The sequence below is a fragment of the Hemiscyllium ocellatum genome, chromosome 1 (assembly GCF_020745735.1).
Source record: "Hemiscyllium ocellatum isolate sHemOce1 chromosome 1, sHemOce1.pat.X.cur, whole genome shotgun sequence".
Classification (NCBI taxonomy): domain Eukaryota; kingdom Metazoa; phylum Chordata; class Chondrichthyes; order Orectolobiformes; family Hemiscylliidae; genus Hemiscyllium; species Hemiscyllium ocellatum.
In genome coordinates, this window is record NC_083401.1 from 123,894,506 (window position 1) to 123,966,594 (window position 72,089).

The window sequence follows — 72,089 nt, forward strand, 5'->3', positions numbered from 1 at the left end:
CTGATAATTAGACTTAGCTTTGAGAAAGGAGGATTGATGGCAATGATTCAGCAACTGAGAGAGGGTGATCAGTGGTAATCAACAGGAGGTTTCATTTTTCAAGTCTGACTTGTTGCTATGAGACTTCATCAGGTCTAGAGTTAATGTTGAGGAGTCCCAGGCCAACCACTTTCCTATATGTATCATTACCTTGCCATCCCAGTACATCTGATCTGCTGGTGGACATGACGTATCCATAGATGGAAGTGACTGGGACTTTGGTTGTTAAGATGTGATTCTATGAATATGAATGATATTGTTATAATGAAAAGTCAACTTGACCTGAAAAATTAACCCTGTTTCTGTCCACAAATACTGTTTTACATGCTGAATGCTTTCAGCATTTTCTGGTTGCATCTCAACAATGCTGAATTAAAGCTCCTGACCAGAGAAGAGATGGGTTGGAGTTTTATTGGTGGGTGGATGTCCCAATGTCAGGGCTCTAATTGAGTTCTGAGCCTGCTATCAGTGCTACTTGTGGTCATCAGCACCACTAGATGGAGCACTGCATGCGCAGGCGCTAAATCGATGTATTGTTTTGATATATCTTTCATCAACCTGTTCAGTTATGATGTGACACATGTCTGGAGCAGGCAAGTCTTTAACCAGGACCTACTAACCCAGAATTAAGGACACTACTACTGCACCATTAGAACTCTTGGAATATTGATTTTGAACTTGCATCCTGCAAAAAAGTGACAAACATTATAAAGAAATATAAAGAAGGTCACCAGGGCCAAAGAAATGCAAATACATTAGGGCGGTGCCCTTGGGAGAAACATTCAAAGTGCTGATGGCGAATTTTGTATGAATGTTTTCACCATATTTTAACAGATCCTGTGTAATTTACTCAATTTTTATTTCATTGCACTGGAAATTGATTTGACTGTACTTTATAGTCCCTCAGCTTTTGTTTAACAACTGTTACTTGATGATCTTGAGGCTTGTGACCTTTTGAAATGCCTTGCAGGTGCAGAAATGGATCACGGTGGCCATTTTTATTGATAGCACCCCACCTCCTACATTGGCAAACCACACTCTGGCTAAGGAATATAGGATTCATCAGACTTACACGAATTAAAATGTTTCACTTACAGTTATCCAATAGATTGGTTGTGTTTAACTAGCATTTTTTTCAGAGATGTCAAAGATGACATTTTCAAGCAAATATCCATTCATGCAACTTCTGCTGTATGAAGATAACAATTTTCAGAAATCTTTTCAATTCAATATTCCAATTTGTTTTCTCTTTAAATGGGATGTGCACTCCCACTTCTGTCAACATAATCCGGCTTTTAAATTCAATAGCTCTAAATATGTACACGGACCCTGAACCAGATATCTGTACAGACTGATCAATGTGCATTGTGATGCACGTGCCTTTTTTATTTCCTATATTCAGTTAAAATTAACACTTAAATGTATATATGTTTATACATGATCAAATTTATTTTTCTAAAAATGTCTGCTCGTTTCTAATTAACATAAAATGCAGCTGGACCCGACAATGAAAGGGTACTTATGCATGATGTGCTGGCGAAAGGAACATTTAAGTTGAAGAGTCATGTCAGCATGAATTGCAGAAGTTTTTTTTGAAAATGTTGTGTTTGTACATGCTTGGATGGAGTTGAAACCTTGCCATGGGTGGGGAAAGGAAGGGTGTGAACCACATAAATGTAAAATCTAATCACTATTGCAGCTGTTGGCAGTCCTTCTCGCTGGTAAACCATGCAAACTGCATGATATTCATTGTTATAAATCAGCCCAATAAAATGCTCACAAGCGGCTTTCCTAATGCAAAACCATGAATAACACACTGAAACATGGTAAAACATTCCTGGTGCACAAGAGGCAGAATGAAATAAATGTTCTCTCTTTGGCCTTTGACATTATGAATACGGGATACTCAAATCTGGATACTTAATATAATTATTTAAAATTTCTTTGCCACTATTTTAATTGATGCTTTAAATTTGTTGAAATGAACAAATACCTTTTGCTAAATTATAGAAAGAATATCAGGTGAACATGGAAATAATTTTTGCATTTGTAATCCACTTTCGGGACCTTCATTTATTTATATGTATTTTTATATCGTTTGGTTACGAGAGCAAATTTTGCTTTTTATGCAGCCATCGAGAGGAATGATTTTCTGCTGGTCATTGTAGTGGTGATTCCACAACGTTTCATTTCCAGTGAGCAGCTGCTCTCACAGGAAGCACCTTGTAGTCAATGCTTCATGCATCAGAAATAATGGACACAAAATCATAAGTTGCTTGCACAAATATGGTTGTGAAGTGCATTGTGGAATCCCCTCTCTGTGTTATCAAGAAAAAACAGAGCAGGAAGGTTTCCTGCATTCAAGCAAAATTGTAGAATCAATTTGAAAGGAACAGGATTGTGAATCTGCTTAAACTAACCACCAGAGGGAAGTTTCCTGCGGTGTTTATAATAGTATGAATATATTATAACCAGATGTATTAAAGTTACACCAGCTTGAATATAACAAAGCAGTAATGAATACAACCTAAGGAAGGAAAATTTACTCATTCTGTAGGAAAATCATCACCTCTTTTCACACAGCTACAAACCCTTCGTGTTTAGGTCAAGCTAAGAGTTAATAGCACTAAAAGAATCTTAGGTTAGATATGGCATGACTCAGCATGGTTTCTCCACATTCCAGTATATCCCAACCACACCCTTGACCTCACCCACCACAACCTACATTATCAGCATATTTGTTGTGTAAACATTTTTAAAGATATTTGAATTGAATTTAGGGAGTCTTCAGGCAGACAACACCTGTCATGGCAGATTACGTTTAATGTGTACATGGAACTGAAGATTGCCTCCTGATTCCTTTACAGTTTGCCACATCGTGTTCTCCCTGGTACAAATGAGAAGGGAGCACATTGACCAAATTTGCTATGGTAAAATGGTTTATGTTTGTTTTTCCAGATGCTTTTAAAATGGTTTAAGCCAAACCTTATTCATTAAATGTATAATGAAATGTATGAAGTGAATCACAAATATGTTTTGAAACAATTTGAAACTATGAACCTGCACTCCAAGGTTGCTTTGTTCAGCAACACTCCCTAGGACCTTGCCATTAAGCATATAAGTCCTACTAAGATTTGCTTTCCCAAAATGCAGCATCTCACACTTATCTAAATTAAACTCCATCTGCCACTCCTCAGTCCATTGGCCCATCTGATCAAGATCCTATTGTAATCTGAGGTAACCTTCTTTGCTGTCCACTACACCTCTAATTTTGGTGCGATCTGAAAACTTACTGACTATACCTCCTTTGTTCACATCAAAATCATTTGTATAAATGATGAAAACTGTGGACCCAGCAATGACCCTTGTGGCACACCACTGGTCACAGACCTCCAGTCTGAAAGGCAACCCTCCACCATCACCCTCTGTTTTCTACCTCAAGCCAGTTCTGTATCCAAATGGCTAGTTCTCTCTGTATTCCATGAGTTCTAACCTTGCTAACTAGTCTTCCATTGGGAACCTTTTCGAATGCCTTACTGAAGCCTATATAGATCATGTCCACTGCTCTGCCCTCATCAATCCTCTTTGTTATTTCTTAAAACAGTTCAATCAAGTTTGTGAGACATGATTCCCACATACAAAGCTATGTTGACTATCCCGAATCAGTCCTTGCCTTTCCAAATACATGTAAATCCTGTTCCTCAGCATTCCCTCCAACAACTTGCCCTCCAGCAATGTCAGGCTCACCGATCTATAGTTCCCTGGCTTTTCCTTACCACCTTTCTTAAAAAGTGGCACCACGTTTGCCAACCTCTAGTCTTCTGGCACCTCACCTGTGACTATCGATGATACAAATATCTCAGTAAGAGGCCCAGCAATCATTTCCCTCGCTTCCCACAGAGTTCTAGGGTACACCCGATTAGGTCCTGGGGACTTATCCACTTTTATGTGTTTTAAGACATTCAGCATCTCCTCTGTGATAGGGATATTTTTCAAGATGTCATCATCTATTTCCCCACATTCTACATCTTCCATGTCTTTCTCCACAGTAAACACTGATGCAAAATACTTGTTTAGTATCTCCCCCATCTCCTTGAGGGGCCCTATTCTCTCCCTAGTTACCATTTTGTCCTTAATATATTTATATTGGGTCGTCCCTTTGGATCGTCCATAACCCTATTTGCCAAAGCTATCTCATATCCCCTTTTTACCCTCCTGATTGCTCTCCTAAATTTACTCCTAATGCCTTTATACTCTTGTAAGGATTCACTCGATCTCTGCTGTCTGTACTGGACATACGCTTCCTTCGTTTTCTTAAGCAAAACCAATTTCTCTAGTCATCAGGCATTCCCTGCACCTACCAGTCTTGCCTTTCACCCTAAAAAGGATATACTGCCTCTGGACTCTCATCTCATTTCTGAAGGCTTCCCATTTTCTAGCCGTCCCTTTACCTGCAAACATCTGCACCCAATCGGCTTTTGACTATCAACATTCCTGGGGTCACCATTGACCAGAAATTGAATTGGAGAGGGCAGCTATATAAATGAAGTGGCTATCAGGGCCCATCAGAGGCGAGGAATCCTGCAACAATTAACACACCTCCTGATTCCCGAAAGCCTGTTTACTGTTCACAAGGTACAAGTCAGGATTGTGATATTTCTCACTTGCCTGGATGGGTTCACCTCCAACAACATTCAAAAGGCTTGGCAACATCCAGGACAAAGCCTGCTCGTGACACCACATCTACAAACATTCACTCCCTACACTATTGACACGCAGCAGCAGCGGTTTGTAATATCATGATGACGCATTGCAGAAATTCACCAAGGCTCCTAACAGCACTTTCCCTCATGACCACAGGACAAGGGCTACAGATACATGGGAATACCTCCACCTGCAAGTTCCCCTCCAAACCCCTTACGATCCAATTTGCAAATACATCACTGTTGCTGGGTCAAAATCCTAGAATTCGCTCCCTAAAAGCATAATGAGTGTACCTACAGCACATAGACTGCAGCAATTCAAGAAGACAGCTCACCATCACATTCTAAAGGGCTACTTGGGATGAACAATAAATGCTGGCAAGCCAGCTATTCCCACGCCCCATGAATGAGTAAGAAAAATGATTGACTGTGAAATGGCTGGAGACAAAACCTGCAGATGTTGGAATCCAAGGTAGACAAGCAGGAGGCTGGAAGAACACAGCAAGCCAGGCAGCAGCAGGAGGTGGAGAAGTCAACGTTTCAAGTGTAACCTTTCTTCAGTGAAATGGCCGAGCAAACCAATAGGGATAGGCAAGAAATGTTGGCGTTGCTAGTATTGCCCAAACCTGATGAAAAATAAAGGGTTAAAAAAAAGCACAAGTAGCAAAATTGAAATTCAGGCAATAAAGTGGGAATTCTTTATTAGGCCATACAAAAAAAGATTCCTATATCCCTGCTATTCTGGAGATGTGTGTAAGACTCAGTATAGAACTAAACAACTCTTGAATCAAGCTTGTTTTTCAATCTAATATAAATGGAGTTCTCAGTTACAGTCACATCAGATAGATTCAGAGCTAGTAGAAAGATAAAAGGTTAGCAATTCAGACCAACACTTCTAATAGCAAGCAATACATTTTGATAAAGTTAAAAATCATACAACACCAGGTTATAGTCCAGCAGGTTTACAGTATTTGGAAGCACTAACTTTTGGAGCACTGCTCCGTCACCAGGTGGTTGTGGAGGTTAAGATCATGCTGACAGAATTTACAGCCAAAGGAGTCCAGTGTCATGGAGATGTGATACAAAAAACAATTTTCCATTAAAACTTTCATCTTTTATAATGGGATAGGCTGGTTTCAGTGCTTTGATATGTAAATCCCAGGGTTTCTTTTAAATTACATTCTCAAGACAGCGCAGCTTTTAAAAATGATCGGTGTGAAGTCTGACTGTGTCCCAATGTTATGTCAGACTGACAAACCCTCTGTATATTTTTTTAGAGTTTAGCATAGATTCATGCAGTTTTGAGCAAAAATGTAATTCTGCAAAGACAAATTCATCCCTTAAGTTTATATGTGTACACATGTAGGAGCAACAGATTGAGTGTGCGTGTGGGTGTGTGTGTGTGATAGAGTCTGTGTGTGTACATATGTGACTGTGTGTAAGCTTGGTTAAGTGTGTGTGTGAGTGTGATGGGATATGTGTGAAAGGTTGCGTGTGTTGGTGTGATGCAGGTGTTGTATGTGTGTGCATACGAGAGAAAACTTGCGTATGAGGGAGGGTCTGCGTGGATGTGTGTGGATGTAGGACACACACACGCTCACACCCCTACATACTCACACACCCACTCACACACCTTCCGTCATACACAAGCTCTTTTCATTTGCATATGCATACATCCTCTGCACTCACACTGACACGCACCCTGTCACACTTATCCCATCACACTCACACACACACTTAACCAAGCTTACACACAGTCACATATGTATACACACAGACTCTATCACACACACACACACCCACACCCACATGCACACTCAATCTGTTGCTCCTACATGTGTACACATGCAGGGGGTGAATTTGTCTTTGCAGAATTACATCTTATTTTGCTCAAAAACTGCATGAATCCATGTTAAACTCTAAAACTATACAGAGGGTTTGTCAGTCTGACATAACATTGGGACACAGACAGACTTCACATCTATTGTTCAAAAAGCTGAGACAACTTGAGAATGTAATTTAAAAGTTCTGGAATTTACCTATCAAAGAACAGAAACCAGCCTATCCCATTATAAACAATGAACGTTTTAATCAACGATTGTTTACTGTATCACGTCTCCACAACACTGGACTCCTTTGACTAAACTTCTGTGAGCATGATCTTAATATCCACAACCACCTGATGAAGGAGCGGCACTCTGAAAGCTAGTGCTTCCAAATAAACCTGTTGGATTATAATTTAGCATCGTGTGATTTTTAACTTTGCCCATCCCAGTCCAGCACCGACATCTCCAAGTCATTTTGAAAAAGATTATCTGCATGCTCTGCCATTATCTCAGGACTACCTCTACACCCTGCAATACTTTTTGCATGCTTTTTGTATACAGTCAACTCCACCTCCTGCCCTCCACACTCACAAACAGGGGCTAAAAGGAATGCTCCAACTGTTCACTTCCCAGCTTGACAAGGGCCAAATAGCCTGAGGGAAGTCAGTTAATGAAGCCTATAGAATTTGGTAAATCATTAACAGCCAATACCATCGGAAGAGTCTTCCCAGCCCCTGAATGATATGGCCCATGGTGAGAAATTTGGAAAGATTAGGTGAGATATCCAGCAAGGACAGTCTTGGTATCTACAAGACTGTAAGACAAAGGAGCAGAACTAGTCCATTTGACCCACTGAGTGCATTCTGCCATCCAATGGGATAATCCTCAACTCCATTTTCCTGCTTCATCTTCTAACCATGATACCGTTTCTGATTAAAAATCTATCTCTGCCATCAATATTTTTAACAATGTAGTCTTAACAGCTCTCTGCAATAAATAATTTCATAATTTCACCAACATTGGAGAGAAAAGACTTTCTCCCTATTTCAATGTTAAATGTACGACCCCATATTCTAAAATTCTGCCCTTGCGTCCTAGACTCTCTCACAAGTGAGAAAATCTTCTCTGTTAAGCTTCCTGAAAAACTTATGTTTCAATAAGATTTTCTCTCATTTTTCTAAATTCCAATACATTTACACCTAACCTACTCAAACTGTCCTGATAAGAAAATCTCTCCATACCTGAGATCGACTGAGTGAACCTTCTCTGGACAGCATCCAATGCCGAGTACATCTTTCCTTAGATAAAGGCAACAAAACAGTTGAATGAATTCTCGGTGTGGTTTGTGTTGCATGGTGTTAGCAAGACCTCCCCATCTTGTACTCTGTTCTAGGTTTAGTAGTCTGGGGAGTTGGGTAGTGGAAAGCTAGTGAGGTGAGCTAACAAGAGTGATAGGGCATGAGCCGTGTTTGAATTGGGTGCAGTAGCAGAAATAGAGTGAGTCTGTGGTAGCAGAAAGAAGTTGATGGCAGAGTGGAGACGTTTGTCAGGGTCTGGTGGCAAAGCCTGTCATAGAGTCATAGAGATGTACAGTACGGAAACAGATCCTTCAGTCCAACTTGTCCATACTGACTGTATATCCTCAATTAATCTCGTCCCATTTGCCAGCACTTGGCCCATATCCCTCTAAACCCTTCCTATTCATGTACCCATGCAGATATCTTTTAAATATTGTACTTGTACCAGCCTCCACCACTTCCTCTGGCAGCTCATTCCATACACGTACCACCCTCTGTGTGAAAAAGTTGCCCAGTAGGTCTCTTTTATATCTTTCCCCTCTCACCCTAAACCTATGCCCTTGAATTCTGGACTCCAGGGAAAAGACTTTGCCTATTTACCCTAGCCAAGCCCCTCATGATTTTGTAACCTGCTATAAGGTCACCCCTCAGCCTCCGATGCTCCAGGGAAAACAGTCCCAGCCTATTCAACCTCTCCCTGAAGCTCAAGCCTTCCAACCCCACCAACATCCTTACAAATCTTTTCTGAATCCTTGCAAGTTTCTCAACATCTTCCCAGAGGAGGGAGACCAGAATTCCACACAGTATTCCAGAAGTGGCCTATCCAATGTCCTGTACAGCTGCAACATGTCCTCCCAACTCCTGTACTCAGTGCTCTGACCAATAAAGGAAAGCATACTGAAAGCCTTCTTCACTATCCTATCTACCTGAGATTCCACTTTCCCACTCGTTAAGCTTTTCATTCCTGGGATCATTCTTGTGAACCTCCTCTGAACATGCTCCAGGGCCAGTACATCCTCCCTGAGATATGGAGTCCAAAATTGCTCACAACATTCTAAATGTGGTCTGACCAGTGCTTTATAAAACCTCAGAAATACATTCCTGTTTTTATGTTCTAGTCCTTTCAAAATAAATGCCAAGAGGATTTGTGCCACTCTGTCTGCTGTCCATAAGCAGCTACGTAATATCTCCTTGTCTGCTAAGTCTGGGCAAATGTCCCAAACCTTGCAGGGTGGTTCTGGACTGACCGGGTGCTAACAGGAGCTTTTAAATATGTCACCAGCACAGAGACTCCTGGAATGTCCTGACAGTGTCAAGTACATCCACTGACACTGAGTGAGAGAATCGGGCTGGCATTGGATGAGAGGAGTGCCATAGAGACAAGCTAGCTGGTGAATGAGGTGAGGTTGGAAATGTAAGTGCAGAGCAAAACACTAAGCCTCGTGGATAGAAACCCTCGTGAACTTCAATGAAAATGACTATTAGGCAAAATATGGCTAGCTTCAGCCCAGAGGTTTGGCACAATCTTGTGCATTATATATCTTGTACCTTGCAAATTTCATCCCTTTATATAAGGTAACTGATGTTGCCCAGCAGACATCCTCCTTGTATATTTTAAAAATTTTCTTTATTTGTTTTCAACACCGCTAGTTCTTATTTTCCCCAGCACCCATGTACTCTCCTTCTATGCTGATGGTCCTATAACCAACCATTTTGAATACCAATCGAGCAGAGTAATGATTGGTTTTAGAATGCAGGGTGGACCAATTTGTTACATTGGGCCATTGGAAAATGAAGGGCTGTGCCTGCATGTCTTTCTCCCCATGAAAATAAAATGTGGAACATGCAAGATACATATCAGTTAGAATGGGTCATGTTTGTCATCTGCCGGAAATTGTGAAATTCCAAACAGTCCGAACCCTTTCGTGGACAGTACAACAAACTGAACTGGAAACTGCAACAACCCACTCTGTGGTCACGGCCTGCAGCCTCAACTGACAGGGTCACTCGTCTGCAAACCCATCCCTCTTGCTGAGGTCTGGCTATTGCACCAGAAACCAAGATCAAAAGAGTTGCTTGAATCTCTGAACTGTTCATCTTCCAATACAAATAAAGTCCTACTGAGGAACTTGGATATGTCAACATATACTCCATTAGCCACTATCGTTAGAAGATGGAGCTATTTTACATCAAATAAGAATTTGCATTTTTTTGTGGATCTTTGTAAATCAATACTTCAATGGCAAAGTAAGTATAAGAATCTTCAAATAAAGGAATGAAAAAGCTGTAGCTTTTTTTTTTCAGTTACCGATGTTGTCCAGTTTACTGCTTAATATCAAAATCTTCCCACATGTCACTTTTCCGTACCAACAGCCAAATCTAATTCAGCATTGAAGTTTACCTCAGCTGCACTTCAGTAAAATTGGCACATGTCCAAATGAACGCTTAGGCTCCGCCTCTATGCTGTCCCAGCAGGGAATCCTCCAGCTGCAGCTTCACATAACAGTCACCCTGTTGTTAAACCATTCCCAGCCAGCAGTATGTCATCCATATTTCAACAACCTGCAGAATTTAAACCTATAAAGCTTGGTTTTGCTTTGCAAAGTACCCAAAGAACATACATCAGTATGGATTTGCATACCCCAAGAAGGAAGTGTCATGTTTTCTTTGGAGGTTACAAAAATTGTTCTCTGGGCTTCATGCCTCTTCTACTCACTTTTTTTTGGATAGCAGCCAGAAACTCCCACCATTACTTCTGTTGCTTCCCTTTCAGATCTGCAGCAACGTTTTGATTCCACCAGGTGGTAAGAAAAAATGTTTCCCTGCTCTCTCTCTCTACCTTGGCCAGAGTCAGCTGGAGTGCACTCAGAGGGTGGTCTCTGTCTGACTTTAGTAAATGGGAAATTAGAAAATCGAGAATTTCTAAAGTGTTCCAGCCTAGTTAACAAAAACGAAGACGCAAACCAGTTCTTTCAAGAGGCACAAATTTTCCAAGTTATTTTGCTACCCACATATCCTTCAACAGATACACCCTCTGCATACCACAATCAATCTGTCCTATGTGACAAAAGCTTGATATTACAATTCAAGAAAGAGGTCATGATCTGTAGGTGAATGTTTCCTTTATGTGTCTTTGCATCTGAAACTGTATTTAAAATATATATGGCCTGCCTGATTGTGATTCTTGCAGGACTGTTGTTGTTCATGGCTGCTGTTTCTTATTATTCATTCATGGGAGGTGGGCACTGCTGGTTAGGCTACATTTGTTGCCCATTGTTAATTGTCCTGGAGAAGCTTATGGGAAGATGCTTTCTTGAACCTCTGGAGTCCTTGGGCTGGTGGCCCAAGTCAAGGTATACATCAAGGCCCAATGAACGGAGTCCAGGGGTTTTGGACACTCAGGTCAAGCACCTGTTCTGGGCAGCACGGTGGCTCAGTGATTAGCACTACTGCCTCACAGCGCCAGGGCCCCGGGTTTGATTCCAGCCTCGGACGACTATGTGTGGAGTTTGCACATTCTCTCCATGACTGCGTGGATTTCCTCCCGGTGCTCCAGTTTCCTCCAAAAATGTGCAGGTTTGCTGGATTGGCCATGCTGAATTGCCATAGTGTTCAGGGATGTGTGGGTTGGGTGCATGAGTACATTGGGTAAATGTAGAGTAGTTCAGGAATGGTTCTGGGTGGGTTACTGTTCCGAAGGTCAGTGCGGACTTGTTGAACCAACTGGCCTGTTTCCACACTGTAGAGATTCTATGATTTGTCTCTATTCTATGACTGGGTTGCTGTGTTTAGGCCAGCTTCGAACTGGAAACATATAGAAGCCTGCGAGTTCTGTTCCTTGCCCAGTGTGGGATAGGGAAGCCCACAGTGTTGTTTGGAAGGTAGTTTCAGGATTTTAACCCAGTGACAATGAAAGAAGGGCAATTCAGTACAAATCAGGGTTTTCTGTGGCTTGGAGGGGAGCTTGTACATGGGGATTTTACCATCCAGCAAATGCTTCTGTCTTTCCAGGCAATAGCGGTTGCAGCTCTAATATGTTAGAGCTACAGTGGCACCCTCAATCTCCAGAAGAAACCCTTGAACACTTCTACCTTTAAAAATGATCATGGGTTATGTAAAACAAAAGTACACAACTGGGAAGGCAGCATTCACTTGCATTATTCCATTTTGATTGTCATAAATAACCTGTGCATTGATGGAATTGAATGCCTTAATGTTCATAAAGGCTGTGAATTGTATACTGTCAAGGATATCCTGGACTTTGGGTAATCTGCCATTCAAAATAAATATATGTTGCCAACACAGATGACATTGTTTGCAGTTTCATGTGAAGAACAATGCTCCAGTCATCTGTTTGATAAATTTGTGCTCTTTTTGGCTGATATTGCCGATGTCCTCTGAAGCAATTAAAATTTATGTCAGATGTATAAATGCTGAAAGCTGTGGTATCATTGATGGGCACCAAACAATATCCTCCAATGGTTTGAATTGATTGTAGGTCAGATTAAGAAAATAAATTCAAGGCTGATGAAGCAGAGTCTGCAAAGGCAACTTGTCTTTGACATTACAAAGCTTCTCTTGTGGATATGGTCTTGTCGAACTCTAATGTTCTGCAAAAGGCTGTTAAAAGATAAAATAATTTTCACAGATAATGTTTGAATCAGAAACCATTTTATCTCTTAAGAGTAAATTGACTTAAATATCTATGAGGAAAAGGGTGCAGCAGGATTACTGCTAACTCCAGTAAAAGAAATTGGCACAGACAATTGTGATGGCCTCCTGCTGTAATGTGTAACATGGGTGCAACATAGAATCTTTCAGATAATAAAGAAAGAGAGATACCCACAGTTTTAAATCAATAATCTCAGAAAACCAAATGCTGCAAATAAAGCCAACATGAATCAAAAGTAAAACATTATTTTCTCATATTCTTCTCAGAGCACTGCAGTTCCGGGTTTGAAGTCCCATTTATCAGGAACATTGCACATTTCACATAAATTCGTTTAGTGCTCAGCAATATGAATTGCAAAACATTACCCACAAGTTAAAATGCATTTCAATCTGATCGATTTATATACAGTATTAGGTTTAAGGTGAAATTGATGAGGTCGTGTTCATGGCGTTCAGACTGAGATTGTGCTAACTGATTTCCTTAAATGGTCTCAGCTGAGTATGTGGGGCCAATAAGGATGATCAAGTAGTCAACAGGTGGCAGCAGGTCTGGGTGTATTCATGGTGCCCAGCTGCCAATGGCTGTCTTTCCGTGTGACTTGACTGGGACATCTCAGAGTCTCTTCCTGATACTGAACCGTACCCCATTAGATTGAAGATACAAGATTACATATCACCCAGAAACCCATGGGTGGTGCAAAATGGGCAGATGTCCAACCAAATTGAACTCTGCTCAAATTCTAAATTAATGGCAATGCCGATTATATTTCAGCACTGCCCGCAACCTGAAATGTACCCTAAACCTCCTTGGTCCTCCTTGATAAACTCATCCAGAAGATTAAGATGCAGGGGATCCACAGTGACTTGGCTGCATGGATTCAGAATTGGCTTGCCATAGAAGGCAAAGAGTAGTGGTGGAAGGGTGTTTTTCAGGCTCAAGGTCCATGACTAGTGGTGTTTCGCAGGGATCCATACTGGGACTTCTGCTGTTTGTGATATATATATAAATGATGTAGCTGAAAATATAGATGGGTGGGTTAGTAAGATTATAGATGATGCAAAGATCAGTGGAGTTGTGGATAGTGTAGCAGGGTGTCAAAAATACAGCGGGATATAGATCAGTTGCAGATATGGGCGGAGGAATGGCAGATGGAGTTTGCTGCACTTTGGGATATCAAATGTTAAGGAAAAGTATACAGTTCACGGCAGGACTCTGAACAGCATTGATGTACAAAAGTATCTTGGGGTTCAAGTCAATAACTCCTTGGAAGTGGCCATGCAAGTAGATAAAGTGGTAAAGAAGGCATGTGACATGCTAGCCTGTTTTGGTCAGGGAATTGAGTACAAAAGTCAGGATGTCATTTTGCAGGTTTATAAGACTTTGGTTAGGCCACCCATAGAGTATTGTGTTCTATTCTAATTGCCTTATTACAGGAAGTATGTGGAGGCTTTGGAGAGGGTGCAGAAGAAGTTTACCAGGATGCTGCCTGGATTAGAGGGTATGAGCTATAAGGAGAAGCTAAAATCTCAGGTTGTTTTACCTTGAGCAGAGGCTGAGGGGAGACTTGATAGAATTCTATAAAATTATGGGCTTCATAGGTAGTGTTGACGGTCAGAATCCTTTTCCTAATGTTGAAATGTCTAATATTAGCGGGCATTCATTTCAGGTGAGCAGGGAAAATGTAAAGGCGATGATGTGAAGGGCAAGTTTTTTAGGACTGTGAATTGCACTGCCGGAGTGGTGGAAGAGGCAGCTATGATAGGGCATTTAAAAGACTTTTAGTTAAGTACGTGAATATGCAAGGAATGGAGGAAAAAGGACCAAGGGTAGGCAGAAGGGTTCTGTTTTTATTTGGCAGTGTGTTCAGCACAACATTGTAGGCCGAAGGTCTTGTTCCTGTGCTGTACTGATCTGTGTTCTCTGGACTGACAGTAGACAGTATGCAGAGACTCCATTAGAGATCTGAAGAAGCTAAACTTAGCTAGCCATAGAAGTTATACCTTTAGGGTCAGGGACCTCTCTGTCCAAAAGAGTGACATAGGAGGGATCATTCAATATTTTTAATGTAAAGATAGATCGCCTCGTGGTAATGTCACTGGACTGATAATCCAGAGCCCCAAGTAATGTTCTGGAATCGAAGTTCAAATCCTGCCTTGGCAGATAGTGGAGTTTGACATCAATAAAAATCTGGAATTAAGAGTCTAATGATGCCCATATATCCATTGCTGATTGTAGAGTAAAAACCCATCTGGAACACTAATGTGCTTTAGGGAGGGAAACTGCCATCCTTACCTTGGGGTGGGGGCGACGGTGCTGAATGGTTAGCACTGCTACCTGACAGCACCATGGACCCAGGTTCTATTCCACCACTGGGCAACTGTGTGGAGCTTTCATATTCTCCTCACGCCTGTATGGGTTAACAAGGGTACTCTGGTTACCTCCTATAATCTACTGATGTGCAGATTAGGTGGATTGGCCATGCTAAATTGCCCATTGTGTACAGGGTGTGTAGATTAGGTGGATTGGCCATGGGATATAAAAGGGTACAGGGATAGGTTAGGAGGTGCATCTGAATGGGATGCTCTTCAGAGGGTTAGTGGGGACTCGATGGTTCGAATAGTGTATGTCCAGACTGTAGGCATTCTATGATTCTTGACTCTGACAGATAATTTCACCTCCCTTTTTTGAGCCAGTTTTATCAGTCTGACTTCTGTTAATTTCTGTAAATCTATCAGGAATCGTTCTTCCGATTGCAGGAAGGTTTTAGCTTCCTCTAATGCCATCTTATATTCTTATGAGAAACATGGTAGCAGTCTTCTTATCATTTACCATTTACTCAACTTTACATCCAATCTTATAATCCCTGCACTCAGAGGATCTTGGCCCTTGAACCCTCAAACATTTGTCACAATATTTGTCTCAACCTTCTAGTTCTCTGTCTGAAATTATCCCCCTCACTGCGTGCATTGGCCCTGCAGGACTGACCATGGATCTGTCCCTGGACTGTAATGATGTGGAATTCCTGATTGCCACAAGCAGTCAACTCACCATGTCTAAGCCCCTGAATTGAGATCAGGTACTGCTGTTAATTAACTGTGGTGGGATCCTCTGATTGACAGTAGCTGCTCCTCCTGACTATGACTTTGATGCAAGGCCATTAGATTGAAATAAATTCAGTTTACTTACCATGTAGCTCACTAGCATATACTTTAGATGTGACATTGACATAGTCGGGAGATATACCGCAACATGCCTCTCCCTTCACTGGCTACTGCTGACAACCATGTCAAACTGCCTCAGGCTCTCTGCCTTTATTCCTGATGAAGGGTTTTTGCCCGAAACGTCGATTTTGCTGCTCTTTGGATGCTGCCTGAACTGCTGTGCTCTTCTAGCACCACTTATCCAGAATCATGTCAAACTGCCTGGCTTTGCACCTGCAGTAAATGGCAAGGCTATACAGAACTAGTGTGAGCCTGTATGTTCTGAATGAGGTAACAAAGTACAAAAAAGTACAGAAATGCTGTGAGTATTTAAATAAGAGCAAAGTGTTTGAGTGCTAAGGGAGCAAACAAACAGCCCTGCATCCTGCTCCAGTGCAGAAGCAGCCTGGTAACATTACAATGAACAGTGTGTCACTTCACTACATTGCAGCATTGAAGTAGAGAATGGTATTCTGAGCGAGCCATAGATGTGCCATTGATGACGTGATGAGGCTGGTGCTTCTTGTGCCAACCTGCATATAATGGGTAGGGGTAGTGGAGGTGGTTGCTTCCATGAAGTCTGCCATAAGATGTGGAATACTGGTCAAGATGGAAGCCCTGAGGAGCAAATGATGAATAAGAGCCATCAAGTGCCCACTCTGACTTTCATGTCAGGAATGTTGCTGTCTAGATGCTCTCTGCTGCATGAAAGAATAGCAAACTACATGTAAATAAATCAAGAATAGATAATAATGAGATATTAATGCAAGCAAATAGGCCACTGTTCTGTTCAGAAATCTCAGTTCTACAAGTTCAGCAATGTATAGGCTGATCTGTTCTGGATTATGCTCCGTAGCAACTTTAGCTGAAATATCTGCAAGGTTCTGTCAGTGATCAGAGATGATTTCACAGAATGTATAAAGGGAAGAGAAACAACAGCAGTGGGATTTTCTTTGATATTGAAGTAAATTAATATAAGAAGCATGTATTGCACAATGGCAACTATGAGTCATTTGAAACCAGACAGGGCTTATTGCGCACAACTGCATTTTAAATATTATATCACTCAGGTGTGTGTGTGTGTGTGTGTGTGTGTGTGTGTGTGTGTGTGTGTGTGTGTGTGGTACATCTGTTTTTGTGACTAAGTAGATTCAGAATGTCATTAAAGAGAACTTGGCAGCTCAGTTGAAAAAGTCACTCAAAATGCGAATTATTTGTCTCTGCCTCTACACATTATTATGGTATTATTTGCAACTAAAATTGTTTCTCCAAAATAAACCAGGAGATTTGGGAAAATGACTATTCCTTTAAGATTAAGTGTCATGGAGAATTTTGTGTAATGTTTAATTATTAGAAAGGATTGACTTTGTTGAAGTGGTTCACAATTTGTGCTTCAGTCTAACCCTTTCCTAATGATGGCATGACCAGAGGGTGGACTACTGTAGCAGCCAGTATACATGGGAAGACTAAGACAGAAAGCACCTCACTGTAGGGATTTTTTTCAGAAGGTGAATGAAGTGTCCTAGTTGCAGTATCTGTCCTTGACAAGTTTACATCTTCTTCCCAAGATCATGACTCACTTGAAATGAAGATGCTCTGCTTGGAATGTGTGTATGCATTCTCTATGTCTATAAATAGTCAAACAGGCATTTCTAGGATTAGAAAGACTTTCATCGATCAGTTAACACAGTGTTGTTCTTCTGGAACAGCTGATGCAGTTGGAAGCTGTTAATTATCTCGAATGCTGGATTGTCATGATTGACACGTTGCCGAACACATATGCATAACACATTGATGTAAGAAAAAGTTTTCAAAAACTAGCAATTTGATTGTGGCTTTGAAAGGGAGAATGACTGTGCTTAAGGACAGGTGTTTTAAAATACTCTTAACTGTTCTGTGATGATATTTTAGTTACAAAAGTACACAAACAAGTGTAATTCATAATTTCTGTCATGGCAACACTACTACCAAGAATTTCTGATCAGTCACATGTCCAGGATTGTTATGACAGTAAGGAATCCTACTGTAGTTGGATATAGTCCTGAAGATTTCATCACATGAGCTCCTCTTTCAACTTTTCAGAAAGGATCTGCTGGTAAGTTCTGAATAGGATGTTACACCGAGCTTCCATGTTCACATTCAGCTTCAGGTTTATGACTGTGGGATTACTTCTCAACTTCTTCTTGACCTGAATGGTCTTGTGAATTTCTTTTCTCTGGCTAATGTTACATACAGATATTTCATTCAATATTATGGTTCCTATGCTTATGTTCTCAAACTTATCATTATCTTCCAGAGTATGAATAGTTTCCTTCTCATTCACTCTCTTGTTCTTTCTCTGAAAGCTCAGTTGCCATTTTCTCTCTTTCTGTGAAGGTTTTCCAAGTGATTGGACTTTCCATACGTTCTGCAGTTTGCAATATGCAGGCGTTTCCTTCTGTCCATGAACTCACATGCTCTTCCATAAATCCTGTATATTTTTCCTTCTGCCTGTTCTTCATTCTTTTGTTGTGTTTTCACAGCATTAACCCTCCTGCTTCTCTTGATTGAACTGAAATCCAGCTATTTGGGTAGTCAGTGTTTTCATCTATAGCTTGTGATGTTCAGGGATTATCCTTTTCAATCAATTCTTGTTGTATTTCAAGGCATACTGAACTCCAATTGAGCTGATTTAGCAGCTGAGAGCCTGATTTTACATTTGTGATTACATTTTTCAAATGGGATTGTGAATATGTACACCTGACTTCTGCCTCTTGCCTTAAAATTCATTTTGATAGCGTCAAAGAATCACATAGCATGGAAACACACCCTTTGGTCCAACTCCTCCATGCTGACCAAGTTTCCCAAACTGAACAAGTCCTATTTGTCACCATTTGTCTCCATTTGGCTCATATCCCTCTAAAGCTTTGCTTTTCATATACTTGTCCAAATTTCTATTAAATGTTGTAACTGTGCCTGCATCTACCACTTCCTCTGGCATTTCCTTCTATACACCCACCACCCTTTGAGGTCCCTTTTAAATCTTTCTCCTCTCCTCTTAAATCTATGCCCTCTAGTTTTGAACTTCTGAGGGAAACGAGCTTTGCTATTCACCTTATCTATCTCCCTCATGATTTTATAAACCTCTATAAGGTCACCCCTCAACCTCCTATGTTCTAGGGAAAGAAGTCTTAGTCTATCCAGCCTCTCCTTATAACTCAAACCCTCCAGTCCCAGTAACATCCCTATAAATGTGTGTAAGTTTGCTCGCTAAGCTACAAGACTCGTTTTCAGACGTTTTCTCACCATACTAGGTAACATCATCAGTGGGCCTCTGGTGAAGCACTGGTGTTAGTGACCAGCTTTCTATTTAAGTGGGTAGGTTTCCTTGGGTTGGTGATGTCATTTCCTGTGGTGATGTCATTTCCTGTTCTTTTTCTCAGAGCATGGTAAATGAGGTCCAAGTCGATGTGCTTGTTGACAGAGTTCTGGTTGGAATGCCATGCTTCTAGGAATTCTCGTGCATGTTTTTGTTTGGCTTGTCCTAGGATGGACATGTTGTCCCAGTTGAATTGGTTCCTCATCTGTTTGTAAGGATACTAATGAGACCCACTCTCACTGCATCGGCCTCCGAATTCCTCACGGCCTGGAGCTTTGCATTCATTACTGTGGCAGCAGCTGCCATTTTGTTCTCATTTAGTTTTTCTGTTTCTTTCTCACACTGATCTGGGATGATTCCTCTACTTGCTTCAACATTATGTTTGCTTAAAACAATTTAGTTTTTATTTAAAGACACCTCTTGCCACTATTTTATGTCTTCTGGTTCCCTAACTTGAGAATATTCAGACTTTAAAACTCAAAACTCTGGAGCTTTATTGAGTATATGTCTCTCAGATCTCCATGTAATTGATGGACTGATACATTGTTATTTGACATATGATGGGCACGCGGCTGTAAAATATGGGATATACATTCACATGACAGCAGTGAATTCTAGCTCCTTCTGAATAATAGAACAATATAACAACAACAAAAACAGAAATTGCTGGAAAAGCTCATCAGGTCGGACAGCATCTGTGGAGAGAAAGCCAATTTCACATTTCGGGTCCAGTCAGCCTTCTTCAGAATCGATAATAGCTAGGAAAATGCTGGTATATATATGGGATATTATTAGGGTCAAAGGAGAAGGGAGATGAGTAAATGATAAGTTGAGATGGAGCCCAAGGAGAGAGAAAACAGCTTTTGTGCAGAAAAAGGAATGAGTAAAGGTCATCCCGGGGGAATCCATAGCTGCTAAGGGGGACCATTAGTTGTGTGTGGTAGCAGCTCATGTAATGACAAGACCTGATGTGTGGAGCGTGGAGTAATAATAACAACTATAATTTTTGATTTCTCACCAGGTTTTCTATCAACAGTGAGAGATTACAGTTCAGTTTCCAGAAATTCTAGGCCTGTGGAGATTTGCCAATCTGAATGACAATGGAGAAAGATGTTTCAAATTTAAAGCTCAGAAAGTGTTGAAATCATTCGGAAGGTAACAAACAAAGAGACCTTGGAGTGCAGGTTCCTAGTTCCTTGAAAGCAGAGTCATGCGTAGATATAACAATGAAGAAGGTATTTAATGGTCAGTGCATTGAGTACAGGAGTTGGGAGGTCATGTTGCGGCTGTATATGACATTGGTTAGGCCACTTCTGTCCCTGCTATAGGAAGGATATTGTGAAACTTAAAAAAGTTCAAAAAAGATTTACAAGAATATTGTCAAGATTGGAGGGTATGAGCGAAAGGGAGAAGCTGAATAGGCTGGGACTATTTTCCCTGGAGTGTCGAAGACAAAGGGGTGACGTTGTAGCAGTTTACAAAATCATGAGGGGAATGTATGGGGTAAATAGACAAGGTATTTTCCTCTGGGTGGGGGAGTCCAAAACTAGAGAGCATAGGTTTAAGATGAGAGGAGAAGAATTTAAAAGGGATCTAAGGGGCAACTTTTTCACGCAGAGGCTGGTACGTGTATGTAATGAGTTGTCAGTGGAATTAGTGGAGGCTGGTACAATTACAACATTTAAAAGGAATCTGGATGGGTATATGATTAGGAAAGGTTTAGAGTGATCAGGGCCAAATGCTGACAAATGGGACTCGGTTCATTTAGGATATCTGATTAGTATGGACGAGTTGGACTGAAGGGTCTGTTTGCATGCTGAACATCTCGATGACTCTATGCTTCTATAACTGACAGGCACATGAAAGCAAAGTACTGTGAAAGCTAAAAATCTTAAATAAAAACAGAAACTGCTCGAGAATCTCAGGAGATCTGGAAGCAGCTGTGGAGAGGAAACAGAGATAATGTTTTGCATCCAATGGTACCGCTTCAGAGTAAGTGAAACAAAGGATACTAATTGCATACTCCCACTTGAGACAAGACATTGGGACATATACATCTTCACTGAGCTGCCAGTTCATTTCAATGCAATGTGCCTTTCTGGTATGAGAATAATTAATGGGGGAGAAGGCTGAAAATTCAGCTCAGTATACTTTCAAAAAACTTGACTCTGTAGATGCTTCTCAAAGTTTATGAAATATTTACGAGAAGAGCAGTGTTATCAACACAAGTACATTTCTGAATATAACAAATTTTACTGCACTAAACAGTTATGAAATTTGAACTCAGGGCAACAAGTGTGAATAAACAATCTCAATAGCAAGGATACAGAGGTACAACAACTGACCAAACAGCTATATTTATACCTTGTCTGCACATCAGAGAGAACTGTATACAGAAATTGTAGAAATGATTTTTCACTGCCCAACCATAGCCCATTACTATTGCAGTGGGATGAACCTATTGATGAATACCATGACAGCAATCATTCTGGTCTAGGGTCAAACCTCAAATTAACCTCAATAAACAACACAGCAACTCTAACACATATTCAGAGAGAATTATCTTGACTCCAGTACTTGAGAGGGAGAAGGATTCTCCAGTTTCCAATTTTAATTGGCTGCCATGCTTTCAGTTGCCACTTAAAATCCTAATATTTAAAATTTCCTCCCTAAACTTTATCAGGTCTCTACTTCATTCATTTTTTATGACTCTCCTTAAATATGATCTATCCCTTTCACCAAACTTTTTTCATCTGCCCTGGTATCTCCTGTTTGGCTTGGTGTTAAATTTTATTTCATTCATTTCCTGTTAAGTGCCTTCACATGACAGTTAAGACACATTAAATGTGCCTTAGAATGACATGTTAGTGTTTATTAAGATAAATTTTAATTGAAGTAATACTGATGATAGATAAAATTAAATAGAAGATAAAGTGGACACTGTGTTGGCAGCCTTGTTTATTGCAAACATACATTCTTTGCTTCTTGGATGGAGATAACTTAAAAATGTAATTAAAATTGTTGCTAATTAAACTTTACCAAATTTGTTTTCTTAGCTTCAACTCCAGTGAAATAACCAACTTTTTGCTCCCTCAGGACCTCCTTGTCTTCTCCTCAAAACTAAACTGTGTTGTATACAGCGGACCACTGTCATGTCTGCTACTGTTGTAGGGTTATACAAAACAAACTGGGATCTTTGCTTTAACGTGTCTAGCATATGCTCTATTTATGTCCATGTAAAGGCTTGTGCTTCATTATATTTTATTCCAGCTGAGCGTTGCCTATTTTGGATTGATGCCATTATCCACAGCTCCATGGATTATACTGGCCCCTCAAGGTCTACTTTTCTAACTTAGAAATTCTCTGAAATCATGTTACTACTTTAGGGTATCCTGCAATAAGTACACCATGAGCTTCCAGAGTAAGTACACCATGTAGTGCTTATAGTCAGACATAACCTGTACATTATTGAAATGGGATTCTACTTCTTACCATAAAAGCTTTAAACATGTTACAAGACACTTGTATCAATGAAGATCAGCACTTTTAAGTATTACTAAAATGCAAAATGCAGGTTTGTCTCCTGCTTTCTATTGGGAAAAGGCTGCAGGCATTATTCCTTGCAAACAAGACATAGGTGTCATAACGTCTGCAATCAGTTTTCAGACTGGTTAATTTGGTAAGAGTTACCTCAGGTAGTTTGACAGGAACCAGCAGGATATTAATTTATTGTTGCCTTCACTGATGGCAAATTTGTTCCTGTTCTGAACATGGCTTGCATATAGGAGTGTTATGGATAACTTACTTCTGTGCCTTGTACACTGATGAAGAATAGGAATGGATTTTTCACACCCCTGCTGGGTGCGCTTACTGTGGGGTATAGGCTCATAAAATAAATGGGGCAGTTAGGCTACCACATTCTCATCCACTTCTGAACTGACCTCCACAACACACCACATGTAAATAATTAAAGGTCAATTCTGCTCATGAGCAAACTTATTGGCATGACTGATATGCTGCTCACGCCAGATTACCACAGGTAGGTTGGAAGGTTTCATAGCTTCGACGAGAAAGGGCAGGAAGGGAGAATGGACTTTTCTCTTGGTTGATACAATTTCCCGCTGTCCCGAACATGGACACTGCTGAGCCCTGGCATTGCTGGGACTGCTAGACCTTCTGGCCAATCAGATAGAACATAGAACAGTACAGCACAGAACAGGCCCTTCAGCCCACGATGTTGTGCCGACCATTGATCCTCATATAAGGTAAACCTAATGTACGAACCCTCAAATTTCTGTGACCATATGGATGTCCAATAGTCTCTTAAATATCCCCAATGACCTCACTTCCATAACTGCTGCTGGCAACACATTCCATGCTCTCACAACTCTCTGTGTAAAGAACCCGCCTCTGACACCCCCTCTATACTTTCAGCCAAACAGCTTAAAACTATGACCCCTCGTGTTAACAATTTCTGCCCTGGGAAAAAGTCTCTGGCTATCAACTCTATCTATGCCTCTCATTATCTTGCACACCTCAATTGGGTCCCCTCTCTTCCTTCTTTTTTCCAATTAAAAAAGTCCGAGGTCAGTCAACCTCTCTTCGTAAGATTAGCCCTCTATTCCAGGCAGCATCCTGGTAAACCTCCTCTCTACCTTCTCCAAAGCATCCACATCTTTCCTATAATAGGGCGACCAGAACTAGACACAGTATTCCAAGTGTGGTCTAACTAAAGTTTTATAGAGTTGCAACAAGATCTCATGGCTCTTAAACTCAATCCCTCAGTTAATGAAACCAAAACACCATATGCTTTCTTAACAACCCTGTCCACTTGGGTAGCAATTTTAAGGGATCTATGTACCTACACACCAAGATCCCGCTGTTCCTCCACACTGCCAAGAATCCGGTCTTTAATCATGTACTCAACTTTCAAGTTCGACCTCCCAAAATGCATCACCTCACATTTATCCAGGTTGAACTCCATCTGCCACCTCTTAGCCCATCTCTGCATCCTGTCAATGTCCCGCTGCAGCCTGTAACAGTCCTCTATACTGTCAATGGCACCTCCAACCTTTGTGTCGTCTGCAAACTTGCTAACCCATCCTTCAATCACCTCATCCAAGTCATTAATAAAAATTACAAGGAGCAGAGACCCAAGAACAGAGCCCTGTGGAACACCACTCACCATTGACTTCCAGGCAGAATACTTTCCTTCCACTACCACTCACTGTCTTCTGTCGACCAGCCCATTCTGTATCCAGACAGCTAAATTTCCCTGTATCCCATTCCTCCTGACCTTCTGAACGAGCCTACCATGGGGAACCTTATCAAATGCCTTACTGAAGTCCATATACACCACATCCATCACTCGACCCTCATCAAACTGACCTGTCTAGTACCATCCTCAAAGAACTTGATAAGATTCGTGAGGCATCACCTGCCCCTCACAAAGCCGTGCTGACTGCCTTTAATCAAGCCATGCTCTTCCAGATGGTCATAAATCCTATCCCTCAGAATCCTTTCTAACACCTTGCAGACGACAGACGTGAGACTGACTGGTCTGTAATTGCCGGGGATTTCCCTATTTCCTTTCTTGATGAGAGGAATTACATTTGCCTCCCTCCAGTCCTCAGGTACGACTCCAGTGGAGAGCGAGGATGCAAAGATCTTCGCAAGCGGTGAAGCAATCACATTTCTTGCCTCCCAAAGCAGCCGAGGACAAATCTGGTCTGGCCCTGGCGACTTGTCAATCTTAATGTTTGTCAAAATATTCAGCACATCAGCTTCCTCAATCTCTATCCGTTCCAGCATGCTTACCTGCTCCTCAATGGTTTCATTCACTACAAGGTCCTTTTCTTTTGTAAAGACAGAAGCAAAAAACTCATTTAGGGCTTCCCCTACCTATTTACACTCTATACACAAGTTCCCTATGCTATCCCTAATCGGCCCTACTCTTTCTTTGATCATTCTCTTATTCCTCACATATGTGTAAAATGCCTTTGGATTCTCCCTAATCCTTCCTGCCAAGCCTTTTTCGTGCCCCCTCCTGGCTCTCCTCAGACCATTTTTGAGCTCCTTCCTCGCCTGCCTGTAATCCTCTAGAGCTGAGCAAGACCCTTGCTTCCTCCACCTTATGTAAACTGACTTCTTTCTTTTGACGAGAAGCTCCTCCGCTCTCGTCATCCAAGGTTCCTTTATCTTACCCCTTCTTGCCTGTCTCAGAGGAACACATTTGTGCATCACTCGCAACAACTGTTCCTTAAACAGTCTCCACATGTCTATAGTGACCTTGCACTATGGAACAATTGCTCCCAGTCCATGCCTCCCAACTCACGTCTGATAGCATAATAGTTTCCTTTTCCCCAATTAAATATCCTCCCATTGTGCCTGCTTCTCTCCTTCTCCATAGCAATGTAGAATGTGAGGCAGTTGTGGTCACTATCACCAAAATGCTCTCCCACTGCAAGATCTGACACCTGCCCCGGCTCATTGCCGAGCACCAAATCCAAAATTGCCTCTCCCCTCGTTGGCCTGAGTTAGGAAACCCTTCTGAATGCACATTACAAAGACAGCTCCTTCCAAACCATCTGCTCAAAGGAGGTTCCAATCAATATTGGGAAAGTTAAAGTCACCCATTACAACAACCCTACTACATTCACATTTTTCCAAAATCTGCCGACCTATGCTTTCTTCCATCTCCCTGCTGCTATTGGGGGGCCTGTAGTAAACCCCTAATGAGGTGACTGCTCCCTTACTGTTCCTAATTTCCACCCATACTGACTCAGTAGCAGACCCTCCTCGGCAATGGTAACTTCTGTAGCTGTGATACTCTCTCTGATTAGCAGTGCTATACCACCTCCTCTTTTCCCGCCCCCTCTCCCTATTCTCTTACCCTAGAACATCCAGCAACCATTCCTGCCTGAGAAACCCACGTCTCTGTTATGGCCACAACATCATAGCACCAGGTACTGATCCATGCTCTAAGCTCATCACTATTATTCCTGATACTCCTTGCATTAAAACAAACACACTTTGACCGATCCCTTGGTTCTTTCCCAGGAAATTCCTTCCCACTGGCTGCACTACCTCTTGCTATTGCCTCATTTCCATTAAACTCTCACCGCCGGTACATAGCTCAGGTTCCCACCCCCCTGCCATACTAGTTTAAACCCTCCTGAACCACTCGAGCAAACCTTCCACCCAGGGCATTGGTCCCCTTCCAGTTCAGGTGCAACCTGTCCTTGTACAGGTCCCCCTTCCCCAGAAGGCATCCCAATTATCTACATATCTGAAGCCCTCCCTCCTACACCAGCTGCGCAGCCACATGTTAAGCTGCGCCCGCTCCCCGTTCCTCGCCTCGCTATCTCGTGGCACCGGTAGTAAAGCTGAGAACACTACTCTGGTCGTCCTGCTCTGCAGCTTCCACCCTAACTCCCTGAAATCACTTTTTATATCCTCGATTCTTTTCCTGGCTATACCATTGGTGCCAATATGTAACACGATTTCTGGCTGTTCGTCCTCCCCTTTCAGAATCTTATACACCCGATCGGAGACGTGCCGGATCCTGGCACTAGGGAGGCAACATACCTTCCGGGAATCCCGATCCTGACCACAAAATCTCCTGTCAATTCTCCAAACAATCAGGCCTCCTACCACTCACACTTTTCAATTCTGCCCCCTTCCCTTCTGGGCCAGTGTCAGGCTCAGTGCCAGAGAACTGACCACTATGGCTTTCCTCTGGTAGGTCATCCTCCCCAGTAGTATCCAAAATGATATACTTATTGCTGAGGGGAATGTCCACAGGGGATCTTTACACTGTCTGTCTGTCCCCTTTCCTCCCCCTAACTGTAACCCATCTATCCTCATCCTGAGCCTCAGAAGTGACCAACTCCTGGTAACTCCTCTCAATTACTCCCTCAGCCTCCCGAATGATCCGCAGTTCATCCAGCTCCAGCTCCAATTCCCTAACATGGTTTTCAAGGAGCTGGAGTTGGGTGCACTTCCCATAGATGTAGCCAGCAGAGACATGTGTCATGTCTCTCACCTGCCACATTCTGCAGGAGGAGCAAACAACTGCCCTAGCAACTACCCCACTTATCTGAACGCCCACACAATACTAAACAAGAAAGCTTAATTCAATTGCTATAAAATCAAGCAATAAACTTATATTCAATCAAGCAATAAACTTATATTAGCCGCTTTGCTAATATATATGGTCACTTACTTTCCTTCCCGGCAGCTCCTCTGGTCTGTGACACTTTTGCCGCTGCTCCCGCTCCTACTGTGGAGGAAAACCACCGCTGGCCACTACCGGCAAGTAATTTTAAAAATCTCCCTTACCTTAGCTGTAGCCTTCCTGGTTCACCTTACCTCCGCTGCTGCTCCCACTCAAAAAAAAAATTGGCCATCAGATCCAGAGGTCAGGGCTTCCTCCCACATTCAGCAAATTTGGCCCCACCCCAGTCTTGTGTGGCCATGGAGCAGGCTCCTTTCTGTTGGCTTTGACAACTTTACTTATGGGGTTCAGGGGAGGTTAGCAAGCAGTTCCGTCCTGCACCCTCTAAGATAAAGTCCATTGGCAATACAGACAAAGTGTGTCAAACTAATTGTGGTGAGGCCCAATGAGGTAACTCCTTGTGTACTGATGGTTCACAGTGCCTTGCTTCAGATGCAGAAGTGGATATTTCCATGCACTCTTAGCTGCTACTTGTTATTTATCTTCCTGAGGACAAGAATAACTCTCAAGGGCATGCTAGCCTTTCAAGATTGGGATGCTTTAATAAATTTGAACTCTGTTTAATACTGACAGATTAACAAGCAAGGTAAATAAATAAATTAAAAATGAAAACTCAATTAAGTCAAAGTCTCGATAAAGCAATTAGCCACATTGAAAAGAACACAAAGAAAATCTCTCAAAGACTTGAAAGTGAGTTGGCAAATTTGTCTCTTTACACAACTTTTTGTGGTGACCAAAATTTCTGAACCAAATTTTATGAAATGCCAAGCAGCAAAGGAGAAGCATCTCATTCTTTCAACTTGAAAATGTAAGAGTTTTCTTTGCACATGAGTCTCCAATAGTCCAAGCACGAGGCAGACTTGAGGGATTTTTGTAACATCCTCACCCATTTCCACATATGTTTGTGATTCCTATACCATCAAAAATGGTAGTTGCTAGCTTTCTATGTAGCGTTTGATGCTGTCACAAGAATCAATAACTCTGCTTTGGAACTGGTCAGATATTTTGCATTTAGTTTGGAAAATTACTGGATAAATTTTTCCCCTAAGTATTACGGGTACAATTCTGTGTGTTGGGAGCCGATATCAAAAAATCAAATGCAAACGTGTGTGTGTTTCTATGTATTTATCTCAATTCCTTCATCGCAACAGTTAAGTAAAATACTGCTGTATTGATGTTCGTCAAACAACACTGAGAAAAATGCCATCTTCAGTGAAACATGTTTCCTTATAGTATTCTGTCCAATGAAATATTTTTAGTGCTATCTTCTGCACTAAAAATGTTGAAGACATGCATGTATCCTAGTGCCTTGGATTACCTTCTTTCTCCCACGCCCATGTAGTTATCTTTGTGTGAATAGTTGAGTTCAGCCAATTGCATCTTTTATCTGGAAGTTCCACTATTCTCCTGCCAAAATTATGTCAGAGTTCAGGAAAACTCAGCAGACATTTAGGTCTGTTTACTACTATCTTTCCAGATTTGAATCTATGCTTAAATAATCTAACGTATGTGGATACAGTGCAGTTTTTGTTAACCTGACCCAAACACAACTCATTGGCACATAATTATAAATCAATGTGGGGTCTAATTCCAATGCTGAGCTTGAGGACTATCTTAGCAACAGTGGTTTGTCTTAGCAGTGGACATGTACTGCTGACGGATTTCCCTATGGCAGGCTATTTCGACGTGACCTTCAGGAACGTGAAGAATTGCGAGCAGCTCCTGAAGGTCTTCAAGGAGAAGGAAGGGGAACCTCTGGTCTCCATCTTGTCGGCAGTCCCGTTGTCTGTGCTTCCTGCGCAGAGGAGTCGGGTTGTAACAATCCAGATGTACAACCCTCATGTCCCAGCAGCAGATGTCCTGACCTTCTTGTGAAGATACGTCCAGGTCGAGGAAGAGGACCAGGTCCAGGTCCTTTCGGGATCTGGACCAGCAAACGATAGGTCAGGGTAACCCTGAGGGTCGATGCCAGTGGGAACATCCTCCACCCACCCTCCAGCTTTGCCATCGGAGGAAGCAGAGGTTACTTGACATACGCAGGGCAGCCGAAAGTATGTTAAATCTGCGGGAGGTCAGGCCACATGGCAGCGGATTGTAAGGTGACCATCTGCCGAAACTGCAAGCAGGAAGGCAACCCGACCAAGTAATGTAAGGAGGCCAAGAACTGTAACATGTGCGGAGAGGCGGGCCACATGTACAAGGCCTGCCCAAGATGAGGAGCCGCCACCTACGCAGGCTGTATCAGAGCAGACGGCAGACAGCGGGGAGGTGCAGCAGTCGATCCAAGCTCCTTCAAGACTGGCGGAGGAAATGGAAGAGGAGGGATCAAAGGAGGCAGAGGATTGGATTACTGTCAAAAGCAGGAAGAGGAAATCTTTCAAGGCCCCCAAAACCACCCAGCGAAGGGGGAAGCGACACCTACACAACGAGAATACAGGCAGCTCTTCCGACGGTGAGGATGGGCGCAAGGAGGGTTGTCACCAGAGGAAGAGACAGAGCACCATGGGGAAAAAGGAAGGCAGCACCACCCAAGCAGGAAAAGACGATCCTTCTGAGGGGGTGGGTAAAGGCCTCCCCCACCCAGTGAGAACCAAGAGGTACCCACCGGCCCACAGCTCCAGGTAACTGGGAGCAGCGGTCCTGTGACAGCCCCACTGTCAGATGGAGAACTGGATGGTGCGGACCCTGGGCCTGACCCGAAGACACCAGAGTTGAGGAAATGGCTCCAGCGTGGAGCCGGGCAGCTACCTCAGCCCTGGGAAGGTCCAGCAGTTTGCTGTCACCACGGGGATGCACACAGCTACCCCAGAGGGGCAAGACCAGCAGCAAATGGACACTGTTAACCTCGTAAACTGTTAAAATGGGGTTAAAAATTGCCAGCATCAATGTGCGTAGCATCAAATCGGCCACGCGATGTGTTTCTACGATGGCCTTCCTGGCCAACGTTAAAGGCGATGTCCTGTTTCTGCAGGAGTGTGGGATGCTGCACCTCAGCAGCTACAGGGGATGGTCGAGCTTGTGGGCCCATGGGCCATCAGTTTGGTCGGGGGGCAACGATAGCCGCGCCTCCGGCCTGGGTATCCTGTTGTGAGGAGGCAACTTCACCATCTCCGAGGTTAAGGAGGTGGTGGGCGGGTGCCTTCTCGTCGCCGACATCATGTACAGTCCCTGAGACTGATTAACGTGTGCGCCCCAGTGGGTAAGAGTGAATGGTTGGCCGTCCTGCAGCAGCTTCCACTGTTGCTGGCTACGTCCAGGCCGGTCATTCTGGCCGGAGACTTCAACTGTATCATTGATGCAGATGGACAATCTGGCGGGGCGGACAGTAAATTAGACGCCACGTCCAGAGCCCTGATGGACATGGTAAAAGATGCCAAGCTGCTCAACATCTTCAGCACCCCTGCAGATGGAGGGCAGCGTAGATACATCTGGTCACGGGCAGGCGGGGCTATCCGCTTCAAGGATAAATTACCTGTTTGTGTCCCGAATGCTCTCGGTCAAATCCACTGATGTCAAGCTGGTGTTCTTCTCTGACCACTGCCTCCTGCTGGCCGACTGTCTTCTACAGGACGAGCAGCGGGCAGGTAAGGGAACGTGAAAGCTGGACACAAAGCTGTTAACCCCGGGAAACATTGAGGAGCTCAAGAGGGACTGCGCAGGTTGGAGAACCGTGAAGCCCCTCTTTGAGTCCCCAGCAGACTGGTGGGAAACAGTAAAAGGGAACATCAAGAGGTTCTTCATCCTCAAAGGTGTTCTGGAGGCGAGAGAGAGGCGGGGAAAACTGTCCCAGCTCCAGGAAAATATGCAGAACCTGCTCCTGCTGCAGACGATGGGGGTTGATGTCATGGAGGACCTCAAGGAGGTGAAGGGCCAGCAAGCCTCGCTCTTTGCCGCGGAGGCCTCCAAGATAATCTTCCGGTCCAGGGTCCGCTCGGTGGAGCAGGATGAGATGTGCTCACGTTTCTTCTTCCAGAAGGTGCACAAAGAGAGCTCCGTGCTCAGCAGCCTGAAGGAAGAAAATGGCTCGATAACACCATGAGGATCAGCAAATCCTTCTATGCCAGTCTGTATGACGTGAAGCCAACTGACAGCGTGGCCTCCCAGTCGTTCCTGTCCTCTATCACAGAGGTCTTAGACAACAGAACACGCGAGAGGCTGGACCAGCCGCTATCTCGGATGAGCTGACCAAGGCTCTCGAGTCCTTCGAAAAGAGTAAAACTCCTGGAAGCGACGGCTTACCGGTCGAGCTCTGTTCCGCTCTGTGGGATGTGATTGGCCGGGACCTGCTGGAGGTGTATGTCAGTATGCTTCAGGCAGGTACCATGAGCGAATCCATGAGGAAAGGCATCAACACCCTCATCTACAAGCGGAAGGGGGAGAGGGAGGAACTCAAAAATTGGAGACCGATCACACTGTTGGATGCGGATTACAAAATTCTGTCAAAGATAATCACCAACCACGTCAGGTCTGCTCTGGGGTTGGTGATTCACCCTGACCAAACCTGTGGTGTGCTGGGCAGGAAGATCACTGAGAGTCTCGCACTCCTCAGGGATACAATCGCCTACATGCAGGACAGAGGGTTGGACACCTGCCTGATCAGCCTAGACCAGGAGAAAGCCTTTGACAGGATATCACACAGGTATATGAGAGATGTTCTCTCCAAAATGGGCTTTGGGGAGGGAATCTGCAACTAGATCAGACTGCTCTACACCAACATTGTCAGTGCGGTCTCAATCAATGGGTGGGAATCAGATAGCTTCCCAGTCAGATCTGGAGTCAGGCATGGCTGCCCTGTCTCTCCTGCCTTGTTTGTGTGCTGCATAGAGCCATTTGCTGAGTCCATCAGGAAGGATGCGAGCCTGAGAGAGGTGACTATTCCTGGCAGCGGGAGCCTGCAGGTTAAGGCGTCCCTGTATATGGATGACGTCGCCATTTTCTGCTCGGATCCACTGTCCATGCGCAGACTCCTGTGCATATGTGACCAGTTTGAACGGGCCTCGGAGGCCAAGGTAAACTGAGGTAAGAGTGAGGCCATGCTCTTCGGTAACTGGGCCGACCAATCCTCGATCCCATTCGTCGTCAGGACTGACGACATGAAGGTGCTGGGTATTTGATTCGGGGGGGCTGGGGCATGCGCCAAGTCTTGGGAGGAGCGTATCAGCAAAGTGAAGCAGAAACTGGGCAGATGGAAGCTACGGTCACTCTCCATCACGGGAGAGAACCTGTTCATCAGGTGTGAGGCACTGTCATTGCTACTGTACATGGCACAAGTCTGGTCTATTCCCAGAACCTGTGCCGCTGCAGTCACCCGGGCCATCTTACCAGTTTATATGGAGATCAAAGATGGACCGGGTCCGAAGGGACTCGCTGTACAATGATCTGGGCAATGTGGGAAAAATACACCCAATGCCACCCTCACCCTGATGGCCACCTTTGTGTGTGGCTGCATCAAGCTGTGCGTGGATCCCCGGTACGCAAACACCAAGTGTCACTACGTACTGAGGTTCTACCTGTCCCCAGTGTTGCGAAGGATGGGCCTGGCCTAGCTGCCGCGGAACACTCCGAGTAGAGGGACTGTTCCGTATCACCTGTCCTTCCTGGAGACGTTTATGAAGAAAAGCACCTTTGACCACAAGTCCATCAGGAAGTCGTCAGCAGGTAGTGTCCTTGAGACCCTTAGGGAAAAGGAGACGGCGGATCCTATCGAGCGGTTCCCTGAGCAGACTGTCAAAGCCATTTGGCAGAATGCCTCATCACCAGAACTTTTCAACAAGCACCAAGACATGGCTTGGCTGGTGGTGAGAAGGTCTCTGTCTGTGAGATCCTTTATGCACGCCCGGACTCTCAGCCGCACTGCACGCTGCCCTCGAAGTGGCTGCGGGGGGACGAGACTGTCACACACCTCCTTCTGGAATGTGCCTACGTAGAAGAAGTCTGGAGAGGAACGCAGTGGTGTTTGTCGAGGTTCGTTCCGAGCAGCGCCGTGACGCGGGACTCCGTGCTCTAAAGCCTGTTCCCCGGGACGCACACTGAGACGAACATCAACTGTGCCTGGAGGATCATCAACTCAGTGAAGGACGCTCTCTGGGCGGTCCGATACCTGTTGATCTTCCAGCTGAAGGAGTTGACCCTGACTGAGTATTGCAGACTGGCACATTCCAAGGTCCAGGACGACGTGTTGAGGGACCCGCTGAAGCTTGGGGCAACTGCCACCAAGGCGCGGTGGGGAAAGACCACCGTGTAACATCTGCCTGCCTAAAGAAGAACTGGGGGCCCATGCAGTTATTTGGGCTCTGCTGACACCTCAGCTAAAAAATGTAATTGTATAGACCTGTAAATAGGAACGATTACTCTGTTTCGGTATGCAAGGAAATGGAATGTTTACATATGTATAGCATGTCCACTTGTATAGATCATCAAAGTATTTTATGAATAAAGTATATTTTTGAAATAAAAAAAAGTTTGTCTTTAACATGTCCACTGTTATTAATGTTCTCTACCAGCTGAGAATGCTGCATTTGGATAGTTGAATGTGCTTTGGGGAAACACCTCTGTTTTTATTATGTGTATTGTCATCTTGAATTCCAAAATGAAACTTGGGAATCTTCCGAAAGAGGTGTAAATGGAGTTCATCACTGTCTATTTAGTTTCAAAAAGTATCCACATGACTTGAAATTGCTGAGAGAATAAAAAAAGCTAAAAAGACAGAGGCTAAATTGAAAGCTACTAATAATGGTGTCAGATTCGAGCCAGTTGTTGTCTGTGCCTTGGACACTTTGACCAGTTTACATATTAAAAACACATTATCCAAGTGCTCTTGGAGACAAAGGGATACAGAATTCAGTTTGTGGTTCAACTCAATTTTATTAACAAAACGTTCCTTACTTAAAACACAATGCGGCCATTTCCCAAATTCTCACAATATTTAGTCTTTATGTAGTTCCATTCATCTGAGAAAGGATCCACATGTTTCAGCTGGGCCTTCAACAGAGGGCTCCCTGGTATAGTGCTGGCTTTCTTTTTGAAAGTTGATCTTGCAGGTCAGGAAGGCTCTTCTGGATCTTACTGGCTTACCACATGGTCTTCTGCCACGAGGTTTCCAGTGAATCTTCACTGCATCTTCTCTCAGCAGGTGGCTTCCCAGTGTATGTTCATATCCCACCTCACCTTGGATCTTCCAGAATGTTCTATGGCCTTTGGTCAATGGAGTCATGAGCTAGTTCAAATCATCCAATAGGGTCACGTCAATACCCTTCACTGTTGTCATGCTGGCAGATGTAAAGTGCACATATTCAGGCAGCCAAGATGCTAGAATGTCTGATCAACACTTCTCCACTGCACAACCCTTAGGTTGCTTGGAACTGATTCCCCTGAACCTCTGTAAAGTGTTTGATCTTGGTTACCACTGTTCTTTGTAGCCGATAGCTGCCAGCTGCTGTTTAATTTATTTTGGCCAATTTTCTGTCAGACCCGATTTCTCCAGCTGTGGGTAAATTTAGAGTGTTCATGGCCACTTGACCACACAATCTTATGACAGACATGTCAGAACACAAAATCTGTGTCAGAGGAAAGAAGCAAAATTCTCCATGAATACGTTTTCCATTTGGCAGTAAGAAGAGAGTAGAACTGGTGGTTCAGAACAATTAAAACAGAACTCTGAGAGTATAGCAGGGACTGTGTTATTGTGCTTGACTACAGTTGGAGTCAGAAAGAGCAGGGGTTTGTGGATAGAATAAGATTCACTGCTGTCAACTTCACCAAAGCTAATCACAGGATTAAAAAGAGGTTGGAAAGGGGAATTCTGTAACATCAGAAGTGTCAAGACCTGAATGAGAAAGAGAGCTTATAGATGTGTCTTTGTCAATATTAAATGTTTCTGGGGATCTTTGATAGAATTCAGCTACCAGCAAGAATTGGTTGAAAGCCAAATCCATTGAGTGGAAGTTTCTATGTTCTAGAGACCAAGTTGGAAATACTGCAAAATGTGATGCATCATTTATTGACAGAATTCATACTGTGTGGAAACAGGCCATTTGGCCCAGAGACCTCACACCGGCCCTCAGAACAGCATCCCACCCAGATCCATCCCCCTTACCCTCTCCCTGTATTTCCCTATGCTTAATGCATCACACTGAGACATGCCTGACTATTACGAGTAATTTAGCATGGTCCATCCACCTAACCTACAAAGCTTTGGACTGTGGGAATAAACTGGAGCACTGGGCAGAAATGCATGCAGACACGGGGAGAATGTGCAAACTCCACAGGGTGACTTGAGCCTGGGTCCCTGGCACTGTGAGGCAAGAAAGCTAACTACTGTGCTGCTGTGCCACCCTATGTAGGAAGTGATGCAATTGCTTGTAACTGCTAAAGGCATACTTTACTGTTTAATCAACTGTGCAAAGTGACATTTAACTTTCTTTTGAAATATATTTTGTTTTGTAACATTTGAATTCTATTGCTTTTAGTTGGTTTGTTACCAATAAACCCTTTAAAAAGAAAGTTTTGTCTATCAGTTTTCTTTCTATTCGCCTTTCATTTAGAAGTTATTGGTTTCCATGGAGATCATAACACAGGTGCTACTTAAATATAGGTCAAGGACATCTGTGCATCAACAAGAAAATTGGAAGTCATTAAAATAGAGCCTGAATCAAACTAATATGAAACACCCCAGAGTGGAGATGGAAAGAAACAGAACATCACCTTGTGAATAATTCACAAGGTGAGTAATAGGTCAGATAGCTCTTTAATCAGCATTTTACTTCTGGAGGATATGTAGCACAAACTGAAGAACTAGCTTAGCACCACGTTGTTTTTCAATTTGAGTCAATAAACTGAGCACAAAGATAAAAATGTGTTTTGATTGCGGCTAGTGATTAGCCACCCAGCGATGGATCTGCCATGATTGCAATGGAAAATTCCACTGAGGTTACCAGGAGGCAAAGCGTAACTCATTGATGTAAGCACTTGCTCCCTTTATTACTGGCCTTTTGCTCTTTCCTGCTTTCATTTCCACAGATACTACTATTTCTGCTTTCTCTATTCCCCAACCCTTATGCCCCTCCTCACATCATCAAATGTCTTTTTAATAGTGCTTTCTAACAAGCAGCATTAAAATTCTAGCCTTATTTAAAATTCATTTAAAATAAGTAACAAGTCATCTCCAAAAGTCATTGCATGCTTTCCACAGGAGGTCATGGTTTCAAGTTCCTCTCCAGAGACTTGACAGTGTAATCAAACATGTCACTTTATTGTAATACTGAAGGAATTCTGCGCAATCAGAGATTCCGTTTTTTGGGTAAGGCATTAATTTGAGGTGCTATCTGTTGCCTTAAGAGAATATAACTGATTACTTGACATTAATTGAAGAAGAGTACAGGAAATTTCAAGGTGTCCTGATGTAGGATCATGAAGCACATTTCAAAAGTGCTTCATTGTTTCTAAAGCCAGGATGAGTGTATTAGCTTTAAAGTTGGGGAAAATGGATTGTTTTCACTAGAGCAATGGATTTTAGGGGTGATCTGATAAAATTATGAGAGACTTGGATAGGGTGACTAGTTGGAGTCTTTTTCCCGGGGTAGAAATGTCCAGTACTGACGGGCACATGTTTATGGTGAGAGGGGGAATATTTAACAGAGATGTGTGAGCCGCATTCCAATGGTAGGTGCCTGGAGTGCACTACCAGGGGAGGTAATAGAAGCAGCTGAATTGCAAAGTTTAAAAGGCATTTAGATAGACACATGAATAGGCCGGGAATAGAGAGATACAGACCACGTGCAGGCTGATGCAATTAGTTTGGAATGACATCATGATCGGCACGGACATGATGGGCTGAAGAGCCTGTTCCTGTGTTTTGTGTTTTGTGTTCTACATAAAACAAGTCTCACCAGGGATCTGTTATTAACAGTATGCCCATATAAAGTACCTTTTCAATATCAAGTCTATAGTTATAGCCTGCTTTCATACATTCAGCAATGATACTTACATGCAAAGGTTACTGCATATTCTATCTTCTACAATACAATACAGAACAGGAACAGGAACAGGCCCTTCAGCCCACCAAGCCTGTGCCGATTCCTACTCCTTATTCAGACTTGCTACTTATTGCCATACACAGTTTCTGTCCTTCTGTGCACCTCCTGTTCTTGTTTGTCTCATTGTTATGCCCAAATGAACATTTGGGCTTATGGCTGACATTGCATAGCTGAGTAAGTAGTAGATTGGAATTAAAATAATTGTTACCTATAAAATGCCCTGAAGTAAATGCTGCTTAAGCAGCTAATGCATTTAATTTGACTGTGCACTTGATTATAACACGTTATGGTGACACTTGATTTCACTCCCGATTGATTCAGGCCACATGTTTTGAGCCAAATGGCTTCTTGCCTTATAACTTCAGGCACCTTGAAAACTTTTGACTTGCCCTTTTTAAACTGACATTCCATAAAGCTTTTATGCTCTGTTAAGCAATTTTCCACGTAACATGCTGGCTGAATAGTATGGCCCAGATCATAAACACTGCCACCACCTTAGAGGTGGCCAATAATCATAACCAATGGAAACAGTAGTTGTGACGAAACCTTTTGCCAAAACTAGTTCCTTTTTTTTGCAGAAAAAGAACCTGAGTGGGCTGGAAACACACAATGTCAAACAGTATTTGTGGAGAGACTTGTCAATCTTCACTTCTATAATCCTGAGTGCTTTTAACATAATTCTTAAAACTCAACTCTTTGATTAAACGTTTAGTCACCCCTCTGAATATATACTTATTTTGTTTAATTACACATCAATAAAGTGACTTAGAATTCTTTCCACAACACTGCAAGTTTTTGTGTTGGTTTGACTGTGACTCCTGTCTTTATCCATTCTCTTCTACCTGCTAAAGTGTGCAACAAATGCTCCATCCCAAGTGTGCAAATACATGAATATTACTGAGTACATGAAACTAACTTTGGCCAAGATATAGTGCAAATAAATATCTTTTTTAAAGTTAATGCAACTTTACTGATGGGATCTGGAATCTTCTGTTTTTAACTCAAGCAGTTGTTTTAAACTCAAGGGTGTTATGGCCCTTTATCTTTTGGAAATGCTGCAGTAAAAAATCTAAGGTGTAGAAGAACTGTCCATTTGCCAGAATATAGACACTATTCCAAACTTAGCAAACAAGGATCAAACCTTATTTGACCATAAGACCACAAGACATACAAACAGAATTAGACCATTCAGCTCATTGAGTTTAGTCCACTATTCAATGAGACCATGGCTAGTCAACTCCTCTTTCCTGTTTTTTCTTAATAATTCCGATTCCCTTACTGATTAAAAATCTGTCAATCTTAGCCTTTAATATACATAATCACCCAACCTCAACAGCCCTCTGTGATGAAAAAAATTCCACAGATTAACAACCTCTGATAATATAAATTCCTCCTCATCTCTGTCTTAAATGTGCGATCCCCTATTCTGAGATTATGCCCTATAGTCCTAGACTCTCCCATTAGAGGAAACAACCTTTTCACAACGACCCTGTTAAGTCCCCTAAGAATATTGTATATTTCAATAAGAAAGCAAAATTGTGTTTTCAGTGTTTTCTGTAAATTGTGTTCAACACAGAGGAGCACTGGTTCATTGGCCAGAGAAGGAGGCAGTGTGTGGTAATCAGCAAAAGGTTTTTGTCCATATTCGACCTGGTGCCAGGAAATTTCAAGGGGCCGAGAGTCAACATTGAGGGCTCACAGAACAACTCCTTCCTCATTATATGCTACATTGCTTCCACCTCTGCCAGTCTGTCCGGCTGTTGGGACAGCACACACTAGGGAAGGTGATGGTGGTGCTTGGGACATTGTCTGAAATGAATAATTCCATAAGAATGATTAGGTAAGGCTGATGCTCCACTATTGTATGGGGCAGCTCTCTCAATTGTGTCACAAACCCCTAGATGTTGGTGAGGTGGACTTTACCGGATTGATAGAGCTGTATTTGCCATTGTTGTTTCCTGTGCCTGGTTGATACTAATTTGTCTCTCCAGTTTCAATCCTTCCTTTAGACTTTGCAGCTAGGAGATTAATAGAAATTGCTGGGAGGTGAGTATTGAAGTGCTCTGAGCAGTGGCTGAATCTATTGCTAATGTTATGAGGATCCAACATTTCAAAATACATTCACTGACTTTGACAATTTCTGTGAGATTATTGAACTTCTTGTTAAATTGTACCTATGTCCTTGAGGCTAACTCCTGCCATTGACCACTGTGTAGAAGGGTTCTACAAGGCTTGCAAGTGTTAATTGTGGAATATTTGTACAGCTCCACCCACTGATATATATGTGGCAGTCTCTGAGAGGAGCTAGTCAGCCTGCAGTTTGCTCAGTCTGCGGTCTGTACTCATATAGCTTAGAACAAGTTTCTATCTCATGTGAGATAACCATGTTTCCTACCTAATGTAGTCTGAACAAGTTGTCAGCCGAGGACATCTCTTTCAATATCCACTGCTGTTACCTGGTTCAACTGCCTTTACAAAGCTTGTCTGCAGTACTTCCTGCATCTCTGGATAGTGGATCTCTCTCCTACTGTCAACTCCTTCTAGTAAGATCTCCAACATGGCATCAGAGAATACTTTCTGCTCCATTGCATCATAATTCAGCATGATACCTGCTTCCACTCTCTTCTCCAATCAGTTCTCACATTTCCCCCACCAGAATGCGCCTCCCCTTTATTAGGCAGGCTTTCTTTGAGGAGTGGAGGTTAGCTTTAAGCGGTGCCAATGTCTCACAAACATGGACCCGTGCTGAGGTCTGCAGGCTCTCAGCAATGTGCTTAACACTCTTAGCATGTAACTTTCATGCAAATGAGCAGGTGGTTTGCGTGCAGCAAGCAACAGCCGTAGTTTAATTTAACACTGAGATACCTGTGTGTGATTTTAGGTCTTGTCCAATTTTGCGAGCTCGTCCAGCATCAGTTTCCTTTCCACCATTGTTTATCTATGGCCACATGTACATCTTCCTGTTTTTACCTCAGAACTTTCCACCATCTCAGTCACCTCTCTAGAAATACATCCTGAACCTATGCGTCTCTCCACCTTTTCCTTTTTAAGATTTAATAACTTTTTAACTCAGCACTGAGTGAACTCTTCTATTTCTCCCTCTGTAGCACAGCATCTGATCTCTGAACTATATTCCATCTTTGAAAATACTCTATTATTCTTATATGAAAACAAGGTGTTGAATAAAACACGTTGATATTGCTAATAAACTCCTGTTTCAATATTAGCAAAAGGAACCATACGTATTTTTGTATATGGATCATTGCTTGCAGTTTACCAATATTAAAATGGAATCCTGACTCAATGAAAACTGGTAAATGTCATTTGTTCAAAGTGGCTCAATTACTCCAAAGGCATAGTTAAAACTGCATAAGAAAGGAAATAAACATAAGAGCTGGTCTTTAAAAAACAATTCTTCTGCTTCTTGATATTAAGTGATTAGGAAGTGCGAAAATAATTGCTAGTTACTCTACTTTCACATCTGTATTGATGGTTCATGCACTCTCCAGGACAGTGCACGCAGGACAGACAGTCATGCGGTTCAATAGGGAAGTTGTGATGTTTTACATTTTGAGACAATTCTCAGAAGCTGTATGTGAACCCTATGCCAAGAGTCAAATAACCACAGAAAGAATCACAATCTTCTCTGGTGGAAGTATGTTTGCAGCAGAAACATTTTTCTTTTTCATTTATGAATTCTACATATAAAAATACCTTCAACTAACAAGCTATTGATATTTAGATATCAGTGGGACCTTAAGTATATTGATTGTGTAGAAAATTAATATATTTTATGAGGAAAATAAGATTAAAATAAAGATGTCCTTTTCTGTCACTTCTAGTATAAATAGACCAAGATTGTGCATTTGTGTAATCACTTAAATATATTCTCCGTTCTGTTCAGTGTAAGTATTTTTTATTGATGAAATACTGATAGCAGAATGGCTTGAATGAAAAAAATCGGTTCACCTGAATGAATTTATTATCTCATTCTGCCAGAACAGACAGACTCCCATGAATATAATTTGAGTAAATTGAATTCTGCAGGAAATTATCCTTTTCCAGGACTTACCTATCTGCTTAACTCAGCTTATTTCAATGCCTCTGAAAATTAAACCTTATCGGGAGGACTGGGTTGTCATGCATTTCTGATATGCAAGCTGGGAGCTCTGGTTATTGGACCAGATCTTACTGGAACATGCTATCCCTCAGCATACAGCACAAGTTAGACTTTTTTTCTGCACCCTGCACCTTCACTTGAAATTTTTTGCAGAGTAACTTACTGGACAAATGATGAAATATAGCATGGTGAAGGCAATGGGGCATTTGTGTGCAGACTTAAGAGTATATCGCCTGAACCCTGAGTTTTAAGGATTATTAAAGAATCAGAATGCAATGGAAAAGGAATGTGTGTCACAATCAAATGGAACACAACAACATAAACTAAGAGGGAAAGATGGATTGATTAAGAGAAAGAGAAAAGAGGCCAAGTTAAAGAAAATGTAACTATTACCTTTAAATCTCGAACAACAATTTATTCTGTGCAGAAATGATGTTCTTTCTCTTTCAGCTTTCCTACAATGTTGGTTGATCACCTTTCTCCATCTCCTGTGTCAGTCAATCATTCGTCTTCCAGTCTCACCATGTGTTATCATCGCAACCTACTCTGGTGCTTCTCCTACACATCCACACTGCTACAACTGCCTCTGATTGGTTTAACTGTTAACTATATAATTTTAGTCAGAGCATTTCCATCCACTGCTTCCTCATTGAAATTCTGTCCCTTGGCCACATCACCTGCATGTATACGTTTCTACCTCTTGTTGTTAAGCAGTCCCTTAGGATCGAGGATGACTTTATTCCTCTCTGTATTGTGGGTCCTGAGATGACTAAATACTGGATCTGCAGACAATGTTTGCTGAAGGGTGCGTGTGGGATGCTTGTATTTTGCCAAGCTCTATACTGTTTATACAATGTCTCCTCCAGGCTTGTTAGAGATGCTCCAGAACGTTGGTACCTTTGCAGATGCAGCTGACTGAGTTTAATCAGTCTTGAACTTGTGATTCCTACATGTTGGTGAAGATATTGGATTTTCTCAGTGAGTTTTTGAAAAGTTTCCTCTGCCTTCCCGGTGACCACTTGCCCCAGTGAAGCTTGAAGTAGAGACTCCATTTTGGAAGTCTTGTCAGGCATGCAGACAATGGGGTCCTCCCAGCACAGCTGATTGAAAGTAATGAGTGCCTTGATACTGGAAATGTTGACCTGAGACAGGACACAGATATTGGAGCACCCATTCTCCCAGTGGAATTGTGGTATTTTTTGGAAGTTCATGTATAGCGCTGCCCTTATTAAGCCTCTCTCACTTCATCAAAACATCATGTTCATTAGACACAATTTATTCTTATTATTCCAAGCTTGCTTTCCTTAATTATTCCACATTTGCAGACATGGCTGTTAAAATTTGGTCTAAAGTATCATTCCTACTTTATCACCAGGGTTAAACTGACTGATCTGTAGGGACCTAGCTTATCTTTGCATCCTTTTTGAAGGAGGCTGTATCAATTGCAATTCTCCAGACCTTTAGTATACCTGAGTCTAAGGATGATTGTGGAGGCTTTGCTACTGATATTTCTCTCCGGTTTGGAAATGTCTGCCGAGCATTGTCCCTGTCTGTGACACAGGGCAATGTTCTGCTGCTCTCTGGACCATGAGTTTGGAGTTGTGTTTAAAGTCGTTGTCAAAAAACATTCTATTCCTCACACAATCGAAAGCAGTGCTGCCTCACCTGGTGTAATGCTGAGTTTAGTCTGATGCCTGGAGTCACTGAGTATGAGGTATGAGGGTTGATCCCCATGGTCCATTGGTTTACCAGGAATCTTGATAGTTGAAGCTTGGAGATCAGTGCACTGATGCCATCCAGTGCTAGGTTGTGACTGCCATTTTGAATCACTCCACTACCGTTATGCTTGCCCGATGTGCAGGCTTGGAAAAGTTGAACATGCTCTGATATACATAGGGAAGAAAGCAGCATCATAAAATTTACAAACCTACCATTGATTCCATCTTCCTCTTTATTGTCTGTTTTACAGTGGGCTTTCCTAAATCTAGCATCCTATTTGAAGCTGATTGGTGCTTCCAACCTGTCACAAAAGCAGAGTCCATGTACCTTCCTAACTATGTGTCTCAGCCCCTTGTTCAGCTGATCTGCTGCTGAATCCCTCTGCGATGCATTAATCAGCTCCACGCTTCTCTATTCTAATGTTCTACTGCCTGCTGCCAATGTTAAACCGTTGTAAACTTCAGCTCATCAAAAACAATGCTGCCTATATTTTATCCAGAACCGAATCCTACTCAGCCTACACTCTGCCCTCACTAATTTCCCAATATTTTAAACAGTTTTTTTTAGCTTCACCCTTTATTCACTCCATTACTTAATTAGTCACCATCTCTATAATCTCCTCTAGTGCTACAATCTCTGGTCAGTTCCACAATGTTCTGAATTTGGTCTTTTGTATCCTCCCCATTCACCAATTCATCCCATCAGAGATGATGACTTCAGCCACCTAGTCATTTCTCTCTACAATTTCCCTCTGAAATCCCTCCCTCTTTCTATCTCCCTATTCTCTTCCAAGACATAATGAATCCACCTCTATAATCAAGCTTTTGGTGACTGACCTGATAATTTGGCTCACTGCACAATTTTCTTTTACACTTATGTGATGTAGATTTGGATATTTTCAATGTTAATATCACCATATAAATCTGATTGTTTTGTCCATTTACCTTCACCTTTTCAAAATCTGTAACACCTTATCCTTTTCTCCACAGTTTAGTTTGCAATTATAGTCAGGACATCTCATAAGTTGTTTACTATTTCAGATACTTTAAAATCCTATCAGTGTTGACCATAAGACCAAATGATTTAGGAGCAGAATTAGACCATTTGACCCATTGAGTCTGCTCTGTCTTTCAATCATGGCTGATATGTTTCTCACCCCCATTCTGCTGCCTTCTCCCCCAAAACCCTAGATCCCTATTACCAATTAAGAATCCATCCATCTCAGTCTTAAATAAAACTTAATGATTTGGCCTCCACAGTCCTCTGCAGCAATGAATTCTACAGATTAACCATGTTCTAACTCCTCATCTCAGTACTAAAGGGTTGTCTCTTAACCCTGAGGCTATGCTGTCAGGTCCTAGACTCTCCTACTAGTGGAAGCATCTTCTCTCTGGCCACTCTATTCAGGCCTCTGCATATTCTTAAGTTTCAAGGAGAACCCGCCTCATCCTTTTGAACTCCATAGAATACAGCCCAAGAGTATTCAACTGTTTCTCGTATGACAAGCCCTTCATTCCCAAGATTATTCTTGTAAACTTCCTCTGGCCAGTCTTCAAGGCCAGCACATCCTTCCTTAGGAACGGGGTCTAGAACTGCCTACAATATTCCAAATGCGGTCTGACCAGAGCCTTATACAACCTCAGCAGTATATCTCTGTTCGTGTATTTTAGCCCTCTTGAAATTTAGGCTAACATTGCATTTCCTTCTTAACTGCCAATCGAACCTGCATGTTAAACTTAAGAAAACCTGAACTAGGACTCGCAAGTCCTTTTATGCTTTAGATTTTTGAAGCCTTTTCTATTTAGAAAATAGACAACACTAATATTCTTCCTGCCAAAGTGCATAACCTCACAATTTCCTATATTGTATTCTATTTGCTAGTTCTTTGTTCACATTCCTAACCTCTCCAGGTTCTTCTGCAGCCTCTTGCTTCCTCAACACTATCTGCCTCTCCATCTGTCTTTGTGTCATCTGCAAATTTAGCAACAATGGCCACAGTTCCTTTATCTAGATCATGTGAATAGATGTGACCCACCTTACACCTAACTCTATTCACTAAAAGATGAGTCCTTTGCCTCGTCTCTGATCTGTACCAAGTATGAATATCTCCTATGTGGCTTGTTGATCAGAACTGAATAGAGGACTCAAGGTACTATTGATCTAGCAGATTATACAGTTTGAGCGTGACTCCTTTGGACTTTACTCTTCTGGTTGTATTGTGCTGAATATTGAGTATAAAGTCAAATATTACAATCAAAATTCTTTTGTCTTTCTTCTAATGTTCACATTTTTCAGCAGGGCCCATTTGATATTAGTGAGCAGCTTAACTTAGGAGCATTCAGACCATATTTAGAAGGCGTTCCAATATATCCACAGAAAAAAATTAACTCATCATGGCTTAGGAATCATTGTAAGTCCTGAATGACTCATGACCATGTCACTCAATATATTCAGTGGAAAGTGCAGGAGGCCATGCCAGGAGCAGCACTATGCCTACCTATCATGAGGTGTTAATCTGGTGAAGCTACCAAACAGAAGTACATGCATGCCAAACAGCACAATCAGCTAGTGATAGACAGAGCTAAGTGGTCCCACAACTAAAGGATTAGATCAAAGCTCTGCAGTTCTGCAACATCCAGATGTGAATGGTGGTTGACAACTAAACAACTCACAGAGGAGGAGACTCCAATACCTCCATCCTCAATAATAGAAGAGCCCAACACTTCAGTGCAAAAGATAAGGCTTAGTATTTGCAGCAATCTTCAGCTAGAGGTGCCAGTGGATAATCCATCTTGGCCTCTTCCAATGGTCCCCAGACACCAGGCTTCAGCCAACTTGATTCACTCCACATGATATCAAGAAACAGTTGAAGGTACTGGATACTGAAAAGGCTGTGAGCCCTGACAATATTCTGGCAATAATACTGAAGACTTCTACTCTAGAACCTGTCACTCCCCCAGCCAAGCTCTTCCAGTACAGTTATTGACCTGACAACATGGAAAATAGCCCAGAAAGTTCCTGTACACAAAAAGGAGGACAAATCCAACCTAGCCAATTACTGCCCCATCAATCTACATTCAATCATCAATAAAGTGATGTGAGGTGTCATCAACAGTGATATCAATCAGCACCTGCTCAGCAATAACCAACTAAGTGATGCGCAGTTTGGGTGCTGTGAGGGTCACTAAGTTCTTGATCTCTGTATAGCCTTGATTCAAACATGGACAAAACATGAATTCCAGAGGTGAGGTGAATGTACCAGCCCTTGACATCGATGCTGCATTCGATTGAGTGTGGCATCAAGGAGCTCGAGCAAAACAGGAATCAACGGATATTGGGGGCAACCTCTCTGCTAGTTAGAATCATAACTGGCAGGTAGGAAGATGGTCGTGGTTGTTGGAGGTCAGTCATCTCAAATCCAGCACATCTCTGCAGGAGATTTCTCAAGGATGAGTCCGAGGCTCAACCATTATCATCTGCTTCGCCAATGACCTTTCTTCCATCATTAGGTCAGAATTGGGATGTTCACCAATGATTGCACAATGTTCAGCACCATTTGCAACTCCTCAGATATTGAAACATGCAACAAAGATCTGGATAATATTCAGGCTTGAGCTGACAAGTAGCAAGTTACATTCTTGGCACCCAAAAGCTAGGCAATGACCCTATCCAATAAGAGATAATCTAACCACTGCCCCTTAATATTCAATGGTGTTACCATCACTGAATTCCCACTATCAATATCCTTTGGGTCACCATCGAGCAGAAACTCAACTGTACTCACTACATATACACAGTGGCTACAAGAGCAGGTCAGAGGATGGGAATACTACGTCAAGTAATTCACTTCCTCACTCCCCAAATCCTGTCCACCATCTACAAGGCACAAGTCAGGAGTATGATGGAACACTGCCCACTTGCCTGGCTGGGTGCAGCTCCACCAACACTCAAGAAGCCTGACACCATTCAGGACAAAGCAGCCCGCTTGAATGGTACTAAATCCATAAACATTCACTCCCTCCAGCACCTATGCTCAGTGGCAGCAGTGCGTACCCTCTGCAAGACGCACTGCAGACATTTACCAAAGATCCTCAAACTCAACATCCCTTCCAACTAGAAGGACAAGAGCAGCAGATACATGGGAACACCACCACATGCAAGTTCCCCTCCAAACCACTCACCTTCTGGACTTGGAAATATTTCACTATTTCTTCACCGTCGCTGGGTCAAAATCTTGGAATTCCATCCCTAAGGGCATTGTGGGTTAACCTACAGCACGTTTATTGCAGCGGTTCAAGAAGGTAGCTCACCACCACTTTCTCAAGGATCAGCTAAAGGCAGATAATAAATGCTGGCCAGGCAGTGAAGCCCATGTCCCACAAATGAATTAAAAGAAAATAGCTTTTTATTCGCTTATAAAAAGAAGAAAAATTCCAATGGTTGTGGACCTGAGAGTATATTTGGGGTTGTGAGAGAGGTGTGTGGAGTGATCTGTGGATGCAGTCTAGTAAGCTGTGCCAACAGAACAGTGCATGGAAGAAGGACTTTTGCAGATAAATCACAGCAGCCTACTGACAGCTGCAAAATTCACAACTTAATTCACTGAAAAATAAATCCAGTATTAAAACTGACCTTGAAATCATACATCACTATTTCCATTTTTCCTTTAGAGAATGGTGGAGCCAGTTCCATGCATATTTACAGTTACAATCCTACATGTTCCATAATGGGTTGGAAAATGACCTAATAAAATCTGTGTGACAGAACTGTGTCCTCCCCAGGAAAGTTAAATAGCATTTCTGAATGTTTAATGACAGCCACTGTTCTAGTTTCTGACTGACTGCAGTATCAGATGCCTCAATCAGGCAAAATAGAAGTTACTAACAGAAAATAGTAATATGTTGTGGGTGAGCGGGGGATAAACTCGTGACTTAACAATGTACAACTCACAATGTGGTGATATTTTCAATCAGCTGGTTTTAGTTTCTCTTTGCTATCCAGACGTGTCCTGACCTCTTTTCTGAACACTATTTTGCTTTCTTAATGTTCAGTGAAGGTCACATAAGAGATAAAGTCATCGTGGGGCTGATTAATGGCTCCAATATTTTTGAACATTGTAAAAATGAGTTGTTCTTCTTTCTTGAATTGCCAAAGAAATCCCACTTTATTTTACAGAAGAGTATTGCCTGAGAATCTTGCAGCTGTGAGTATATCACCTTGTAGTCGTCCCAGCCAGTCAGTGATCCATGCTGTTGTGTGCTTGACAAATCATTTTGGGTCCTGTCTCCTAAGGAGCAAACACCAGACTCCACTTCATAACAGATTGTATCAGATTATTTATTCCTGGACAGAATGACCTATCTACTGACAAAATGTGACTCCCAGTTATAATAAAGGTAAGGGAGACATCCGGCTCCAGAGAGAACACTACGGGCTGTTTAACATGAAAACACTGAACTACATTTTTGTCTGGGTGTCAGCATTATTGTCAACATGGCAACACAACTTAATCTTCTTAAATTATTATTGCTGACCAGGAAATCAGTACAGATTGTATTATGCAAAATATATGAACACAAATTATCATTCTTGTTTTAAAGTATGGGACAAATATAACGAATTCACATTTATGCTGTGATATAAAAGTGAAAGGTAGAGCCACTCTAGTCCTACCAGACTACTGTGCTGTTTTCCCATTAAAGAGAGACAGTAAATGGTAGTTTAAACTGAGGGGAGAGTTGAGAAGGAGAATCCTTTATGGTAGCCTCAGCTAATGCAGGAATTGAACCAATGCTGTGAGCATCACTGTATTGCAAACCAGCTATCCAACCAACTGTGTTAACCAACTTCCATATCAACCATACATATAAGGAATGAGATGAATGGAGACTGTAATATTATCCATTCTGCAGCTGGATTATGCTCACTCAGAGCTAGATTGCACAGGTTGATAGAGGCAAGAAATAAGTGCAGGCCAACCAGCAATGGCCAGGTCCCATGAGAGAATGAAAAGAAACACTCGATGGTGAATCCATCTGTACTAGGCTTCAGTCACTGAAGGCCCGTCTCGTCGTTAATTGGTTTAAGGTTGGTCTTCCACACCATCAGAGAGGAGGTTCCACTCCAGACATTGGCCGGTTACTCAAATGACTGGCAGCTCTATTGTCTCTAGCTGCGACCTCCTTACCCTCAGCCCAGCCACAAGGCTTACAGCCTGGATATAGTGCTAGCCTCTCCTGTGTGCATAAAATCGCATTGGTGATGACAATAAGCTCTTAAGTAGTTATTGAGTGGTCACTTAATGAGTTGGGGGACGATATACCACTGCTATCATGTCCAATGATATGCCTCCTGCATGCCAATCTGTGGCTCTGGAAGTGTAAAATTCTGATCACTGCACCTAGTTGAAGCTCCATACTTATCATGAGAATTTTATGTGAAAGTGCATATTCAATCAAATTAGATTCCCTACAGTGTGGAAATAGGCCCTTCAGCCCAACTAACCCTCCAAAGAGTATCCCACCCAGGCCCATTCCCCCTAACTAATGCACCTAACTCTACAGGCAATTTAGCATAACCAATTCACCTAACCTACACATCTTTGGACTGTGGGAGAAAACCCATGCAGACATGGGGAGAATGTGTAAACTCCACACAGACAGTTACCTGAGACTGGAATCGAACCTGGGACCCTGGCACTGTAAGGCAGCAGTGCTGACCACTGTGCTACCCCATTACAAACTGGAACAGGAGTGGGCTATCTGGTTGTGCCTATTGCATTGTTTAATAAGATCATGGATAATCTGATTTTAGCCCTCACTCTGCCCTCCTGCTTCCCCAGTTTCCCTTGATTCCCTCACACATCAAAAGTCCAATTCAGCCTTAACTTTATTCAGTGAACTAGCTTTCACTAATCGCTCAGGGAGAGAATTCCAAAGACTAACGATCCTCTCAGAGAAAATGTTTCTCTTCTTTAAATTAATTGGAGCATCTCCTATTTTTACACTGTACCTCCTAGTTCTAATTTCCCATACAAGGGGAAGCATTCTTTCAGCATCTACCCTGTCAATTCTCCTCAGAAAATTTTATGTTTCAATAAACTCATCTCTCATTCTTCTAAATTCCAAATTGTAGGGCCAATCTACTCACTTCTCAACAAATAATTCCTTCATCTCAGTAAGCAATAAAGTGAGCTGTCTCTGAATTGCTTCCTAGTTAAGCAATGTCTGAACAGACACAAGATATTCTGAAGGGGACGGGTCAGAGATTATGATCCAATGAGATAGGCAGAAAGAGAGATGAGATCCTGCAAAGGGGTTCAGGGAATTAGACAGGAAGTTGAAAAGCAGGACCTCTAGAGTTATAATCTTGGAATTATTTCATATGACACATACCAGTGATGCTACGAATAGGAAGATAGCACAGTTAAATATGTAGCTAAAGAGCTGGTGTAGGAGGAAGGGCTTCAGGCATGTAGATCATTGGGATATCTTCCAGGGCAGGTGGGATCCGTACAAGAAGGCCATATTGCATCTAACTTGGAGATGCAGGAAGAAACCATGGCAAGAAAGGATTTGTTACTGTCATTAGAGAGGTTTAAACTGGTGTGGTGTGGGAGTGGGAACTAGATTAGGTCAGCAAGTAAAATGACTGAAGAGGAGTCAGAGACTAAAGCCAGTAAGACTAGGAGGAAGAACAAACACGGGGAAGTTACTGAACATGGTGGGACTGACAATCAGAAATGTATTTGTTTTAATGCGAGGAGTATGACAGCTAAGGCAGATAAATGTAGACGTTGGATTAATACATATAACAGTGACATTGTAGCTATTACAGAGACTTGGCTGAGAGGGGGAGAAGACTGGTAGCTTAACAATCTGGGATTTAGATGTTTCAGACATGATAAGGAGGGATGTAAAAGAGGAGGGGGATTTTCATTACTTCTAGGAAAGAATGTCACAGCTGTACTAAGGGAGGATACCTTGAAGGCCTCATCCAGCAAGACCATATTGGTAGAGCTCAGGAATAGGGAGGGTTCAAATGGGTATCATGATTGCTCAGTGGTTAGCACTGCTACCTAACAGTGCCAGAGACCCAGGTTCGATCCCTGCCTTGGGTGACTGGTTGTGTGGAGTTTGCATGTTCTCCTTGGGTCTGTGTGGATTTCCTCCCACAATCCAAGGATGTGCAAGTTAGCTGACTTGGCCATGCTAAATTGCCCATAGTCAGGGGTAAATATAGGGCCTGGGTGGGTTACTCTTTGGAGGGTCAATGTGGACTTGTTGGGCCAAAGGGCCTGTTTCCATACTGTAGGGAATCTAATCTAATCAAACATTTTGATGGGATTGTACTACAAGCCCTTCCTAACTGAATACACTGACCTCACTTCACAGCTGCAACAATAAAATTCCCGTGCATTGAAAACAGCTCCTGCTGACTCCAAATCTAGCGGAGAGATTATCTCACATGTTACACACAACCTTAATCAGACATGTATCTGAAAAGACATGTCTCTTGTTTGCTGCTGACTTGATTGCAAAGATTTATTCTGACAATTTATTCTGACAAACATGCATTTTAATATGCATGACATAGTAATGAGATAAAAATAGGTTTCTGCCATTTATTTCTGGGAACAATGATCCACCTTCCATCCACAGTCAACATACTTCCCAACATTCATCCCGCAATCGGAAAGCTGACAATTCACCTGCAAAACAATTAAGTGGCGGTTGCACCATGTCCTCCGGGTGCTCCGGTTTCCTCCCACAGTCACAAAGATGTGCGGGTCAGGTGAATTGGCCATGCTAAATTGCCCATAGTGTTAGGTAAGGGGTAAATGTGGGGGTATGGGTGGGTTTCGCTTCGGCGGGTCGGTGTGGACTTGTTGGGCCGAAGGGCCTGTTTCCACACTGTAAATCTAATCTAATCTAGTCTCCTTTCGCTGGAAACGTCATTCGCTTCCTCCCTTTGTAGTCTCCTCACAACTTTCTCTTCCTTGATCTTTATAATGTAAATAAATTTGGTTTCATTACAGTCAGTCCATTCACCCAAATCATTACCATAGATGGTAAATAGCTGACCTCCATGGCACTCCAGTTTGCCAACCTTTATATGATCGATTCACTCCAACTCTGTTTCCTGCTAATTAGCCAATCTCTAATCCTAGGAACAGACAGACATTTCTGTGGCCAGCAGCGAAAAATCAGAATGGCGTGTTGCTTCCCTGGCGCCAGAATCAAGGATGTCACAGAGAGGGTGCAGAATGTTCTCAAGGGGGAGACGGACCAGCAGGAGGTTATTGTCTACATTGGAGCAAACAACATAGGAAGGGAAAAGGTTGAGATTCTGAAGGGAAAGTACAGAGAGTTCGGCAGGAATTTAAAAAGGAAGTCCTTGAGAGTAGTAAAATCTGGATTACTCCCGATGCTGCAAGCCAGTGAGGGCATGAATAGGAAGATAGAGCAGATGAATGCATGGCTGAGGAGCTGGTGTATGGGAGAAGGATTCACATTTTTGGATTGTTGGAATCTCTTCTTAGGGGTAACGGTGACCTGTACAAGAAGGATGGATTGCACATCAATAAGAAGGGGACTAATATACTGGTAGGGAGATTTGCTAGAGCTGCTTGGGAGGATTTAAACTAGTAAGGAGTGGGGTGGGGGGAGGGGGGAGTGGTGCGACCTCGGAGATAGTGATGAAAGTGATCAATCCCAGACTGGTACGGTTGAGAACAGAAGCAAGTCAAACAGTCAGGGCAGACAGGGACAAAACAGGGAACAAGGTAGGACTGATAAATTAAGCAGCATTTACTTCAACAGGGAAGGCAGATGACCTCAGGGCATGGTTAGGAACATGGGACTGGGATATCATAGCAATTACAGAAATATGGCTCAGGGATGGATAGGACTGGCAGCTTAATGTTCCAGGATACAAATGCTACAGGAAGGATAGAGAGGGAGGCAATAGAGGAGGGGAAGTGGTGTTTTTGATAATGGATAGCATTATAGCTATACTGAGGGCGGATATTCCCGGAAATACATCCAGGGAAGTTATTTGGGTGGAACTGAGAAATAAGAAAGGAATGATCACCTTATTGGGATTGTATTATAGATCGCCTAATAGTCAAAGGAAATTGAGATACAAATTTGTAAGGAGATCTCAGTTATCTGTAAGAATAATAGGGTGGTTATGGTAGGGTATTTTAACTTTTCAAACATAGACTGGGACTACCATAGTGTTAAGGGTTTAGATGGAGAGGAATTTGTTAAGAGTGTACAAGAAAATTTTCTGATTCAGTACGTGGATGTACCTAGTAGAAAAGGTGCAAATCCTGACCTACTCTTGGGAAATATGGTCGGGCAGGTGACTGAGGTGTCAGTGGAGGAGCACTTTGGGGCCAGCGATAATAATTCCATTCGTTTTAAAATAATGATGGAAAAGGATAGACCAGATCTAAAAGTTGAAGTTCTAAATTGGAGAAAGGCCAATTTTGATGGTATTAGGCAAGAACTTTCAAAAGCTTATTGGGGGCAGATGTTCGCAGGTAAAGGGACGGCTGGAAAATGGGAAGCCTTCAGAAATGAGATAACCAGAATCCAGAGAAAGTATATTCCTGTCAGGGTGAAAGGAAAGGCTGATAAGTATAGGGAGTGCTGGATGACTAAAGAAATTGAGGGTTTGTTTAAGAAAATAGAGGAAGCATATGTCAGGTATAGACAGGATAGATTGAGTCAATCCTCAGAAGAGAATAAAGACTGTAGGAGTATACTTAAGAGGAAAATCAGGAGGGCAGAAATGGGACATGAGATAGCTTTGGCAAATAGAGTTAAGGAGAATCCTAAGGGTTTTTACAAATACATTAAGGACAAAAGGGTAACTAGGGAGAGAATAGGGCCCCTCAAAGACCATCAAGGTGGTCTTTGTGTTGAGCTGCAGAAAATGGGTGAGATATGAAACGAGTATTTTGCATCAGTGTTTATTGTGGAGAAAGCCATGGAAAATATAGACTGTAGGGAAATAAACGGTGACATCTTGAAAAATGTTTAGATTACAGAAGAGGAAGTGCTGGATACCTTGAAATGCATAAAGGTGGATAATTCCCCAAGACTTGATCAGGTGTTCGCTTGAACTCTGTGGGAGGCTAGGGGAGTGATTGCTGGGCTTCTAACTGAAATATTTGTATCATCGATAGTCACAGGTGAGGTGCCAGAAGACTGGAGGTTGGCTATTGTGGTGCCACTGATGGTAAGGACAAGCCAGGGAACAATAGGCAAGTGAACCTGTCTTTGGTGGTGGGCAAGCTGTTGGAGGGAATCCTGAGGGACAGGATGTACATGTATTAGGAAAGGCATGGTCTGATTAGGGATAGTCAACATGGCTTTGTGCGTGGAAAATCATGTCTCTGAGTTTTTTGAAGAAGTAACTAAGAAGATTGATGAGGGCAGAGCAGTGGACATGATCTATATGGACTTCAGTAAGGTGTTCGACAAGGTTCCTCATGGGAGACTGGTTAGCAAGGTTAGATCTCACGGAATACAGGGAGAACTAACCATTTGGAGACAGAACTGTCTCAAAGGTGAAAAGACAGAGGGTGGTGGTGGAGGGTTGTTTTTCAGACTGGAGGCCTATGACCAGTGGATTGCCACATGGATTGGTGCTGGGTCGACTACTTTTTATCATTTATGTAAATGATTTGTATATGGGAATAAGAGGTATAATTAGTAAGTTTTCAGATGATACCAATATTGGAGGTGTAGTGGACAGCGACGAAGGTTACCTCAGATTACAACAGGATCTTGATCAGATGGGCCAATGGGCTGAGAAGTGGCAGATGGTGTTTAATTCGGATAAGTGCGAGGTGCTACATTTTGGGAAAGCAAATCTTAGTAGGACTTATACACTTAAGGTCCTAGGGAGTGTTGCTGAACAAAGAGACCTTGGAGTGCAGGTTCATAGCTCGTTGAAAGTAGAGTTGCAGGTAGATAGCCTAGTGAAGAAAACGTTTGGTATGCTTTCCTTTATTGGTCAGAATATTGAGCACAGGAGTTGGGAGGTCATGTTGCGGCCGTACCGGACATTAGTTTGGCCACTGTTGGAATGTTGCATGCAATTCTGGTCTCCTTCCTAGAGGAAAGATGTTGTGAAACTTGAAAGGGTTCAGAAACGATTTACAAGGATGTTGCCAGGGTTGGAGGATTTGAGCTATAGGAAGAGGCTGAACTGGCTGGGGCTGTTTTCCCTGGAGCATCGGAAGCTGAAGGGTGACCTCATAGAGGTTTATAAAATCATGAGGGACATGGATAGGAAAAATAGATAAAGTCTTTTCCTTGGGGTGGGGGGAGTTCAGAACTAGAGGGCATAGGTTTAGGGTGAGAGGGGGAATATATAAAAGAGACCTAACGGGCAACATTTTCATGCAAAGTGTGTATGGAATGAGCTGCCAGAGGAAGTGGTGGAGGCTAGTACAATTGCAACATTTAAAGGCATTTGGATGGGTATATGAAATGGAAGGGTTTGGAGGGATATGGGCTGGGTGCTGGCAGGTGGAACTAGATTGGGTTGGGATGTCAGATCGGTATGGATAGGTTGGATTGAAGGGTTTGTTTCTGTGCTGTACATCTCTATCACTATTGACTCTCCATGCTAACTATTACCACTAGGGTGGTAACAATTAACATTCTGTATTTTTAGTGTACTTACTTATCTCAATCAAGAAATTGGTAAAGAGCTAAGGATCATGTCCATGGTGGCCTCAAGTTGAAAGGAAAAATATATAAAACAACTGCAACTTAAATTTAAAACATGCTTAACATAACAAAACACTGAGTTGAAAGGTTTGTTTTCAGATGTTTTGTCACCATACTAGGCAACATCATCAGTGAGCCTCCGTGAAGCGCTGCTGTTATGCCCTGATTTCTATTTATATGTCTTGGTTTCTTAGGATGGTTGATATCATTTCTGATTCTTTTTCTCAGAGGATGGTAGATGAGGTCCAAATCAATGTATCTATTAATACAGTTCCAGTTAGAATGCCATGCTTCTAAGAATTCTCGTGCATGTCTCTGTTTAGCTTGTCCTAGGATAGATATGTTGTCCCAGTCAAAGTGGGGTCCTTTCTTACCTGTATGTAAGGATGCTAGCCATGTCATTTTGTGACTAGTTGGTGTTTGTGTGTCCTGGTGGCTAGTTTTATGCCTATTTGCCCGATGTAGTATTTATTACAGTACTTACATGATATTTTGTAAATGATATTTGTTTTGCTGGTTGTTTGTATAGGGTCTTTTAGGCGCATTGGCCGCTGTGGCATTCTAACCAAAATTCCATCAATAAACATCTGAAAACAAACCTTCCAGCTCAGTGAGCAAATTTATATCAGAACCTCAATCTGAGCTACAAATCTTCTCAAGAATCGGTAACAAACACCTCAGTGCATTCCACAAGGACAAATAGAGACTTCTGAGCAGAAATTGGGAGATGACTTGCAGGAGAAATCAAAATTGACTTTGAGAAAGTAGGTTTTTGAGGTGTTTGAAATGAGGGAGTGATGTAATCATATAAATAGATTAAGAAAGAGAATTTTAGGGAACAGAACTAAGGATGCATTTACACCAATATTGACTGGAATGGTTCTAGAAAGCCATTCACCCCCACCTTTGCAAGGCCAATTTGGAATGGTTTGTAAATACTGGCATTGTCAGCAACATTCACATCCTGTGAATGAATAACAAGAACGGACTGTGCCTCTGGTAGTGAAAGGGAATTGATGTGTATATTAGTTAATGCTGGAATCCAACTCTGGTGGAGATTACTGGAAACAAGCCAAGGAAGGAAATATGCTAAAGGCTGGTGAGTTTGGAATTAATGCCTTGATGGGTGAAGAGTTGCGAGGTTAGGATGGACTTAGCTGATGAATGGGATAAGAAATAGGATGTAAGTAAAAGAGTTCTATCTGACTTATAAACTGAGTAAATGAAGTAAATCAGAAAGTAATATTCAGCTTACACCAAACTTTGGCGTTAAAAGTTGTCAGAAAATTGTTACATTTATATGCTGCTTCATCCTGTCTTTTTGAGAAACTTTGCAAAGCACTGTTTTTGAGAATGAGTATGGAACTTTATGCCATTAATGTAGAAATAGACCAGTAATCTAGACATTTTCTATCAAACACAATTTAGGAAGTTGTGATATTAATCTAATATTTGTGAATTAGCAAAGGAAATGGTGAATCTCCACGTTGTTGTAAACTTCACTGATTTACAAATATCTTTAACTCAAAAAGCCAATCACCAATACCCATTCCACATGTGACTCCATAAGACCGTAAGGTATAGCAACAGGTATAGGCCATTCAATAGGATGGTGGCTGATCTGACATTCCTCATATCCACTTTCCTGCCCTCTCCCCGTAACTCTTGATTCCCCGACTGATCAAGAATCTAACTACCTCAGCCTTAAATATACACAAAGGACTCTGTCACTACAGCTTTCTGTGGCAAGGAGTTCCAAAGACTTAGAACAGTCTGAGAGAAGAAATTCCAGCTCTTCTCAGTCTTAAATTTGCAAACCTTTATTCTGAGCCTATGCCTTCTCTTCCTAGGTTTTCCCATGAGCGGAAGCATCCTCTCAGTATTTATCCTGTTAAGACCCTTAAGAATCCTATGTTTCAATGAGATCACCTTTTATTTTTCTAAATTCTAAATAAGTAGAGTCCCAATCTGTTTAATCTATGTTCATAAGCCAATTTCTCCACATTGGGGATTATCCTAGTGAACATTCTCTGAACTATCTCAATGAAATAATACCTTTTCTTAAATATGGGAGAAAACAGATCACAGTCCTTCAGATATGGTCTGGTCAGTACCTTGTACAGTTGCAGTAAAACATCCCTACTCTTATATTCCAAGCTCCTTAAAATAATGGCGAACAATCTATTAGCCTTCCTGATTACCTACTGCACCTGTATGCTAGTTTTCTGTGTTTCATGTACTGGTATTCCCAAGTTTCTTTGTGTTGCAACTTTCTGTAGTTTTTTCTACATTTAAATTATAATCTTTTTGTTATCTTCTAAAATGAACAAGTTCATATTTTCCCACATTATATTCCACTTGACAACTTTTTGCCCAATTACTTAACCTAAGAATATGTACCTTTGGAAACTTTGTATTGCTCTCACAACTTGCCTTTCCACATATTTTAGTGTTGTCTGTAAATCTGGCTGCAGTATATTCACTTCCTTCCTCCAAGTCATTCATATATCAATATGTACATGTAGTAAAAGGTGATGATCCTAGCACTAATCTGTGTAAATTCCCACTGGTTACAGGTTGCCAATGTGAAAAAGAACCTCTTATTCCCGCTCCTGTTTTCAGCTTATTAGCAAATTCTCTGTCTTATAACTTGAACTTTCTTTGAGATTGAATGTCTTGTGGATGTCTAAATACAACTGATCTGCTGATTCCCACTTTTGTGAAAAATTAAGTCAGACACAATTGCCCTTTCTTGAAGCTATGCTGACTCTGCTTGATTAGATTATGATTTTCCATATGTGCTTCTATTACCTCCTTAATTATTGATTTCAATATTGTTCCAAACAATAAATGTTAGGTTAATTGGCCTACAGTTACCTGCACTTTGCCTCCATCTCTTTTTGAACTGAGCTGTCGCATTTAACAATTTTCCAATTCTTCGGTACTGCTCCAGAGTTTAGACCTCACATTTCCCAACATTGTACTCCATCTGCTTGAATGTTCCTCATTCACTTAACCTATCTATATCCATCTGCAGAATTTCAGTGTCCTCTGCACACTTTGCTTTTTCACTCATCTTATTGCCATCTGCAAACTTTGACACGGTACACTTGGTCCCCGACTCTAAATCATCTATGTAAATTGTAAACAATCGCAGGCCCAATTCTGACCCCTGAGGCACACCGCTAGCCACTGATCACCAACAAGAAAAACACCCATTTATCCCCACTCTTTGTTTCCTGTTCGTCAATCAATCTTCTATTTATGCTAATACATTACCCATAATGCCATGTGCCTTTATCTTGTACAGCAGCCTTTTGTGCGGCATCTTGTCAAATTCCTTCCAGAAATCCAGGTACACCACATCCACCAGATCCCATTGTTCACCGCACTCATAATATCCTCAAAGAATTCTTCCTTGTTGATAGATTCAAACATTTTCCCCACGACAGAAGTTAAGCTAATGGGCCTATAGATACCCGCCTTTTATTATCTCCTTTTTTAAACAGTGGCAGCACATTTGCTGTTTTACAATCTGCCGGAATTGTTCAGAGTTCAGAGAATTTTGATAAATTACCATGAGGTATTTGCTACTCCCCCCTCCAGCTCTTTTAGTACCCTGGGATGCATTCAATCAGGGCCAGGAGATTTGTCTAACTTTAGCTTACCCAACACTGCCTCTTCATGATAATAATAATTTCTTGGTCTTCACTCCTGCCATAGCTGCCTTGTCATCAATTATTGGCATTTTATTTTTGTCTTCCACTGTGAAAACCAACACAAAATACCTGCCCAATGCCTTGGCCATTTCCTCATTTCCCATTATTAAATCACCATTTTCATCCTCTAAAGGATCAATGTTTACCTTAGCCATTCATTTTTATTTTATATATTTGTAGAATCTTTTGTGACCTATTTTTATATTCTGAGCCAGTTAGCTCTCATAAATCCATTTATCTTTCTTTATAGCTTTTCTTGTGGCTTTGTATTGACCTTTAAAGATTTCCCAATCCCCCAGTTTCCTACTAATCTTGGCCACTTTGTACACATTAGCTTTCAGTTTGATACCCACCTTTATTTCCTTAGTTATCTATGTCTGATTATCTCTTTTTCTACAGCTCTTCCTTTTCACTGATTTAAACTTTTCTGAGCGCTATGAAAAATCACTCACTTTAAAACCCCTCCACTGTTCCTCAATTGTCCCACCACATAGCCTTAAAAATTGAAATAAGGAAACTTTAAAGTGAGGTACAAATCTAGTGGGATTTTATCTAGTTTATCTAAAAATAAACACAGAAGCACGGAAACATAGTAAAGAGGTGCAGGAGTAGGCCATTCGGCCCTTTGAGCTTACACCACCATTCAATATGATCATGGTTGATCATGCAATCTCAGTATCCCATTTCTGCTTTCACACCATATGCCTTGATCCCTTTTGCTGCAAGTGGCACGTCCAGCTCCCCCTTGAATATATCTAATGAACTGACCCCAATAGCTTTCTTTGAGAGAGATTCCACAGGTTCATAACTCTCTGAGTAAAGAAATTCTTCCTCATCTCAGTCTTGAATGGATTATCCCTTATTCTTAGACTGCGACCCCTAATTTTGGAGTTGCCCAACATTGGGAACTTTTTTCCCTGCATTTAGCATATCCAGTCCCATCAGGATTTTACAAGTTTCTATGAGATCCCACCCCCATCACCTTCCCACCTCCAATTCCTTTAGAGATGGAGATGGTGCTTAATTCCTTCCCATATTCTTTAGTATTAATGGGATGTTTGACGTATCTTCCACCATAAAGACTGATGAAAAATATCTTTTTAACTTCTCTGCCATTTCCTTGTTCTGTATAACTTTCTCTCCAAATTCAATTCCTAAAGGAATTTTGTTCACTTTGATCTGTCCCTGATATATTCAAAGAAACTCTTATTGTCAGTTTTTATATTCTTTGCTAGCTTTCCCCCGTCCAATACTGTACAGTTGTTTCTTCCTGCCATCCAAAGGTTGGTTGGAAAGAATCACCAAAAACACCTTTTATGAGCAATGAGAGATGTACAAGCAACAATTATGTCCTTGACTGCGTTGCCAACATTCTGAGGATATATTAAAATTGTAACTAATTAGCTTGGGGCCCAGTAACTGTTGTTATGAAGATAAATCCAGCAGTCATTTTGTGAGGATTATAGAATACAGAATAAAAATGAGAGCTTGCAGTTTCTGGTCAATTCTGCCGTGATCCTGGCTGATACTATATTTCTGATTTATCCATATCTTTGTTCGATTTGCTCTCAATCTCCACAGGGTATGGGAGTGGAAAATGAACGTGTTTGGAGGTGTATTGATGGAAATTATGTGAAGAATATACTTGAATATTATCACCTATAGTGCTGCTGCTAACATTTAAAGCTGCTCAAAAATAATGTTGAAATCTTTACAAGAAAAATTAATGAGAGAACAGTGCTACTTAGTGAGGATACTTGGGACGTGCTGCTGCATGGAAGTACTGAAAAAAAAAACGGTGAGCATTTTAGACTAGAAAACCATTCTCTAGTGAAGGTCTCTGCCAAATGCTGTGTGGAATTAAGTTATGAAAAGGGTCAGTACAGTTCAGCTCTCCACAGAACCTGGAAAATAATCAAAAAGCAAAAGGCAGGTTGCCAAGGTAATTGTTGCTTGTGCATTCATTCCTGTAGAAAGGAATGCTTTACAAAGCATCTTAATAGTGCTTTATTGCAAGCCTGTGGCTGTATCACAGAGATGCTCCATGCAGTATTCTGCAAATTTTTCATGCTTTTCAAAATAAACCCTTTAGGTTTAGGGTGCTCTGTATTGTTGGTATGGCAAGGCAGTTGTTAAGTGACCCATTAAAACTGGAAGATAACAAATACCATGCATATTATTTTAGATCATTTAATGTGTTTTACATAATCAGAGTCAAATAATGCAGCTTCCCTCCTGGGCATTGAGTTGCATTCTTCTTTCTTAATATTCCACACTCGAACACTATTTATTTTTGAAAAAGGGAATGTTTGACAATGAGTGCTATTGCAATAAGAAGGTGGGTTTGTTATCGAAGGCACAGTCCTTCCATAAGACTGCTGAGTGAAATTGTTAATATAATGCTAATGTATTTCAAACTCTACATAGGTCTGCAGTCCACTGCTTTATGGGGATCAAGCTAGCTACAGATGAGGGAAGCTATCCATGTAATTAGTCAAACGTGCAGTTCAAATTTCTCACCTATTTATTGGTTAGGACTCACCACACTCACTGTCAAATTCCTGGTCAGCGGACATCATTTTTAAACTAACTTGACTGATGAAGCAACTGATCAGAGTTACTGAAGCTAGTGAGGTTCATTTTGGGTAGATAGACTTTCAAAAGGCACTTGATAAAGGATACATAACAACAAAGTTGAAGTCCATTGAATTAAACAAACAGTGGCAATGGCAGTGTAAATAATTACTGCATTAGCTAATAATGTAGTGCAGCTCCAGTTGCGTTTAGACTAGAAGGACGCAGATAGATGGTGTCACCCACGGACTGACATTTGTGACCACTACTCCATATGGACCTATATTTATATGTTTCATATTATAGTGATCTGGACTGGGGCCTAAGTTCAAAATGTTCAGTTGAAATAAAACTTTAAAGTATGATGTACTATGAGGAAGATAGTAACAGATTCCAACAGTTTGGAGACAGGCTAGTGAAATGGACAGGCACATGACAGAGGAAATGTTTACATACAGAAGCATGTAGAAATTTATTGTGGGTAGGAAACTGAGAGACAATGTGAACTAAATGGGACAATTTTACATGTGTTGCAGGATCAGAGAAACCTGGCAGTACTTTTTACAAGTTTTCTGCAGGTGATAGTCTAAGTTGAGAAGACTATCAAGAAGGCATACAGATCTTTGGCTTTATTAATGAAGACATAGTATACAAAGGCAATGAAATACACACACAGAAAATTTCTGGTTAAGGACTTATGCCCAAAATGTCGATTCTCCTGCTCCTCAGATGCTGCCTGACTTGCTGTGCTTTTCCAGCACTACACTTTTGACTCTGATCTCCAGCATCTGCAGTCCTCGCTTTTTCCCTCTGCAAAGAAATACACACATGCAGTGTATCCAATTCTGGAAACTACACGACAGGTGATGTCAAAATCTAACAGTAGGTGCACAGGAAATTTAGAAGAATAGAATAGTTATGAAAGTGGGCAGTCTCGAGAAATTGGTGTTGGTCTCCTTAAAGCAGTGAAGATTAAGGGATATTTTATAATTGCTTTCAAAATCATAAAAGATTTTGAAAGAATAAATAATAAGAATGATTGGTAACTGGAGAATAGATGAACAATACAGAGGTAATGTGAGGGAAGGAGTTTTAATGAAATAAGTTATTAAAAACTGGAATGCACAATCTGAAAGGATGGTAGAAGTAATTTCAATAATACATTTTGAAAAGGAGTGGGATAAATATTTGAAGTGAAAAAACAGCAACCTATTGGTTAAAAATATGGGGAAGTAGAACTTATTGGATAGTTCTTTTAAAGAGCTGGCATAGGCATTCCCTGTGTAAAGAAATATTTGATGTCGTTTTCACTTTCAATGTTCTTGAAAATGGTACAGCACTTAACTATTTCACTCCAAATATTCTTGCCTAGAAAAATGAAGTGCTCAAAGAGATTGAAGAGCTGAAAGGTGTCTTAAGCCATCGAAATGAAGCTTTACAATTGACATCAAAGCTTTCACATTCATGCATGAAACAAACTGCCAGAGGAAATGGTGGAGGCTGGTACATTTAAAAAGCATCTGGATAGGTATATGACTAGGAAGGATTTATAGGGATATGGGCCAAATGGGACTAGATCATTTCAGGATATCTGACTGGAAAGGATGAGTTGGACCAAAGGATCTGTTTCTGGGCTGTGCCTAACGATGACTCTATGTAAGCATCAAATCCAAGGCATCAAATTCACATCAGATGCAACCAGCATCACACACATTTGAAAAACACATAATGGCAAATAAGGCCTGAATTTATCATTTATATTTAGCAAAATATCTTTTCATTGAGCATGTCATAAACTATATAAGCTATAAAAGTGACAAACTATGAAAATGACATGAAATATAAAAGTAATAATAACTATAAAAAAGGACAGGCACAAAAATGATGAGAACTATTAAGAACATCTGAACTCAGGTTCTCATCAGTTCTAAATGTAGCTGCATGCCTCCCGTTATCTGACCTAGTCATGGTTCCTGGGCAATGCTCTTGCCTCCGTGCAGCAGCTGTTGATGATGCAGTGCAGCTCAGATGTATTCAGCAATGACATTCAACCATTTTTATGCTGTCTCATGAACCTTGCACAGATAACAGGTTAGCGCAACTCCTCAAACTGCTCCTACTTCTCCATCACCTTCACTTTCTGTTGTTTCTACACTTCTGCAAACTCCTCTTATTCCTGCACTACCCCAAAACCTTTCTGCTCCAATGCCACATCACCCTGCTCCTTCATGGCCTCAACATCCTCCTGCTATATCGATATAACCTCTCAATATCTATTTTTATATTTCTAGCTATCTTTTATACTCTGATTTACCCCCTTGTCAACCTTTTAGCCATTCTTTGATTCTTTTATATGCCGTCCTATTGGCATTAATTGATGAGGATTGTTTGAGACCTGATGCTAACTTAAAATATTTAAATACTGTGATGTTCCATTTGATGCTAATTAATAACAATGATGTGAATTGAAAATCACTTCGCGTTTCAGATTATAGCTATATGATTGTTCTTAAGTGTAACTGATTTGAAATGATAGTTCAATAATTACCTTAGTGCATAAATGTGATGAAATTCTATCACGTGGTGCCTAAATGATTGTTTTTGATTGCAAATAAAGCTGACGAAAGCAAATGATGTCAAACGTTCCTAGTAGCGATGATTCTGTGCAGATGGTAGTGGGATCATCTCAGTTATGATTGTTGATAAAAGAGCCCATGTTGGAAATCAGAAACAAAAATAGGAATTGCTGAAAATATTCAGCAGGTGTGGCAGCATCTGTGGAGAGAAAGCAGAGTTTACATTTCAGGTCCAGTGACTCTTCTTTGGAACCGACTGTAGTTAGGAAATGGGTGGTGTATATGCTGAAGGTGGGTTTGGGGGTGGGCTGACGAAGTAAATGATAGGTGGAGATGGAGCCCAGATAGAGAGAACACTTGGGCAGAAAAAAGTAATGGGTAAAGGTCAGCCTGGGGCTGAGACTATTAATGGCTGACAGTGGATTGTTTGAGGTAGCAGTACATGTGATGATAAAGCTTGGTATGTGGGGTTGGGATAAGGACATAGGAGGAGGTGCTAAGGCCTTACAATTATTGAAGTTTATATTGAATCCTGAAGCCTGCATGCTCCCCGTAGATAATGAGACGCTGTTCTTCCAGCTTGTGCTGAGCCTTGCTGGAGTAGTGAGGCAAGCCAGAGACAGAGAACATGAAATTGCATTGAAATGACAGGTAACTGGAAGCTCAGGGTCATTTTTGTGACAGAACACAGACTTTCTACGAAGAGTTCATCCCCAGTGTCGAGGAGACCATGTTATTAGCAGTGAATACAGTAGACTAGATTCAAATAGCTAGCTCTCTTTGGATGCCAGTCTACTATGCAGGACATTGTCAAAGGTCTTGCTAAAATCCACTTAGACAATGTCTACTGCGCTGCCTTCATAAGTGTATAAAGAATTTAATAACCAGAAAACAGCTTGAGGGAAATGTTGCTTAAAGCAATTTGCACCTGAAAATGTTAATTGATATTATTGTCGTCCTTGCTTTGCACATTTTGACCAGTTTATGTATTAAAACACTTTACTCAAGTGCCTTTGTCAGTGAGGCTGACAACAGGACACAGATTTTGGTTCAACTCAATTTTATGAACAAAATATTCCTTATTAAAAGGAAGTGTATCCCAAATTCCCACAATATTTATTCTCTGTCTAGCTCTACCAGTCTGAGAAAGGATATTACCCACAAAGATCCATGCATTTGTACCGAGCCGTTGAAATCTCCTTCCTCTCTGACATAGCGCTGACTCTTAAATTCTTTATAAAATTATGAAGGCAGAGCAGTAGATGTTGTTTAAGTGGATTTTAGCAAGGCCTTTGACAATGTTCTGCATGGTAAACTGGCATCCAGAGAGAGCTAGCTAATTGAATAGAGGGGTCTTGCAGATCAGGGTGGATCTTCTCCTGGATTATCTTGGGTTGCCACATGATCCTCTGCCATAAGTCTTGCTGTAAGTGTCTTTATCGAGGGTGGGCATTGCAGGTGTGTTTATATTCCCTTCTCCTGGAGCTTCCTGAATGTTCTATGATGTTCGGCCAATGGTGTCATGAACTGTGTTCAAAGCATCCAGTAAGGTCATGGCAACATTGTGGCCAATGTGGTGTAAAGTATACATTCTAAGGTGCCAGTCTGGCTAGAAGTCAAGGTGCCAGGACATCTGATCAATACTTCTCCTATACACCATGCTCAGATTGGTTCCCCTGAACCTTTGTGACCTCCTCAACTTTGATTTCCACTGTTCTCTGTAGCTGATAGCTGCTGGCTGCTGTTTAATTCAATTTGGCCAGTTTTCGGTCAGACCCGATTTCTTCGGCTATGTCCAATTTTGGGTCCATAGGTGCTTGACCACATAATGAACATAGGCTCCACCAATCAGGATATAAAGCAGTCTTCCTGAGTGGAGCTAACCAAAGTTTCAAAGGCATAGCCACTGTCCTGTACCAGTACTATGTTAGTTATCAACGCTCTGTGAGAATGTTTCAGTGGTAGTGAAGTAAACATCCTGTCAAGTTGAGCTTTACCTGTCACAAGAAACGATTGTATATTAGAGGTAATGTAACTAGTTGTTAAGCAATTTGAAATGAATTGATTTTTTTGTTCATCAAGATTAAGCCAACTTCTGTACAAGATGTATGGGCATCCTTCCCCACATGGTATCATTGCCAGTAAGAAGGATTGGTGGCAGTGAATCTCTTCAAGACAGTCCAAATGAATCAAGTGCATGACAACAGCAATATACAATAGCTCACTGAGGTCACGGTGGCCTGGTTTCCCTCATTACAGGGGTGTCAGTTTGCACTTTCAGAAGTGTCATTTACCTTCCAATCTGAAAAAATGATTATTGTGGTCTGAATCGAACATTGGTGCAATCCTTTCAAGTGATTTAAAAGGAATCAATAATAGATGAATTACTGGTGGTGGTTAAGAGATTAAAAGAAACCAGGGTGACTTGGTGGAGGGTAGAAAAAATGTTCAGTTGTGTGTGATTACATTCCTGGGTATAAAATAGAAGAGGAACCAATATTAATCAGATCAGGAATGTAAGAATCTATACCTGATCTAGTTGGGATTTTGGGTCATTATGCAAATCAGTGGGGTTTTTCTTATGAGAGATTTCAATCCAGATTGATTTAATTGTTGGAATATTAATGACCCATATATTTTTTTAAGAGATCCTAGCAGCTGCATGAAATAAGCACAGACCACATTTTAATGTGGCTCAGTTCAGACAAAAAAGTCTCACTTTTGACTTTAGCATTGTTTTTCTGTCCATAGATGCTACTCGATCTTTGGAGTACTTCAAACTCTTCCTGTGTATATTTGGCATCTGTGCTCCATCACATCTCCAACTGCTAACTGCATTTGTCTGAGTCAGAGCTTGTGATGTCTAAGCTGTCGCTGGTATTTCTGGGTCCAACAGCTAAATTTGAAGGGGTTGCTGGAGGTTGCTCCAAAAATAACTCCAGCATGTCCAAAATTTTAGTTTCTTGCAATTTTTTTAGGGGGGGCAAGAGTTTTCCTACAAAAATAACTGCAACGGATTTTTTTCTAACTGTCCAGTCATTAAAACAGAAGTGACTGCTATGACAACATCAAATACAGTCTTTCAAAAGTATTCTCGCTGAGTAGCTTGGAGGAGACAACATTATAAAGGCAATTAATGGGATAGCAGTCAATGTGGAGGTTAATGAATTATCCTTAAAATATTTGATTTTCTTCAAGGTCAGCACTGAATTAAGAGATTCTCCAAACAGTTTTAATTATTCATGAGATGAAGCTATCTCTAGTTATTTGCCTTTTTTTTTGCCTTAAAAGATGGTGGTGACCTTTTTTCACAACTGGTTTCACAGGATGTAGGCCCATTGCTAATTTCCCAGAGGGCAGTTAAAAGGCAATTACATTGTTGTGGGCCTGGAGTTACATGGTAGACCGAATTAGGTCAGGACAACAGACTTCCTTCCCTAAAAGGGCATTATTGAACCAGGTGGGCTTTTAATGACAATCAACAATGTTTATGTGATCCTGATTAGGCGAGCTTTTAATCCCAGTTCTACTGAACTCAAATTTTGCCATCTGCCCAGAACATTGGCCTAGGGTTCTGGATTACTAGTCCAGGGACATTGCCACTAACCTGCTGCCTAACCCCATTGGCACTGGTTTCTTGAATAAAGTGGACAGGCCATTGCAAAGTATAGCTAAATTTAAACTGCATTATAGTGGATCAGGAGTCACATGTAGATCAGACAAGGTAAGAATGGCAGATTTCTTTCCTTAAAGGAAATTACGCAAATCAGCAGGGGTTTTCTTATGAGAGATTTCAATCCAGATTGATTTAATTGCTTGAATATTAAGCTACTGTCATGGTAGCTTTTGAATTCATGCTTTTACATCTAGACTTCTGGTTTACCAGTCTACTAACAACTACTACACTACTGTATTTTGTTTCCCTGATTTTTGTCTCTCTCAGGATATTGCAGAATAATGTTGCATAGATTATCTACAAGTTCACTCAGTTGGAACTTTATCCCTGTAAAGGTTAATGAGTTTCAGTGGGTGGATGACTCTGACTGCTGCAATCTAGTCGCACTGACTCCATCAGTATCATACATATTCATGTCACATTATACCATTACAGACAGTTAAAGTGAAATACAAGTATTAAATATTGGAATAAATAAATCACCTTTCTTGTGAAATCTTTTACATTGATTGCCTAAAGGATTACAGCAGCTTTCATTTTATAAATTGATTATAAGGAAATTAATTGCCCATTAGTTTTTTTGGATAGGAATAAAATTAAAGCATGCAGTTCCTGAACACTGTTGTATTATTTGATCAGATTTCACTTAATTCCATTCACCTTTCCTTCCTTCTTGAGAAACTCAAGTCGAATGTCTAGCTCCCTGCCCGCACAGCAGATCGCTGAATTTCATTCTCCCCCTGACTGCCAATTCCAGGAACCATGCCGGGCAGTTCTGGACTGCCAGTGCCTTACGGGCTTTTAAAGATGGTGTGGCAGCAAGAGATACTAGTGAATTCTGTGATATCTGCTGAGTATGAGTTGTTCTGGGCAAAGCGTATGATCGGGTGGGTGGAAATCAGATGTTACGCTCACCACAGTGCAGGAAAGTAATTCATGTGGCAAATTGGTAAAATATAGTGAGAGAAATTGTTAGGCCGTGCAGGAGGTAAAACCGCTTTAAAAAAAAACTGAATGCAATTCTGACTTAGCCAAAAAAGAAGCCCAGTAGTCTAGTTGTAACCTAACCAGAACTTTATAAGGCTTCCACATCACTTTGCTGCTTTTGCAATTAATATCTCACATCTATTTGCAAAGCCCAAGATCCCATTTGCTTTACTAGTTATAGTCCTGTTATCTTTTAAAGGCCTATTCTTGTGAACCCCCCACCCACCCCCAATTCTGATGCACTCTTTAGCACAGTGCCACTGTGTCTTTATTGCCTCTCTGTCCCCCTTCTGCCAAAATGCAACATCTCACACTGCTCCATATTAAATGCCATCTGTCACAAGTCTGCCTGGTTCTGTCAGCCTGTTAATGTCCTGTAGCAGTTAATTGGTATTATTCTCAATGCTTGCCACACATCTAAGATTGATTACAATTTGAAAATTTGAAAAACACAGAGTTCACAGCCCTTTTATTCTTGGTTAACCTCTTGTTCCATGAAAACTTCCCAACCCATGTTCAATGTCACCCCTTTGACCTTGGCATATCACATAGGGTCATTGTACAGCATGAAAATAGACCCTTCAGTCGACCACATATCCTAAATCAATCCAGTCCCATTTGCCAGTATTTGGCCAATATCCCTCTGATCCATTCCTGTTTATATACCCAACCAGATACCTTTTAAATGTTGTAATTGTACCAGCCTCCACCTCTACTTCTGGCAGCTCATTCCATGCACACCACCCACTGCATGAAAAAGTTGTCCCTTAGGTCCCTCTTGAATCTTTCCCTTCTCACTCTAAACCTATGCCCTCTAGTTTTGGACTGCACAACCCTGGGGAAAAGTCCTTGGATATTCACCCTATCTGTGCCCCTCATAACTTTACAAACCTCTAAAAGCTCACACCTCAGCCACCTATGTTCCAGGGAAAAAAGCTTTAGCCTATTCAGGCTCTCCCTTTAGCTCAAATCCTTCAATCCTGGCAACATCCTTGTAAATCTTTTCTTAACGCTTTCAAGTTTTACAACATCCTTCCTATAGCAAGGAGACCAGAACTGCGCAGTATTCCAAAAGTGGCCTAGCCAATGTCCTGTGCACCTGTAACATGACCTTCCATCTCCTATACTCAATTCAATGATCAATGAAGGCAAGCATACCAAATGCTTTCTTCACTATCCTGTCTACTTATGACCCTACTTTCAAGGAACTATGAACCTGCACTCCAAGGTCTCCTTATTCAGCAAAACTCCTCAGGACCTCACCATTAATTGTATAAGTCCTGCCCTGATTTGTCTTTCTCTGCAGTCCTGTAGAAACAAGCCCAGCCTATCCAACGCAAGCGTATAAGATTGCCCACTCATTACTAGGATCAATCTGATAAACTACCTGTGAACCACCTACAATGCATTTCAATTTGTTCTTAAATAATAATTCCAAAACTACACAAACTATTCAAGATATGCTCTCATTAATGTCATGTATAGAAGAAATATAACACCTTTACCTTTATGGCCAACTCCTCTAGTAACAGAGGATAGTGTCCCACTAGCCTTCTTGATTATGTACTGTACCTGCGTAGGAGAAAGTGAGGACTACAGATGCTGGAGATCAGAGTTGAAATTGTGGCATTGGAAAGCACAACAGGTCTGGCAGCATCCGAGGAGCAGGAGTTCAATGTTTTGGGCATAAGCCCTTAATTTTTGATGAAGAGCATTGGTCCTCGAATGCTACCTAACCGGCTGTGTTTTCCAGTACTACACTGCTGTATCTGCATGCTGGCGTTTACGTACTCAAAAACCTAAACCCTTCTTCACTTCAGAATGCTATAATCATTCTGTGTTTCAGTTACACTTAGCTTTTTACTCTTCTAGCCAAAGCAAACTTCACGTTTTCTCACACACACTCCATCTACAAGATTTTTGCCCACTCGCTTAACCTATTCTATCCATCTGCAACTTCCTTATATGTTCTTCACAACATACTTAATATGGTGTTACCTGTGAATTTATCTGCCATGTCTTCATTCCCATCATCTAAATTATTGATGTGAATTGTAGAACTTTAAGGCCGCAGCATAGGCCCTTGCAAATGCCGATCATGACATCCTTCTAACCAGATAAAGACCGTTTTGTGCATATCCTCAGATTCTGCCAGCTCACCAATATTCTATCCATGCACATATCTTACCAACCATCTCCCTGGAACATTTATTTTTTGCAATAGCAGTTGTGACCTTGACAGCCACACGGATGGAATTGCCATCAGTCCTTCTAAGCTGAAGTACAGATTCAACATATAACAGTCTAGAGATGATGGGGTGGCATATCCTAAATCAACAACTACTCTGTCTTTCATAGAGTTGAAGAAAATGATAGAAGGGTCTGTATATGCAGGGATATTATCATTTTCTTCCACCTCCTTGGTGAATGCTCACCTACTTATTTTTTGCCTCTAGAAACTGTGCGAAAGCCATTGGAGGATGCTGCCTTGTTAGGCTTGCTGAAGATGTAATCATTATATCCTACGTTATCTTGAGAGTTGCACCAAGGCTACAATTACTCCAGCATTGATGTTCTTATAAGATCTGTGAGTAGACAGTCGG